This window comes from Camellia sinensis, chromosome 6 (genome assembly GCF_055761805.1).
Source record: "Camellia sinensis isolate YWXY chromosome 6, ASM5576180v1, whole genome shotgun sequence".
Taxonomy (NCBI): domain Eukaryota; kingdom Viridiplantae; phylum Streptophyta; class Magnoliopsida; order Ericales; family Theaceae; genus Camellia; species Camellia sinensis.
The window spans coordinates 83,530,580-83,602,668 of record NC_138966.1 but is presented as its reverse complement, the minus strand read 5'-3'; the positions used below and the strand labels follow the sequence as shown (position 1 = coordinate 83,602,668).

At 39.1% G+C, this 72,089-nt stretch overlaps 1 protein-coding gene across 1 annotated transcript; it reads left to right on the top strand.

Moving 5' to 3' along the window:
- The first annotated feature begins 15,871 nt into the window (after nucleotides 1–15,871).
- On the top strand, nucleotides 15,872–19,552 carry LOC145793388 (uncharacterized). The gene is made up of 3 exons (XM_082876208.1): nucleotides 15,872–15,984; nucleotides 18,910–19,035; nucleotides 19,126–19,552. The coding sequence occupies exons 1-3, from the start codon at nucleotides 15,872–15,874 to the stop codon at nucleotides 19,550–19,552; spliced, it is 666 nt and encodes a 221-aa protein (XP_082732334.1).
- Nucleotides 19,553–72,089: the final 52,537 nt, after the last annotated feature.

Sequence of the window (72,089 nt, the reverse complement as noted above, 5' to 3'; positions counted from 1 at the left end):
TGTATTGAGGGCCATCAATTGATTGTTCGGTCTTTAAGACCTATTGAATTATTTTGCTATTAAATGTACCAGGTATGACTATTATGAATCTAAATGATTGAATGCTACGAGATACTAATTGAGAAAATGATCTATTAAAGAACCGATTGTTTCAATTATTGTAAGGATACCATTCATAACCCCTTTACACAGTTGTTATTCATTGGGTTCTAACTCATTGTTTATTATATATATGTAGAAGATTAGGCACCGGATCAGAGTTAGCGATGTTGACTCGAACCCTGTTTTTGTCAAGCAAACTATTGCGCCTTACCGTGAGTTTCCAAGCCAACACGTGTCAAGGCTTATTGGATGGTTTAGATTCACCCTTTTGAAATTATTCAAGTGACAAGATTAGCCTATGACTTTTTTTTGTACTATTTTTGATAATGGGATTTACTTCCCTAACTTGTGTTTTATTTTGTTTATAAGTGTTTTATGGACTTAAGTGTTTGTGAATATATATGAAAGTTATTTTGTACATTTAAGTCCTTACAGCTCATTGGACGTTATTTTCTCTTATTGATTGGCTTCTACCTGCCCCTATTATTGTGTTATTGTCATTATTGTTAAGCAGGCCTTTGGTAATCATGGATTACTGGCCGGTTACGGCACTAAACCTATAGGGACGGGTTTGGGTCGTAACAATGCACAACTCTTATGGACTAATTAGATTTAAATTTGTACTTCCTCACATGTACGCCTCATATGTATACTCTATTTGTGTGAATCTTTGTAAGTTGGCCTTCTGTAATCTTGGATTACTGGCCATCATGGCGTCATTCTGTTAGGTGCGGAATGGGGTCGTGACATATTAGTATCAGAGCACAAGTTCCTTAGAGTAGAGCATAGGATTTCCTTTAGAATGATGTTAGAATTACATCATATTATTTGCTGCTTGACAAGGTGTACATGATTTCAGTATGTTATTTGCTGCTCGTCTACTTGTTTATTTGTTCATCTTGTTTTTAAGTCACATTTCGCGTACTCTTAGCATTATGAGAAGGGAAAGACCTCCAATTAGACGAGATCATTCAGAGGACAGGTTGGACAGATTAGAGAGGATGGTAAAAGGTTTGACCCGTGAGTTGAGGCAAGCAAGGCAAAAGAACACTAGTACCACCTCTACTCAGGCCGAACAGACAAATAGCCAAAATGCAGTTCCACCTCCACCTCCTCCAGTACTGCAAGTGCCTCCACAGCCAGCTTTGTATGGGGACGACACGTTAACTTTGATCAAAGAGCTTAAGAAAATAAATTCGTCGAGATTCGATGGGAATATAGAGTCGTTGAAGGCAAAAGCATGAGTTCTTGAAATGAAGTTGTTTGAAATCTTTCCTAGTACCAATACCCAGAAGGTGTCATTGGTAGCATTCATGTTGGATGACAACGCTCATAGGTGGTGGAGAATGATTCGAGAAGGTAATCTGGGCTTGACTTGGGCTAGATTTTTGGAGTTATTTTATGACAAGCATTTTCCCTTTAGTGTCTAAGACTGCAAGACTACAAAATTCTAGACTTTGACATAAGGTAACAGAACAGTAGTTGAATATGATTGTATTTTCACCGAGTTGGCTAGGTATGCACCTCACATCGTCAATATCGAGTACAGAAAAGCTAGGAAGTTTGAGAGTTGGCTTCATGGATTGATACAAGATTGGGTTAATATGCTCAACATGCCGACTTACGTCGGAGTATTGGACAAAGCCATCTTGGCAAAAGCTAACTTAAACAAATATCAGAGTTCAGGAGAGAATCAAAAAAAGAGGCAGAATTATGACAACTGCCGAGCACCGTTTGATGCCAAGAAGAAAGTGAATGTAGGCAGTTCTAGTAACTCAAATCAGGAAAGTGATACTAGGCCGACATGTACAAGTTGTGGAAAACAACAATGAGGAGTTTGTCATCCAGAATCTGGAGCATGTTTTGAATACAGTGAGATGGGTCATCGTGTTAAGGACTGTCACAAGAAGGATGGTAAGAAAAATGAGAGTACCTTGGGTTCTGCACAAAAAGGCAACGTCGGGAAAGGACAGATGAGGTAGGGTGGAATCTTTGCATTAGTGCCAGGAGACACCCAAAGCACCAAGACAGTATTGTCAGGTATACTTCTTATTTGCGCTCAAGATGCATATATATTGATTGATTCGAGTTCTACATATTCATTCGTATCTACTAAATTTGTTGAGAAGTTAAATAAAGAACTAGAACCCTTTGGTTATTTATTATCTGTGTCTACTCTATCTGGAAGAACTATGACTGTTGCATCCATTTATAGAACATGTGTTGTTGTGATTGAGAATGTTGAATTATTAGTTGATTTGATGCCATTGAACATAACTCATTTCGATGTTATATTGGGAATGGATTGGTTAGTAGCAAATCATGCATTCATTAATTATGTTTCCAAAAGTGTCACTTTTAAACTCCTACACCAAGCCGATGTTACATTTCAGGGTAAAGGAGTAATATCCCACCTTACTTGATTTTGTCCATGAAAGCTTATAAGTTGATCCAAAAAGGATGTCAAGGTTATTTGTGTGGTGTACTAAGTAATATGAATGGAAGTGTCGAATTGCATGATATCCCAGTTGTCAATGAATTCCCCGACGTCTTTCCGAATGATTTGCCTGGCCATTTAGTGGATAGGGAGACAAAATTTACTGTTGATGTTATACTGGGAACACAACCTATTACCAAACACCCTATAGGATGACCCCAGCGGAGCTTAAGGAGTTAAAAGTCCAATTACAAGAGTTGCTAGATAAGGGTTTTATTAGGCTGAGCACTTCACCTTGGAGAGATCCAGTTTTATTTGTTAAGAAAAAAGATGGCACACTTCCTCTTTGTATTGATTACCGAGAACTAAATAAGGTAACCATTAAGAATAAATATCCCTTGTCGAGGATTAACGATTTGTTTGATCAGTTATAGGGAGCACGAGTCTTTTCTAAAATTGATCTCAGGTCGGGGTACCATCAGCTCAAGGTTAAAGCTGAGGATGTTGAGAAGGTTGCTTTTCGGACAAGGTATGGCCACTATGAATTTTTGGTAATGCCTTTTGGAGTAACCAATGCTCCTGCTGCGTTTATGGATATGATGAACAAGGTCTTTAAACCATACTTAGATGCATTTGTGATTGTTTTCATTGATGATATATTGATCTATTCCAAGAGTAGAAATGAGCATGAAAATCATTTAAGACTTGCCTTACAAATTTTGAGATATAGAAAATTGTATGCTAAGCTTAGCAAGTGTGAGTTTTGGCTTTCAAACGTTTTATTTTTGGGTCATGTGATTAATAAAGAGGGTATTTTTGTTGATCCTAGAAAAATTGAAGCCATTGAGAATTGGCCAAGGCCAACTAATGTGTCCAAGGTTCGTAATTTTCTGGGTTTGGCAGGTTATTACAGAAAGTTTATAAAGGACTTCTCAAAAATTGTAGTGCCATTGACACAGTTGACTCAGAAGGGAGTGACATATGAATGGATCGAGGATAGAAAATTAACTTTCCAAGAGCTAAAGACGAGGTTAGTCACAGTACCAATTCTTGTACAACCGTCGAGTAATAAGGAATTTCAGATTTATAAATGCTTCACATAAGGGTTTGGATTGTGTATTAATGCAAGGGTGTAAGGTCATAGCATATGCATCTTGTCAGTTGCAACCTCATGAGAAGAATTATCCTACTCATGATTTAGAATTAGCAACTGTGGTATTTTCTTTGAAAATTTGGCGTCATTACTTGTATGGAGCTTCTTGTCAAGTTTTCACCGATCACAAGAGTTTGAAGTATTTTTTCACTCAAAAGGAATTGAATATGAGACAGAAAAGATGGCTTGAATTATTGAAAGACTACGACATGCAGGTTCATTATCACCCAGGTAAACCTAACTCAGTGGCCGACGCATTACGTAGAAAATCTGTAGGGATTTAGCATGTTTACTAACCGAGTAGAAGAGCATACTTTGGGATTTGCAAGACCTAAATATTGATGTTTTACTTCACCGAGATGAAGGAACTTTAGCAATGATTTCAGCAAAGCCAAACATTATCAAGGAAGTAAAGACGAGGCAGATAGAGGATGAATTGTTCAAGAAGGTAATTAATGAGATTACCACAAAGCCGAGACCAAGATACACCATTGAAAATCAAATACTAAAGTTTGAGGAAAGATTGTGCGTGGCCGACATTCTAAAGTTGAAAAGAAGAATTTTGCAAGAAGCACATGGTTCCAGATTTACCGTTCATCCAGGAAATACCAAGATATACCAAGATGTGAAGCAAACTTTTTGGTGGCTGAATATGAAAAGAGAAATAGCTGAGTTTGTGTCTTAATGTTTGTATTATCAACAGGTGAAAGCAGAACATCAAAGGCTAACAGGACTTCTTCAACCTTTGTTAGTTCCCGAGTGAAAATGGGAACATGTCTCCATGGATTTTGTTGTGGGTTTACCAAGGACACAAAAAGATATGGATTCAATTTGGGTTATAGTTAATAGATTAACTAAGTCAGCACACTTTCTGCTTGTTAAGACTACATTTAATGCTGATCGACTTGCTTTGTTATATATGAATGAGGTTGTTAGACTTCATGGAGTGCAGATATTTATTGTGTTAAACCGAGATTTGAAATTTGTTTCTAGATTTCGACAGAGTTTACAAAAAGCTTTGAGAACCGAGTTGAGATATAGCACAGCTTTTCATCCTTAGACCGATGGACAAACAGAGAGAACGATTCAAACACTTGAAGATATGCTCAGGTTAAGTGTATTGCACTTCAAGGGAAGTTGGGAATTACATTTGTCGTTAGTAGAATTTGCTTACAACAATAGTTTCCAAGTTGCCATTGGCATGGTGCCGTTTGAAGTTTTGTATAGGAGAAAGTGTAGACCACTAATTTATTGGACCAAAGTAGGAGATAAAGCCTTGATTGGTCTCGAGATAGTTCAAGTGACAACTGAGAAGATTAAGCTCATTTAGCAAAGGATCAAAACCGCTCAAAGTCGAAAAAAGAGTTATGTCGACCAAATAAGAAAAGAGTTAGAGTTTGAAATTGGGGAACATGTATTCCTGAAAGTTTCACCAATGAAAGGAGTTTTAAGATTTGGGAAGAAAGATAAGTTAGCGTCTCGTTACATCAGGCCGTTTGAAATTCTTGAGACAGTTAACCCCGTAACCTACCAACTTGCTTTGCCACCGGAATTAAGTCAAGTCCATAATGTGTTTCATGCTTTGATGTTAAGGAACTATATTTGGGATCCAGTGCAAGTGATTGATCATTTCGGGATTATGGTTAATGAAGATTTAAGCTACGAGGAAATGCCAATACGAATTATTGATAGATAACTGAAACAAGTGAGCAATAAGTCGATACCAATGATGAAAACTGAACAGAAAGAGCATTACGGCAAAGATGCTACATGGGAAATGGAAGAGGAGATGAAAATTCGACATCCGGAGTTATTTTTGGGGCAAGGTAACTTAAGTGGGGGGACCAAACTTCTTTAAGGTGGGTATACTATAACTCTCATTTTTCCTTAGTCACATTCATGAGAATTCACATGATTTTGTCTTATTAAGCTTGCATCTGCAGACTTCTATTTGTTTGGCCTAATTAAAGGTTCCTGTCTTGTTTTGTATTGTTATGTTTTGTCTAAGTATAAGATTCATGCTCTGTTCCTAGCTTTATGTGTTGAACCTAGGTTATTTACCTTTGTTACCTTATACCTAGGTCACATCTTTGAACCTTTTATATGTAGGCCGTTGAGCATCAACACCTAGGATCATCTTGGAACCATCTTGGTTGACCTCCACTTTCACCCTGGCATCTTGGCCGAGATATGTATCATGTAGGCCGAGATGTGTATTATCTAGGCATTCGAGATCTTTGATCCTTGAACCTTATAGCCTTGTTGTGCACCTTAGCCAATACCTAGCTATCTTGTTCCTTGACCTGTACAACCCAAGTCGAGGTGTGTCTCACCTAAGCCAAGTGTTACTCCTTCTAGTCAAGATCAGGGAAACCTTACTTTTCCAATGCCTATGTATTGATCCAGGATCTTTGCCTTGTCAGAGTGCCCATGCCACTTTATTTGTTTACACTTCGACCTATTCTTGTCTTCTCACTCTGGCACCTTTTTGAGGAGATTGATCAGATGATGCCACGTGTCCAGTAGTGGGTTTAAGTCAGTTAGCAGTTGAGAAACCCATATCATTTGTCATATCTTTGTCTTGAAGAGAGAGAAGCTGTAGGAGAAAGAAGGAGTTCTTAGAGTGAGAACTAGATTTCCAAGCTTGATTTTCGTACCTTAAACCATTTGATTTGTGATTTGAGGTTAGATTCTTAATCTACTCTTGTTGCTCTTTAGTTTAATCTGATCACATTGCATGATCTAACATGATTCATGAGCCATGCATTGATTTAAAGTTTTGTTTTAGAGAGAGACAGTGATGTTCTTGTGTTCTTGAAAGAAAGTCATGCTTTGATCTAAAAGTTTGTCTCAGGTTCCATATTTTTGTGTTTGTTTTCTTGAAATCTTCAAGTATGGGTACCTTGGTCCATGTTTTGAACTCATATTATGAAATCTCAGATTTTGAAGAAGAAGTTATGATTTTTAGCATTCATGTTCTTCAAGAGGAAACTCAGATTTCCAAACTTCACTATTTCCCTAAGTGTGGTCACTGAGACCACTCTTGTCCAAACCTCACACCTAGGCCAAGCATTGCACCTCACCTTGGCTTATCTTGCATGATAATTTGCACCTTAGTCTATTTTACATGCACACCTAGGCCGACCACTGTACACCTTTGCCGGCACCTTATAACATCTTGGCTGAGGAGACCACACCTCAGCCAAGGGTGTGGAACCTTGGCCAAGACCTCATGAATTCACTTAGCTAGGCCATTTCGGCCCAGCTCATCTCTGTATATCCATTCTGAGACCTGGTTTGTACCCAGCATGCTTTTCCAAGAAGAAAAACATTGATTTAACTCTCAGCACATGTTTTGCTTTGTCTTGAATTGGTTTTGGAAAGAAGTGCTGAGATTTATTTCACTCATTTAAAACTTGTTCTGAGAGTGCATTACGTAACCATGTTTGAGCATCCCTTCTTGTCTTCTTGAAGCGCATTCAATGGAGTTACTATGTAATTGTAGGTCTTGGATCTTTGCCTTAATCCCCTCAACCAAAGAGCTATTGTGAGTGGTATTTTTAATAAAGTTATGTTATAATGTTTTGATAAAAGCTTTGCTTTGTTTTGAAAAAGTATTTAATCAAGCATGAGATATCTCCCTTGCCACCGATGGGTGGGCTTGTCTAATCGATTTCGAGTTGGTTATTCTCTTATTTTGCTAATGAATGTCATCCCTTGTATTATGTAGATGTTAGTAAACATCCCTTGAAGCTTTGAAAGACTTTGATTGATGGACTTGGTTCATCCCTTGTTTTGTTACAAGTTATGATATGTATTATTTTGGCAAAATCTCGAATATCATTCATTCAAACCTTTATTACTTATATCATTCACTGAGTTTTCAACTCACCGCTCTCCCTTATATATATGTAGGTGATGAGCAAGAATGCAATATCGCCTAAACTTTGTTGGAAGATGTGTTTTGCTTTATGCTTTTGTATGCATCTTGAAGATTATGCTTCTTAGCTTCGTAGTTCATTGCTTTTGTATGATTTGGCTTGAGAAGCCTTTTGATCAAGATGTAATATAAACTTTACTTTATTTTGTATTCAAGTTATAAAACCATGTTAAGATGTATGTCATTTCATTTAATCAACGTATAACTCTTATGGACTAATTAGATTTAAATTTATGCTTCCCACACATGCACGCCTAATATGTATACTCTGTTTGTGTGAATCTTTGTAAGTTGGCTATCAGTAATCTCGGATTATTGGCTATCACGGCATCATTCTATTAGGGGTGGAATGGGGTCGTGGCAGAAACAGAGGTAAGGGTGGAGGCAGGAGTGACTAGAAGAGTCGATGCCTACAAAGCCATACCAAATACAACAAATTGTTCTGTCATGGACCAGACCCAGATCACACCTCCTAGTTGGGTTTCATCGTAATGTGTGTTATGTGTGAGGGTGTGAGTAGAAATTACAACGCGGTAAGTATAAGTCAGGAGATCCTTAATCCACTCTCAACTAGTTTACTAAGACTTCTACCTATTAAAACTCATGAACTTGGGGTAGGTGTTATACCTTTTGGCACAACATGCATGTTGTGAGGCCTATCGGAGTATGTCTCAATTCTATTTTGTGATTTGAATAGTTTATATTATAAGATTTGTCGAATAATTATATATAGAAGGATTAAATTAATTAGATCTATAACCTTATAATAAGATCACTTTTGTTTAAAATAAAAATAATGGTTGGTATAACTTTGATAATTTTTTAAGAAATAATTAGGGCTAATCATAGGATTACGTATATTCGATTAACTTGAATTTTTTTATGCATAATATACTCAACAAATATTACAATATGAACAGTTCAGATTATCGAAAAAAACTCAAGACACACTTTCATGGACCTCACAACATAAATGTTGTGCCTTGTGGCACAACACCAACCCAACTCCTTTAAACACTCCCTTGCCCTTCACTTTACTCTTACTCAATGTTTTTATGATCTCTAACCCTATCTATATTGGATTAATTTTATAATTTATATTTTGAGTATTTAATTTTAATAGTCTTGGCTTTTAACTTAGGGTGACAATTGAATTATAATAATTAGTGTTATTTGACATTAATTTTAACTCGCCTTATTTGTTATTTGTTTTCAATTTAAACATTTATGTGAAAATATAGTTTCAACTATAGTACAAATTACATTTTACCTCCTTAAATTATCACTCAATAGTACTTCACCTCTCAATTGAAATTTTTTACATTTGTCTGTAAGATTTCTGAATAAGAACTGTATATTCAATTGTCTCAAAATACAAAGGATACATATGATTATATAGTACTCCTAACCCTAAGGCTAAAAAAGAAACGAAAATATTCACCCAATTCAAAATATATACACACTACACTACCATATATACATATATACACAATATTCTCACACCTCCGCTCAAACTCAAGGTGTTTTAACAAAAAATATTGAGAGTTTGCCAAGAAGAAATTGAAACCGGGCAGTGGTGTGAGTTTTGGTAAAGAAGTCAGCAAGTTGTAGAGCCGAAAAGATGAAAGGAAGCGAGATAAAGCCAGACTGCAGATGCTGACGAACAAAGTGACAATCAATCTCAATATGCTTGGTCCGCTCATGGAAGACAATGTTATGTACAATCTAAATAGCACTGCGGTTGTCACAATAGAGGGAGGTCGGCAAAGACTGGGGGATGCCTAAGTCAGAGAGAAGACAACTAAGCCAGACAACTTTAGCAGTAGCATGAGCCATAGCACGATACTCAGTTTCGGCAGTAGAGCGAGCAATAACAATTTGTTTCTTACTTTTCCAATAGATCAAGGAAGTGCCAAGAAACATACAGAAACCAGATGTGGACTTGTGATCAGTAACATTACCAATCCAATAAGAATCAGCATAGGCCACCAAATTCAGAGAGAAAGTAGAGGACAATAGTAAACCCTGAAATATAGTACCTAGGAGATAGCGAAGAATCCAAACCAATACAGCCCAATGTGTGGAGCGAAGAGCAGAGACAAACTAGCTAACCACATGAACATCATAGGCAAGATTAGGATGACTAACCGTCAAATAAACTAAGTAACCCACGAGCTCTCGATATAAAGTAAGATCATCTAGAAGAACGCTATCAGTAGTGTTGAGCTTTACATTAAGCTTAATAGGGGTATCAGAAATCTTAGTGTTGGTAAGACCGGCACAATGAATAACCTCATTAGCATGCTTGGCCTGAGATAGAAAGTAGCCCTTGGGAGAAGAAGCTACCTCAATACCAAGAAAATGCCACAATGGGCCCAGATCCTTCATTTCAAAGGTGCAGAAAAGATGCTGCTTAACCTCAGAAATAATAGAGAAGTTTGAACCAGTGATGATCATATCATCCACATATAGTAATAACGCAACAAATCCAGTAAAGGTGTGGAAAAGAAATAAAACAGAGTCCTGGGCACAAGGATGAAACCTAGGCTCAGTAACAGCAGTCTGAAAACGATCATACCAAGCATATGTAGATTAATTCAGACTATACAGAGCACACCAAAGGCAACAAACCTGTCCAGAGGAATGTTAAAGGCTAGGGGGAGGACGCATGTAAACCTTCTCAGTAAGATGGCCATTGAGGAAAGAATTCTTAACATCTATTTGATAAAGAGGCCAAGAACGAATAGCAGCGACAGAAATCTAAGAATAGACAGTAGTCATCTTGGCAATAGAAACAAAAGTCTCCTCATAATCAATACCATACTCTTGTGAGAAACCTTTGGCAACCAGACGAGCTTTGTAGAGCTCAAGAGAACCATCAGAATGAGTCTTGACTTTGTAGACCCATTTGCAACAAACCAGATTCTTACCAGCAGGCAAATGAACTAACTCCTAAGTACTAGTTTTCTGTAATGCAGACAACTCATCCTCCATAGTTTGAACCCAATGAGGATCCTGACAGGCCTCCTTGTAAGACTGAAGTTTTGAAAAAGAGTGAATAGTAGACTAAAAAGTATAATAGGAAGCAGAAAAACATGTATTAGACCAACCTAACCTGTTTGGAGGATGACGCGCTCGAGTAGGATATCGGTGTGCAGCAGGATCAGAGTTGTCAGAAGTAAGAGGATCAGCAACAGGGGCAGAGATAACCAGTGGAGGAGGAGCCTTGCGACGAGAAGAAACTAACAACGGAGGAGGAGAAGGAATCGAAGGAGGAGAAGCAGCTAGAGGTGAAGCAGAAGGAGAGGATGAAACAAGCTTAGGAGGAACTGTGGAGATGTACTCATCAGACGGGACCACAGAAGGAAATGGATCAATATGAACCAAATCCTCTTTGGAAACTAGGGCGGTGAGAGGAGGAAGCTGAAAGTAAGGTAGACATTCAAGAAAAGCAACATGATGGGAGACATAAAGGCGACGAGAAACAGGGTCATAACAACGATAACCTTTTTGAGTGAGACTATAACCCAAAAAGACACATAGGACAAACCAAACACTAAGTTTGGTCCTATCTTTACGAGGTAAAATGACAAAACAAGAAGACCTAAACACACGAAGGAGGAAGTAATTAGGAAGTTGAGAAAACAGAGCCTCATAAGGAAACCGACCAGAAAGAACAGGGGTAGGCATACGATTGAGAAGTAAAGCAGCAGTAAGAACTGCCTCACCCCAAAACGAAGCCAGAACGGTGGCAGAGAAAATGAGAGACCTAGCTGCCTCAAGAAAATGACAGTGTTTTCGCTTAACTTAACCATTTTGGACAGGTGTATCAGTACAAGAAGTTTGGTGAATGGTACCCAATTTGGCCAAATATTCATAGAATTCAGTTTTAAAGTATTCCCCGCCCAAGTCTGACTGCAACAATTTAATAGTAGACCCAAACTGAGTAGTGACCATAGACTGGAAAGTACAGTATATATGGTAGAAGTCAGACTTATGAGTCATAAGATAAACCCAAGTGTAACAGGTGCAGTCATCTACAAATGACATAGTATGCAGAACCCCCTTTGGTGAGAACAGGAGAAGGGCCCCAAACATCAACATGAACTTAAGAAAATGGTGTATCAGATATAGAAGTACTTTATGAAAGAGTAAGGCTGTCATTTTGGCAAGCTTACACCCTCGACATTTAATAAGTTCACTAGGAAAAACTTTACCCAATATACTAGACTGAGCTAAAGATAGTAAGCGATCAGCAGACAAATGCCCTAATCTAGAATGCCATAAGTAGAAAGGACTAGACAGAGAATCTAACTGAAAAGAGGAAAAAGGCAGTCAGAGAGGTTGCCATAGGCAGATGCAAGCTCTCCACCACATAGCGGTCTCCAACTCTACGGCTGATCCCAATTTGCTGCTTAGACATCCGATCTTGCACAGAACAGATAAAAGAAAAAAGACAACATCAAAACCAGAGGCATCAAGCTGACTGACAGATAACTAAGAAACATAAAAGACAGATGGAATAGAGACAGTAGACATAGCAGGCTGTATGATAGACCCAACAGATATAACAGATATACCAAACTCATTAGCAGCATTGACAGTAATAAGAAATGGAGGAGGAGTACAATTTTGAAGTAAAAAGAGATGGGAAGTCATATGATGTGAGATACCAGAGTCAAAAAGCCAGACAGACAAAGACATACCTGAAGAAGACCCGAGCAAACCTGAATGAAGGAAGGAAACAATGGAAGCAGACATGAATGGTTGGGAGATAGACTATATATGCTGAAACTGACTAATCTAAGCAGTCAAGAAAGCCAAGTCCGGATCAGGAGCCAAAGCAGATGTAGTAGAACCGGCGAGAGGCTGAATGATACTCAGAGAAAGAGCGCAGAACTTGGTCGAAAACTGTTAAGAAGACAAGGTAAATACAGACAAACCAGACAAACATCCTTTCTTAGGACAATGATACTTCCAATGACCCTTTTGATAGAAAAAGGCACACTCATTAAAAGCTAGAGACACCATAATAACCAGAAAATTGAGGGGTTCAAGTGGAATAAACCTAGAACTAGAGCCAGAACTAGATGGGTCAAACTATAATAAGCCAAAAATCACAAGAAACACAGTACCAGATGAGTCAAGTATCAATGGATAACTCACGAATCAGAAGAAAACAACCTTAGAGAAGACAAAGACCATTCAAAATTGAAGCTCTGAAGGAGATACCAACTGTTAGTCTCAAGAAGAGAAGAGACCACGATTTTTTCTCTTTTTTCAAACCAATAAACGAAGCAACCAAGTGGGTCACAAGTAACAGATGCAATGATCAAATGAGAGATCACAAGTTGAGAACCAGAGAAAATGAAGACCAACGAACCAGAAAACTAGAGTGAGAAGACCAGCGAACCAAAAAAACCAGAAATTGAACCCAGATGATTTGAAAAGGTATCGTGACTCGCTGAGGCTGAAAGGAGTCGCGAGTTGAACCCAGACAGCTGATGAACAAATCAACCTAGACAGACCAGCCTATTAAGAGAGAGAAAGAAAGTGACCTCCAAGTAGAACAACTAGACAAGAAGTCAATCGCGATCAAGGGAGAAGACCACGACCTATGATGCAAAGAGACGAGCAACTTCTAGGGTTTCAGTGATAGCTTTGATACCATGTAAGATTTCTGAATAAAAACTGTATATTCAATTGTCTCAAAATACGAAGGATACATCTAATTATATAGTATTCCTAACCCTAAGACTAAAAATGAAACAATAATATTCACCTAATTCAAAACTACACTACCATATATATATATATATACACAATATTCTCACATATGAAAATTCGACACGTGACGTATATACGGCATTTCAAATATTATAGAAGGTTTAAAATAATATTATTGTTGTTTTTTTCTTCTTTTTCCTACCCAAGGCAGTGGCAATGATAGCCATGGTGTAGGCCAACTATAGTTGTAGATTTGTGTACAACAATTAAGGGAGAGAGAGAGAAAAATGGAAAGAGAATAATATCATTTTAAGTACTTCACAAAATTTTAGATATGACGGGGAAGTTGCATACCAATTTTTCTTCCGTTTACATAATGAATTATTAGCAAAATGTTTATATTGATACAAATTAATAGTTTTAGATAACAAGATATAACTTTTTTTTAGTCGAGGGAATGGAGTATTGCTCTAAAAGCATTTCTATTGTGTCATTCAGCACAATAAGGTTTGTTGTATTTTTTGTTTTTTGTTTTTTTTTTGTTTTTTGTTTTTTATGATAAATTACACTAACATCCTTTAAAGTTTAGAAAAAACACAATAAGTTTTTTATTTTTACATAATTACACTCATTTCTGCCTTTAGTATGACTAAAGGGATTGGAACGAATGCAAATGGGGTGAAGACACACTAGGGTTGTTTGGGAATATGCACTATATAAGTGTACTTATATTTGGAATCATATTACTTCTTTATTTTTCTGCATATCCTTTTATAAAAAGTCAAAAAATATACTAAATAAGCAAATTTCAAACATCCCTAAATAAGAAAAAATTATATATTTTAGTGTCAATGATATGACAATATCATTAATTTATCCATATAACTAATCAATTATTAATAAAAATGAAGTTAAAGGTATTATATGAGTAAAACTTTAAAGCAACCCAATATAATTATGACAAAACAATCATATCAGGTAATTTGCCTTTTTTTTTTTTTTGGTTTGGTTCACTTTGGATTTTCACTTTCATTAAATTGATTGAATATTTTTAAACATAAGTTCATACTATATTTTAAAATAAATAAATAAATGATAAATATAATTTTGAAAATAAATGTACATTTTGTTAGAATAAAGGTGATTTAATTTTGTAATTACAAGTATTTCATTAATTTAATATGTTATATAAATAATCTAACCAATGAATTTTATAAAAAAAAATAAAATAAAATTATATGTAAATCCGAAAAGTAGACAAACTAAACCAAACCAAATCAAGCTTTAAATCCCATCAAATGGGGTCGGCTGTATGAATCTTTATTCTACACTCAACTTTATCCAAGACTATTTTGTTAGTCAAATTAAGAAGATTCATATTTCTATTTATTACACTAGTTATGTCAATCTAAGTGTACCCCTTCTCTTAACACTACCATCTACCATCACTGTATCGCATCTCTTCACGAGTGAAAATATTATTAGTGGTGTTGGGAAACCACATGGTACGAGTCGGATTTGCTTAAGTTAAATATTTCAACTTCACAAGTGAAGTTGGCGCATTGTGAAACTAATTTGTATCTATAGCAATGATCTGAATCATTTATCTCATATAACAAAATGAGAAGAATACGCATACAAAAAATTAAGTTTATCAGACATAAGTAATCACATGATTATATATATTATAACAAATATACGCTCTATTATTAAAAACATGTAGGTTATATAGATAAAAACGATCAACTGGTATGATAATTGATATTAGATCAACTTATTTTTTTGCATAAATAATTTTATTATCGAATTGTATAAGATGAACGGTGTAAATTATCAAAGTGAGGCCAAGTTAGTACAAAAATGAGTTAATTTCACTATGAAATTAAGTTGTTTAACTTCAGTAAATCCAGACTTTCACCAATCATTAAATGCCATATTCTCATCACATAACATTAAATCGTGGACCCACTCCCTCAACAATTATAATGTTCCTGATACACCACATGATCGTACTTAATGAATACTAAAAAATTTCTTGTTCGGGTGGGTTTCACGGATAGAGGGTGATTGTTGTGCTCATTTGCATATCAGTTACTATTGTTGTGAGCACAATGGGGGCTCACTCTAGGTCCCAACTCGATGATTTGAACCATTTATTGTGTCGAATAGAATATTCTTATAAAAAATCACGTTTATATTTGTATTTGTAAAAATAAATACGAAGTGTGATTTTGATTATAAAAATGAGGCCTCATTCAGGGTGAATTTTTTTAGCCAAAATAGTTAAAAAGATAACATACACATTCATTACACTCTTTATTTTTTTATACGTCTTTTTATAAAAAATTAAAAAATTAATTAAAATAATCAATTTTCAAATGATGCTTGAATATAAATTTCATTTAATCATATAATTATTGATATTTTATCAACATAAATTTTTATAAAAATATTTTACACAATATATTTTAAAAGTGAGCGGTTCAAAATGAATCCCATTCTATTCATAACAATGACTGCTGTGCAATGGCAGAACGATACCCACTATTCGGTTTCACCAAAGAGGCCCCGCTTGTCAAGTGGTGAGGGCTTGAAAGTCGGAGGCATCACGTTCATGGGGGCCAGGTTTTGGTACATCCTCTTCAGTCACGTCAGTGCACTTTTTATACAAAAGTGAAACGTGGAAGTCTCTTTTAACGTGGAAGTCTCTTTTAACGTTAGCCTCAGGCGTTTTAGAGGCAGAATAAATGAGATTAATAATGAGAGAATTAATAAAATTATGTTTATTTTGATGATGGTTGGTAGTGTGAGATTATTAAATTATTATTATATAAAATAATAAAATAAATAAAATTATGATTTTTACTTAATAAAAAATATAAAATCATTAAACATTAATGTCTAAAAAAAATACCCAACATGTAAAAAAAAAAAAAAAAGAATTGCAATTAACCGGTTGACCTTCTAGTTGACTGGTCGAACGTCCTGGCAACTCACTAAGCCGACAGACTATTTTCCTAATACCACTTATTCGCCCAAACTAACAATTCGCTCGCTCAAGACTTAGCCTAATCAGAACAGACTATCAATCTAGAGAACGTCCCGACAACTCACTAAGCTGATGGATTATTTTCCTAATACCACTTCTTTGCCCAAACTAACAATCTGCTCGCTCAAGACCTATCCTAATCCGAACGGACTGTCAATTCGGAGAGCCATAAACAAAACAAACGTGAGCTAAGCTCACTGTTCATTCATCATAGTCCGGAGTGGATTACTACTCTGGAAAACAAACGGAGCCTTAGAGATGACAACCTTGTCATGTGTTGTGAAGTTGTATTCATAAATGCGATGGTGTGCATCTGTTTAGGAGTGGATACTTATCTTATTATAAAATGTGTAATTTTATAGTAAAATTTTATAATATTAAGAGAAAATTGATGACAAATCCACTCTAATAATTGTCTAAGGTATTAGGTCTAGGTTTTATTTTTATTTTTTTTTATTTTTTTAGTGATTGGTCCACATTTTGTGAAATAGTTTAGTAAGTAGCCGTAATGATATTTTGTTTCTAATTTACCCCTTAACCTTTTTTTTTAATCTATTTGACTTTTTATTGACTATCTGTTCAAATTTTTTTGTTTATCTATTCAAGTTTTTTGTCTGTCTGTTCATTTTTTTTGTGTAAATTTTCTATTTATTCAAATTTTTCTGTGTAAATTTTCTATCTGTCTAAATTTTATCTGTGCAATTTTCTATTTGTTCAATATTTTTATCCGTATAATTTTTTAATCCAAATTTATCTGTCCAATTTTTTATCTGTACAATTTTTTTTATTTGTTCAATATAGACAGGATTTGTTGAAACAATTTCACTCTTTTGTTTTATTCTTGAAGATCAATTGAAAAATAGATTCAAGGGACAAGAATTTGCAATGAACAATCTGAATGATTTTCACAAATTCTAACTCTCTCTCTCTCTCTCTCTCTCTCTCTCTCTCTCTCTCTCTCTCTCTCTCTCTATATATATATATATATATAGACACATACCCCTCTATACACACACATGCACATGTAAAGTTGTAGACATTTCTAGACATAGAAAATGCTTTGAGGTCATTTCAATTATAGATTGCATAGTCAAAATACAAATATTTTACAATAGCATGAGACTATCTAGTGATCCAAAAATGAGAAAGAAAAAATATATAGGGAAAATTGTAATAACGGTTTTTATAGTTTGAGTGTTTTATCACTTTGATTCTTGAGTTTTCAATTATGATACATTTGATCTTAAATTTTGAATCTTGTTCTAAATAAGGACAATTGAAAATATCATTACTTAATTTCAAGGACAAAATCATCAATTTGATAAAAATATAAACTAATTTGAAAAATCAATGTCAAAAAAAATATTTTTGAATTTTTAAAAATTATTTATACGCACTAAAGATAAGATTATATAAAATTAATAAATCTTTTAGACATTTATTTATGGGTTTTTTATTGATAAATCCATTCTAGAGTTGTTATAACCCATTAGGTCCATAAAGGAATATTATAACCTGATTAGTCCCATAAACTTTTCTTTTTATTTCATAAGGTCCATTTTTCTAATTTAATATATTTACCTGGACTATTTTGCCCCCATATATATATATATATATATGTACAGTGTTAATACGTATTTACGTATTACGTGTCTGTTTCCTCGCTGATTCAGTTTGGCAGTTTCTATTTTACGCTTTTCATCATCAATCCAATTCCAAGAGATACGTTTATGTTTTGCATGCTCGTTCCAAGGATTGGTTGTGATAGGGTTTCATTCTTGCTGTTGTAGTCTGGTTTTGTGGTTTGCGAGTGAAGACGACGACGAGGAAGGTGTTCGGCTGTCACATTTTCCAGACTACAAGTAGTTCAAATTAGTTGTTTTCGACTTTCTGGACGATTGTAGGATTGCATGATTAAGGTTAGTATCAATTTGGTTATGAATACATGTTCAGTTTATGGTTTCATTCGTATGATGGATCAGATGCTCTGTTTTTGGATTGATATGAATTGGATGCTCTGATTTTTCAATTATATGCTTTTTACGTGGTCCTGTGGAGGGTAGTTCATTCATATTATGTTAAGAACCGTGTTAATTCTCATTTTACTTGGATGTATGCGTAATGAGGATCTCTGTGGATGATTTGATTATCAGTATATATGCCAATGTGAATGTTCACATTTTGTTAATGTGAAATATGTGAAGAATGTGGATGTTCTCATTTTAAATTGATGTTTGTTGTTCAATGTCAATGATGTGAATGTTCACATCTGATAATGATGACTGATTTGAATGATGTGAATGCTCACATCTGTTGTCATATTTTGCTGTTGTTAACATTCACATCATTCTGTCATTTAAGTTGATGTTAATGTTCACATTTGTCTATTGTGTAAGTTGATGTTAATGTTCACTGCGAATGATGTTAATGTTCACATCAGTCAACATGAATGTTCAGACCTGTTAAATTTCGTATTATAAAATGTTTGTGATATTGTGCAGGGGCATGCATTATGGGGAGATGACTTCCAATGCGGCGGAGTCATTTAGTAACTGGATTAAAGAAGCACGTAATCTTCCTATCACTCAAATGGTAGACACAATCCGTACTCAGTTGATGCGGCAAATGTCTGCACGGCGTGACTAAGCAAACAAATGGAAAGAGCTTATTTGTCCTACATTCGAAACAAGGCTTATGGATTCGTTCAATGACAACAGGCCTTGGCAAGTTAGCAAAGCCAATGAGAATGTGTTTAAAGTTCATTCGATACCATCTGTTACTGTTGATGTTGCGAGGCGTACATGTTCGTGCTTCAAATGGCATATCAACGGATTCCCATGTGACCATGCTGTTGTTGCCATTCAAAAGAGCCGCTACAATCTCAATGATTGTGTGGAACATTACTTTTATGTACAGACATATCGTGCAGCGTATTCGGGTGCCATATTCCCTATACCATCGGTGGAGAATCCGCCTTTTGATCCCATGGACTTCACTATATACCCGCTAACTGTGAAAAGACTACCCGGAAGGCCGAAAAAGAATAGGATCCCATCAAGAGATAAGAAACTGAAGCAAATAAGGTGCGGGATATGTGATAAGCTGGGAAGCCATAATCGGAAGTCATGCAAGGAGCCGATATAGGATGTACATTTTTCATTTCAACGTTTTGTTTTACATTGGATTCTTATATTCATTTTTGAAATAAGATTGTGTTGTGTTGGCAAGCAAAATAATGGTTTGGCAAACTTAGTATTTCATTTGTGCTTTTTCATTTTCTTTTTGTGTATGAAACTGATATTTTGTTAAAGTTGTAATGATAAATACATGATATAGACATTCACACTTACGTAAAAGAATCATATTATGTGAAAACTTGCACATGGATTGAACTTTTTTACCTTATTGTTGTCAATGTTGACATGAATACAAGCTGTGATGTGAACTTTCACATGCATAAAGACTGACATGGTGTGAACATGCACAACTGTTATGAATGAAAAGAAATGTGAATATTCACATCTGTGTATGTTACCCGTAATGATGTCATGCAAACAATGTGTACATTCATGCACAAAGTATGTGTATTACATAAAAATCGGGTTCCAAAAATCGCATAAGTTATACTCATCACAACACGACATTATGAATATCATAAGTGAGTATGAACATTCACATCAGTGTTGCAACTGTGAGCATTCACATCGGTCAAACATTAGTGCATATGAATATCATAAGTGAATGTTCACATTTGGCAGAGAATCAAAAAACATTCACAACTGTTATGAACAAGAACAAATGTGAATATTCACACTTGTATATGTGATCCGTAATGATGTGACATAGATATTTCTGTAGAAAATATGTGTACTATAGAACAATCGGGTTCAAACTATCGCAGAAATTATGCTCATCACAACACAGCAGTATGAATATCATAAGTGAGTATGAACATTCACATCAGTGTTGCAACTGTGAACATTCACATCTGTAAACATTAGTGCATATGAATATCATAAGTGAATGTTCAAATTTGGCAGAGAAGAATGACATTTACAACTGTTATGAGCAAGAACAAATGTGAATATTCACACATGTGTATGTGATAAGTAATTATGTCATGTAGACCAAGTGTACACTCCTATACAAAGTATGTATATTATAGAACAGTCAGGTTCAAACATTCGCAGAAATTACACTCATAACAACACAGCAGTATGGATATCGTAAGTGAATGTGAACATTCACATTAGTGGTGCAACTGTGAACATTCACATCTGTAAAACATAACAACACCAAAAGTAGTTCAAAATTCGCAGCTGGCTTTTTCCCATTAACAGATGTTGTATCACTGTTTTACAATTAGTTGTTGTGTCAAAATATCAACGCATTCTATATTAACATTTAAATCGACTGTTGGTTAGTTTGTAGGTGGACACCCCCCACCTATAGGTTTTAATGAAGCTCTGATTTCTTATGATTCAAAAAACTATGCACTAACAAATCTCGTAGTCCACACTATTCTGAACTACTGAGGTTGCCCACAATTTCTTCATGGTATATGTGCGCCCTCATGATGTAACATACTGCAGGTCCGCAGTCCACTCTGTAAATGCGAAATGGTTTTGATTAGCAGTTGACATGAATATTTGCATAATGGTTATGGAGGATTTGAAAAAAAATGTAGTGAGGCTTACAAGTTGTCGCCTGCTAACTTGGTGGTTTTCATTAATTTGACCAGTCCGGTCATATTAGATCTGTAGTTCACATGGCGCATGTCGACATTGGTGCAAGCATTTGTTTGTGGGGTTTCTTCCTTCACATGGTACTCATCTCTTTTTCTCTTTGCGATTTTATTTTGTGCGACATCTGCAAAATGGAGCATTTAAAAAAAATTAAATGAAGGCTCATGTGATTAGCATAGTGGAACAGATGTGAACATTCACAGCATTTCCACTGATGTGCATGTTCACAGTTGTGTGCGTGGGTGTGAATCACCAGAGTTTGTGTGTGGTTGTGAACATTCACATCTGTACATGAATGTGTATGTTGACTGTGTCAGCACAAACACAATGTACATATTGTGTCAGTGTGTGGAAAACAATGTATTTTTATACAATCATGAACACCATTGAAGAACATACATATAAAATGATGGATCAACTTATTGGATCACCATTAACAATCAACAATACCAACAAGGCAAACATTCACAATAGGGGGAAAAGAATCTAAATATCCCTATTCATTGGCCTAATATTTTTCAATCCATGTGAATGTTCACAGCATAGAATAATAGCACCAATAATATTTGATTGTCCTAAAATTTTCAAACAGTGTGAATGTTCACAGCATAGAAGAACAACACCAATAATATTTGATTGTCCTAAAATTTTCAGGCAATGTGAATGTTCACAGCATAGAACAATAGCACCAACAGTATCTGACTCTCCTAAAATTTTCAGGCAATGTGAATGTTCACAGCCTAGAACTACAGCACCAACAATATCTGACTATCCCAAAATTTCCAGGCAATGTGAATGTTGACAGCATAGAACAACAGTACCAATAATATCTGACTCACCTAAAATTTTCAGGCAATGTGAATGTTCACAGCCTAGAGCAAAAGCACCAATAATATCTGATTGAACTAAAACTTTTAGACAATGTGAGTGTTCACAGCCTAGAACAATAGCACCAATAATATCTGACTCTCCTAAAATTTTCCAGGCAATGTGAATGTTGACAGTATAGAACAACAGCACCAATAATATCTGAATCTCCTAAAATTTTCAGGCAATGCGAATGTTCACAGCCTAGAACAAAATAAACCAATAATATCTGATTGTCTTAAAATTTTCAGGCAATGTGAATGTTCACATCTTTCAACAACAAGAACAACAACAGAATTGGCCAAAGAGTGTCAATGCATGTGAATTTTCACAGCATACAACAACAACACCATTAATACCTGATTACCCAAACATTTTAACTCAATGTGAATGGTCACATCTTTTATCAACAGCAACAAAACAGAATTGGCTAAAACATTTTTGAAACTATGTGAATGTTCACAGCATTGAACAACAACCGAATAACATCTGGAATAATTTGATTATCAAACTATTTTCAATGAATGTGAATGTTCACAGCTTTCAATAACAACAACTACAACCAAAACATTTTCGAATGTTCACAGTTGTGAACACAATATAATGGCAACTGTAATGTTTTTGACTGCAAAAATCAATAAAATTAGGGATTACGATTGAAGGGTTCAGAATAAATGTTAGGGTATGAACAATATAGACTCCTATATATTGTATGCATAGGAAAAGGGGATACTTGTAAAAGTTCACAATGTTGGTTGTTGATAAAGAGGTTTAGGGTTTAAATACACGAATGAGTAGAATGCTTACGTTTTTTGCCTATTTCGACGACAAAGATGTTGAGACGAAGGGACGATGCGACGAAGGAACGTATACAGTTTTTTGGGCATACGAACGATGAAGAAGATGATGAGACGATGTGACGATGGAACGAAGACAGTCTTCTCGGCATAGGGACGAAGGAGAAGATGATGAGACGATGCGACGATGCAACGAAGACAGTCTTCTCAGCATAGGGACAAAGAAGAAGACGATGAGACGATGCGACGATGCAACGATAGAAGGAATACAGTCTTCTGGGCGTTGAGGTGATGTGAAATATGGTTTTGGATTTCTAGACTGTAGAGGTACTGTGCGTGATTTCCTACGCAAGAATAGAGAGAGGAAGAGAGATGGTTATTAGATTCAAAGAGAGAGAGAGAGAGAGAGAGAGACTCGTATTTTTTTGAGGGTTTTTTTGGTCTTTTTGTATGAAATGGGTCTAATGGAATATTATAAAACACTATGGGTTTTATGGAACAACACTCTTAGATAATGGATTTACTAAAAAAACACCATTTATTTGTTTTATCAAATTAATTTTTATTATGTGCTTGGATGATAATCATATAATGTATAGTTATTTTTATTTTCATTAAATTAGCTTATATTTTTTCAAAAGTCAAATATGGCGAGAACTTTGATATCATTATTCAATCAATCCATTAAATCAAAAAATTCAAAACTAAAAACATTTCATATATTAAACATACCGATTACATACTAAAATCCTAACAACCATCCATTACATGATTATCATACAAACACATAATAAAAATTAATTTGGTAAAATAAATAAATAAATATCTAAAAGATTTATCAATTTTATATAATTTTATTTTTAGTGGGTAGAAATAATTTTTAAAACCTCAAAAATATTTTTTTGACATTTATTTTTGTCAAATTAATTTATATTTTATTAAATTGACAATTTTGCCTTTGAAATTAAACAATGGTATCTTCAATTGTCCTTACTTGAAATAAGATTCAAAATTCAAGTTTAAATGTGTCACAATTAAAAAGTTAAGAATCAAATTTATACAAGTCTCAAACTATAAAGACTATTGGTATAATCCGCTCAAATATATATGTAAACAGTACTTCCAAAACACAAAAAACAAAGGGGTTAATTAGCATAACTTGTCACCAGTGATCTCCGCACGAGCATTATTTACCGTTCAAGAAATAATAAAAACCTGAACCATCCCTAACACATAGCTCTCTCTTGCTTACAATCGAAACATACTTCAAACTGAAACAATTCATACATTCTTGATTTTTTGTTCAACAATGCAAAACTCAAATCTGAGGTTTTACCACAACTAGGCGAGCATCGACTGTTCTTGATCTGAAACATACTTCAAAACTCAGATGTGAGATCGTCGGCGTTGAGACGGTCATCTACTGCAGAGAGCGATTCCACTCGAGAACTAAGTCGATGGTGCGGTGAAGCTAAAGTAGATGGTGCAGATCGCGGTGGGTGCAACGACGCCGTGGGAAGCCGTCGTTGTTGGGTGGTGGTGCCGGAGGGGTTTCCTCACTGGTGATGGGAAAGAGAGACGAAGGGGTTTCTGTAGTGGTGATGGAGGAGAATAGAGAGACGATGAGAGACGAAGAGAAGAGTTTTGGTTTTTATTGACATTGCATGTGTATCATATATATATATATATATATATATGGTATTTTGGTCATCTTGTTTGAATTTGTCCTTTTGGACATGGTGTTTCGGCGCATAGATCTTTGGTTAAATAAAATTGTAATTTAGATTTTTAAACCGAATGCGTTAATATTAATCACAAAATACGTAATCTTATCATAAATTTAAGTAATAAAAAATATTGTAATTGAGTCACAAACTTTTACAATATTAATTACAAACTTATAGATATTTTGTTACACCAATTTATAACAAGATCTTATAATAATGTTAAACATTTTTGTGAAAGAAGGCTTATGATATGCATTTACAAACGAGTCCACACCATGAAACTTCCCATTAACTTCAATATTAGTATAATTCATTTAATTAAACCTTTCAATTATCTTGAATTAATTTACTTATAATCATGTCAATTCAGATACTAATACAAGTAGCATAATTATACATACAACAATAATAGAGATCACTAATTAGTGTTTTCACTCTTTTTTTTTTTTGGGGTACATCAGAATAATTTTACATCTTATTTTAAGTAAATATGTTTCATGCTATATGAGTAATATATTTAAATCTTATCAAACACAAAAAGAGTTATTGATTTATTAATCAGGATTGACCGGTGCAATAGGTTGAGGAAGATTAGAAAATTTCTTAACAACTATTGGCTTAAAGGGAAGAGAGTTAGACAATCCAACTCGGATTGTAGCTATGTTATTTCATTTAGGTGTAATTTCTAACAATTCCCGAAATACTAGAAAATTAGACAATGCAGCTCGGATTGTGGTTATGGTCTTTCACTTAGGCACAATCTCTAAAAATTTCCTAAGTACAAGAAAGTGGACAATTCAACTGGGATTGTAATTATGTTATATCACTTAAATTGATTAAGAATAAGAAAGTCTGCTAATCAACAACTGAATTTTTTCGCTTTAGTATCGATAGTCCTACCTTGGATGAATTCCAACTTTTCCCTATGGCTAGGTTTGAAAAATTCGAAGTCGGGGCGTAATTGTAGGAGACAAAAATAAAAAGTTTCATTATGAGCAAAAAAATATGCAGAATCCGAGTAGGATTTGCACATAGTAGCATTAAACCAAGCAAGATACAACCGTCGCACAATATGTAAAATTATGTGGATCAAAGTCGCGCTCAATTTGACTGAATCGGGCAGCCGTATAGCTTCTTGTGTGCACTGCGGATGACATCGGCAGGCTGTATATCATGTGGATCACGCCGAGTGGAGGGGAATCCTGTCTTAAGGCTATTGCTTTGGTCGAGTTGTCTTTTTGGACGTACTGTTGTAGCTGGCCATCTTGTACCAATTCCTCCAAGTGATCCTTTAATGTATAACAACTTTCAGTATCATGGCCATGGTCCTTGTGATACTCACACCGTCTATCCCGTCTTCTCGTGTCGGGAGGTCTCACCATTTTGGACGGCCATTTGAAGAACGGAAGGTGTTGGACTTTGGACATAACCGCACTGATCGGCTTTGTCAATTCTATATATTTCTTGTCGGCGCGCCTCGTGCGCCTGCTATCAACTTGCAGTTGTTCATTTGCTCAGTGGAAGCATTGGTCGCTTGATCGGCGGGAATCCCATCTCTTGTCTCGTTAAGCTCGATGCCGTGGTTCAGGGCTCTGAGGTGGTACAGAATTTATTGGCTGAGCAATTTCAGAAGGGGCCGTCTTGTTGACCACGTTTCCAGCTTTAACCCGCAAGGCGTCATCCTTCACTTTGCAATATTTCTCAACTTTCTTCATCAACGACCAGACTGTTTTGGGGGGTCTTCTAGTCAAGGAACTGCGGAGAGCACTGTCAGGATGTAAACCCATTTTGAAGGCGGTAATGGCCATAGAGTCGTTGCAGGCGTCATCAACAAGATTAAAGCATTCCCAATAGCGCGCTGAATACGCTCTTAGTGTTTCTCCTGGTTGGATCTGCATTGCCCAGAGAGAGTTGGCTTGTTTCGGCTGGACCTCGTTGGTGATGAATCTGGCCCTGAAGGATTTCTGTAATTGATGAAGCTTTTGATCGAAGCCGGCTCTAGTTTATAATACCATCTGACAGCCAATGGTCCCAAACTGCTGTGAAATATTCGTCACATGAGGGCCTCGTTGTTTGCATGCAATGTCATGGCGTGCTTGTAGCGATGGATGTGATCGGTGGGGTCTGATTTTCCATTATAGAGAGTGAATGACGGAGCTTTGAACCTTTTGGGCAAAACTGCCCTTGCAATCCGTCGCACAAAGGGATCATGCTGGTCGTCCTCATCGAAACTGTTTCTTCTATGCTTATGCCTTATACGTGGACTCTCTTCAGAGGAACTGGAAGTCTCGGGTCGTCCCTTCTTCTTGGGCTCCGGGGATAATGAGTCGGAGTCGGAGTCGCTATCAGTGTCTCGTTGTCGGGCTCGAGGTCGTCGACCACCTGCCCTCAGAGGTCGTTCCGGATCTTGGCGTATAGCTTGTTTGGACTTTGCCACTTCCAAGGCCAAGTCCTAACGGAGACGTTCATTCTCAGCGATCATGTTCTTCAACCTCTGTTCGATTTGCTTTGCTTGTTCCATGATTGCTTGCATTGCCTCATGCTCTGAAGTCGAGGGTGAGGCGAAGTTCAAAGTGCGTCTCGTGGGGATAGTCTTCGGTCCAAGCATGTTTGTTGGAGTGAGGTTGTCTCTCTGCGTGGTTTCATCAGTGACTATCGGAGGGTCTTCCGTTATGCCCGCCATGGATGTATTTGAGTATTCCCACATATGGCGCCAATTGTGGAGAAGTGGTTTGGAAATACTCTTCAGATCTTGGGGGACGCTCGTGATCCTCAGCTAGCCACCTAAAAAAGAATTAACACTCCGGTCGGGGGTGCCAGGATTAGCACTCCAACGGGCAAGTCAGTCTCTACTCTCTGAATTACTTATATTTTAAGTTAAGTGTAATGGTTCTCACATACCTCTTTCTGGCTGATGTTCTTCTATTTATATCTTTTCTTTCTTGGGCCTCGGGATTGGGCCCACTTTCAATTCGCTATTCGACTTCTTTTGTAGCAAACCGCTTTTCACTCGGCCCCCTTATTCAACCGGCTATTTGGCCAAATAGGATAGGATTCAAGCGTGTGAGACTGCGCCGAGTGCTGTATATTTCGATTCTCCAAGTTCAACTATTCGGCCTCTCTACAACTCCCAATATTTGGCCCCCACAATTGACGAGTAGAATAACAGGTCTATAAGATCAGAGGACTAGAACCAGAGGTCCAGGTCCAAGCATGCAAATTCAGGACTAGAGGACTAGATCTAAAGGTCCAAGACTAAAGAAGACCAAGGGACCAGGATGTCACGACCCAAACTCGCCCCTATGGGTTTAGCACCGTAACCGGCCAGTAATCCGAGATTACCGAAGGCCTGCTTAACAGTAATACAGTAAAACAGAGTACAGGGGCATGGCGGAAGCCAAAACAGTAAATAAACAATGTCCAATGAGCTGTGACAGTCTATATGCAAAAGACTTTTTCATACATATATACAAAACAGTATGTACATATATACAATCATTCAGTTCAGGGACCTAATCCCTATTAAACAGAACGGTAACAGTCTACAGTTTACAAAACAGAACAGAAGGGGGGAAACTAAAACACCCCATAGCCTTAGCTCAACAGGCTCGGAACCTCGCAGTGAGGCACAGTGGTTGGCTTGACAAAATTGGAGCTTAACCCCGACACTTCTAGCCGCGGTCTGGTGCCTGTACACCTACATATATATATGAGCAGTGAGCTAAAGCCCAATGAATAACGTAATGCGTAAAGAGGTTAAGAATGAATGTCTTTATAGTAATGAAAACAGTTCGTTAATTCAGTATATCAGTCATTCAGTCATATGTGGTACATCCATTAGCATAACAGTACAGTAAACAGTAGGTCTTAAAAGACCGAACAGTAAATGATGGCCATCAATCGGTAAACAGTAGTGGTTCCAACAAGGGAACCGACAGAGATCTCTGTAACAGTAACAGTAAACAGTAAACAATAATTGCTAAGGATGCCACAATACAGTTCAAAATATAGGAGATATATTCATTCAATTAACAGTATCAGTTCAGAAAGTAGTACAATTCAATTGTTTAGAAGATAATCATTTTGAACATATCTTTACACAGTTGTTAGTCATAGAGTTCTAGGCTACAGTAAAGTTATAGTGCGTCCCCAGTCGCCAACTCTACACAGTTTACAGATTGAACACACATTAAGCTACACAGTTGGGAAAAATAATAACTTAATCCCTAATTTGCCTCGGTGTGGTTCTACATCTATATCCTTATTAAGATGTCTTAAACTAGGCCTAAGAATGCCTAGGATGGGATGAGGATGCAAAGATGCGATCAGAAAACAGTTTCAGAATTTTTAGAAAAACAGGGCTCCGCTCAAGCGCAGGTTTCCCCGCTCGAGCGGACATGCAACAAAGGTATCCGCTCGAGCGGAAACTTCCCCGCTCAAGCGGACTGTAAAAGTACTGGATAGGTGAAATCCCCGCTCGACGTACGCTCGACATCCGCTCGAGCAGAATGTAAAACAGTGCAGAGTACTGGATGCTCGAATTCCCCGCTCGAGCGCCACTTACCCCCGCTCGAGCGGGAGTGCAAAATCTGGAAAATCCAGATTGCACCTTCAAGCTTAAAACCATGTTTTGATGCATAAATTTTGATCATCTTGGGCCAATTTTCTGGAAAACTCTTGTAAACACATAATATTACATGGCTCAAAGCTCAATTTGTGAAATCAAAGCCCAAGGGTAGTTCAAACAAACCCAATTTCAAATCAATTTTCATGACAACAATTCAAATGAACATGCATGAGTTTTAAATCAATTCAAAGCTTCAATACATGCTCTAATGAGCCAAATCTTTCAAAAACATGATGGTTTCATGAACCTTAGCTAGAACTTGTACATGCATGCAACAATTATCCATGAAATCAACTTAAAACTCAACAATACCAACATACATGCATGGAATGAGCTCCAATTCAACATTATTAGACTAAGACATGACTTAGCTCTATAGAGGCTCAAGAACCATGCAAGAACAATCTCAATACATCAATGAAAAGGTGAAATCCTTACCTAAGTCTGAATTATAAGGTGTAGGAGCTCAAATTCACAATTATCTTCTAAAATCTCCAAGTCTACAAGTAATTATCAAGGAGGAACTCACTTTCTCTCACTCTAACTCTCTTGGTCGGCAAGAACAAGGGAAATGAGCTGAGCAAATGTTTGATCTAGGTGTAATGAGGCTCAAATGTGGTCTTAGATAGTGGCCACTCACAATGGCAAAATAGTAATTAAGTCAACAATGCAATTTAACCCATTTTAATCTAATTTAATCATACCAATTCAGTTTTCAGATAAATATGCCATAATTTCACATTAATTCTAACGATCATAGAACATCAATCGATTTCGGATTCGGCCGCCAATAAGGCCTTCAATTAACAGTTTAAACATAAAAACTAAATAGATAATTAAACAGCCAAACAGATAAATATGCAATTAAACAAATACAGTCAATCGATTCAGTTTCAGATTTCAGTTAGTTAGTTCAGTATTTCAATCAGGTCAATTACCAGTCATAATCAGTCTCAGTTTAGCAGTAATCGGTAATTAATCAGTAATTTATTGGTAATCAGTGTGAGGGTTGTTACACAGGACCAGAGTCCAGGTCCAGCTATGTGGGTCCTGGACAAAAGGTCTAGGACCAAAGGACCAGGTCCAGAGGTCTGGGGGACTAGGCCAGAAAGCCAAGTCCAGAAGGCGTAACTCTAAGGGGTAGACTTGGTCAAAGCCTAGTTCGTACTTTATGGGCCAACCATTCCTAGAAATTCGCGCTAGTGGAACATGATCCCACAAAAGGTGGGTTGAACGTGAGGAGTGGCAGGGGATGTAGAACCAACTCCAACAATCACTTTGAAAGCTATATAAAGCCATACCAAGTAAGGAAAAAAGTAGACAACTAATAACCACCACTTTGGGCTGCTCTTATTGTTATATTTTGTTGCTCCATAGCTTTCAAGTTTACAAACTTAAGCATCGAAAAGTCCCCTGGCTGTAACGCCCTAAAATAAGTAACAATAATCCAACGCATAACATTTCTTACAATTGATCAACAATATCATATATTTTATTCAATTCATAACTTTGATCAATACAAAAGATGACATATGCGATATATATTCATAAATCCTAGATTCTGAATCTATAACATATGGCATGAATACATGAAATAAAGTACAAGTAAAACTAAATAATTATATGCCCTAATGGCCACAACTTTCCAAGTCGATACTTGAGTATAACAAAATGAGCTTAACTCAATACAGATAAAGCCCGAGGCTTAAACAAAAATAATTACATCAATAAACAAAAATGAAGCCTTTAGCTCCAAATTCTCCCAAGTTACGTTCTTGGTGGAGACATATCATCAGCACTTGAAATTTGTTTTCCACATAGGGTGAGTCACAGCCCAGTAGAGATACTCTAATACAATATATGAATCTTAGCAAAATTATAAGGTGAATGAACATGCATGCCATTTTTCAAACATTCCTTGTTTTCCATCTCAAAACCATGCAATGCCAGATTATAAATCAATTCATGAAAATAATCTTTTTATAACAGAAAATAGGACAGTGGATACATCACATTGGGAATCTCTAGGTATGTGTCTGCAAGTAAGCTATACAAGCACTATCAAAACCATTTTACCGGTACTAACCAGAAGGATTGGCACCTAACTGCGCGAGTTTTTAGACTTTCACCAAGGACACAGGCCAACATAAAAACTATAACCACACCCCCCAACCAGATTTACCAAGGTATTAACAATTTTTTCTCAAAATCAATACATTTGCAATGTTCAATATAAAATGATGCTAAATGCACAATGTATTCAATTAAACCTAATCCTCATACAATGTTTACAACAATCAAGACTATCCTCCATCGATAACCCAAAACAGTTATTTCTATACACAAATAGTTTCCAATCAAAGCATATAATTTCATCCTTTTACAATAGAAGTGATATTACATATCCAACTCCATCATCATCATCAATCATTATTCCCTTCTTACCAAACCCAACATCATTTTCCATTTCCTTTTAAAATTTCAAATATCCAAAATTTAGGTCAAAACCCCATTTTCTTACAAAATCAATTTCAAGAAAAGATAGCCATCATTTCAACGTATCTCACCCATAAACACATTCCCATAACCATTTTCAAGAATTCATTTGGAAACTTCTATTTTGATTTCAAACCTAAACCCTAGGTTTTTCCCATAAATTCCCAAATCATTAACCATTTTCAAAGAGCAAATAACTAAGTTAAAAATCATATAAAAGAGTCAAAGAATCTCTACCTCAAAGCAGAAGACAAGAGAAAATAAAGGTAGAACTTGATGGAGCCAAAAACACTAACTTCACCGATTAAAACGGAGCCCTTGACTTGCTTAACATTTTTTTCCAAAGGACTAGGGTGAAGAGATCAAAGGATAGGGAGCATTTTGAGCTAGAAGTAAGAGCTAGAGAGAGAGTGTGTAAAGGTTTATAGGATTTTGAAATGTTTAGAGAGAAAAGGAGATGAAAAAGTTACTCAAAATGGCCCTCTCTCGGACTGATATACGCACAAATCGCTCGAGCGAACAGGCACAAAGAGTTGACAGTGCTCAAGCGTACAATGACTCTTTTCCAGTAGTTTTGCTAACTGCAAAAGATCGCTTGAGCGCAAGAAAAACCGCTCGAGCAAACAGGCAAAAATCTGGGCAATAACTCATTGAAAAACAAACTTTCCAACCTGTTCCAAACACAATCAAAACTCCTAATAGCTAAACTCAACAAGTAATAAGATGTAAATGAGATGAATAACAACTAAGTACATAGATTCTCGGATTCAAAAGTAAGAAAATGGGTCAGGTCTAAACTAGAATCGGTATACTGGCTGCCACCAGCCGGGTTCTTTATATGTTCTTGAATGTTTCAGGTGAGATTCAACCGTGTTCATGCCAGAACGCCGCCGTAATTAAAGTGGTTCAATTTTTCGCCACCACACACATATGTCAATATATTTAAAAATAATTCAAAAGAAATATAGCTAAACTTCAAATTTAAACTACTGGCACATTAATATCCAAACACTTAACAAAATTTTAAAACAATTTTTTTTTTCTATTATCAAAATATAATACAATAGTTGAGAATAAAACATTTAAGATTTCATGTAGCATTTGGGTTACTTGCACGTAAATAATGGGCTTGTGTCCACATGTTGATGCAGATTTATGCATGGTGGTAGGTTCGTGTCCACGTGTTGATACAAATTTTTACACGGGTTAGACGAGTCGTGTTCAAGTCACGCGCATTCAATCCTAACATAAATCTTATTTTGTGAACTTATACTCCATTAAATGCTAATAAGATGTTTTACTCCTTCAAGTCCTATTAATTTTTAATAGACGAAATTACTTTTCAAACAATGATTATTCATAATTTGTACTAATTGTTTATGAAATAAATTATAGTGATGTGACATTTATTTTGATTTTTAAAATTTTAAATCAACATAATTTTTACAATGTATATATTTATTTTTGATAAAAATTTTATTTCTAGAATCAATACAACAAAATCTATCAAACAAGATTAATATTAAAACAAAATTATATAAAAATAAAAATATATATTTTTAATAAATTTACAATGCGAACCATTTTTAATAGTAAGTTTTCTTAACATAATTAACAATATCTTTTTGGTCTAATTTTGTTCAGGTTTAGAACTGAGAATATTCTCAGTTTTAAAACTGAAAAAAAAAAAATTGAGAAATTTCTCAAAAACTAAGAATATTCTCAATTAATACATGAAAAAATTGAGAAATTTCTCAGTTTTACTAGATAGTTTTGCAAACTGAGAAATTGTTAGTTTTATATAGCTAAAAAAATAATATTGTATTTTTATAAAATTTTATATTCAATATTAGTCTTATTTGATAGATCTCATTGTGTAGACTCAAAAAATATAAATTTTACTAAAAATAAATATATATATATATATATAATAAAAATTATGAAGTTTTTAAATTTTGAAATAAAAAAACAAAAGTAATATACCACATCAGCGATACCACTTGAATATGAGAAATTATCTAGTATTTTGGAGGCATGATCATGTGATTACCAGAAGATTTGTGATTGGTGAAGATGGTGAGGCCCACAATTTTGTATTGGGGCATGAGACATAATATTTGGTGATTGGTAGATAATATTGTCATATGATGCACTTGTAACACCTAATAATTTTTTATTAGCACTTAATGAATTGATGTTTTTCATTTTGCTTCCTTTTTTTAATAAGGATAAAACAGTCATATATACATGAATATTTTGAAAATAGGACTTTATGGGTTAAAAAAAAGAGTAATGCTACTTATGTCACTAGTTTACATCTTTACACTCTCTATCTCATTACACCACTAAAAAAAAAAAAGGGTAATGGTAGAGCGCCACAATTTTTGTGGCTCAAATGGCTCAAAACTGTCAAAACGACGTCGTTTTGAGCACAAAACATGCCAAAACGACGTCGTTTTGGCAGTTTTGAGCCATTTGAGCCACACAAATTGTGGCTCTCAAACATTATTCAAAAAAAAAAATTGATTTTCATTACACTCATTATACTACCAAAACTAACCCTAAACTAAAAACTCTTCAAAATCTTTTTAGTGTTGTCTCTTTACATCGATAGCTTTTGGTAATACAATACTAAAGAAATTGAATTACTTTAGTGTTGTGTTACCAAACAAACTATTTTTTTTAGCCATTTGTTGTCATTCGATTGGATGATTTTACTTTACTTTAACAAGAAATTAGTTTGAGCCCATTTGTGAAATGTCTATTTGGTGATACATTGCTATACAAATTAGATTACTCCAGTGTCATGTTGCCGAACTAAAATAAATTTGTTCAGCCACTTGTCACTTTATGTACATTGTAGATTGCTTAATAAGGCATCTTTTCATTTCAATGTAATCAATATCTCTTTTGGTCGCACCTGCTCTTTGACATGTCAACTAATAAGGATGTTTTCTCCTCAGATAATCTATTTGCAAATGAGTGTCCTTTAAGATGTTCAACAACCTAATGATTATACTTGTATTGCTGCAATGAATAGAAGCATAATCATTCCAAATAAAACTAAATAAAAAAAAAATTAAAAAAAATGAAACTGGAAACAAACAGTAATGAGTAACCGAACAAATTAAAAATGTTCGGCCTTAGGTTACTGAAAATGTATTTTTTATTTGGCAACGGGCTACTGGATATGTATTTTTTGTTTAGTAATGTGATTCTAGATTATTTTATTTTATTCGATTTTGACATACCGAACAAAAGAATTCTCCCAAAAACGAAACGAAAACCTACTAAACAAATAAAAAACTTACTATTTCACTTTTTTGATAGTTCTTCACCACCGTTTCCTCATCTAATGTTTTTTTTTTTTTCTATGATCAAAATATTATTATTCTCACTTTTTGAAAAGTGATATGTAACAGAGAAGAAAAACTGAGAAAGGAAAAAGAGCAATGGATGTAAGGAGATAATAAAATATATTTAATTTTAATCTTTTATTCTTAAAAATAATTTCACATATGGGTAAAATTGGAAGAAAAATAAAATAAAAACATCTCATATGAAGGGTGTAAAGAGATAAATTAGTAGTGTAAGGAAGACTTAATGGAACATGAACCTTACTAGTAGGACATTTAGGTAATTAATCCCTTATATGTTGTTAGGTCGTGTCATATTCATATTCGTGTCAAAATTTTTTTGACTCTAACCTTTTAAGTACATATATGATTTGAGTAGTATTAATGGAGATTTGGGCACCGTTTGATTTCCTTTTTAAATTCAATTTTCACATTTCAAAATTAAAAATTTGTTTGATTTTGAGTTTTCAAAAATACCTTTCAAAATCTATTTGAACCCAAAGCTAAAAACCCAGAAACCTGTTTGGCTTTGGGTTTTCTGATTTTTTTTGGATGAAACTTTGTAATGTAAGTTTTTGGCAATTCATATAAAAATTGAAACAACATGAATTGTTAGTGGGTCAAATCAATTAAAAAAATATTTTTTGAATTAGTGGGTCAAATCAACTTACATTTAAATTCGATAAATCACTGTGGAATTTTAATTTAGTTTTTAAGCATCGGCCAAATAATTTCTTATATTTTATATTTATATAGGGGGTGTTTGGAAAGAAAAAAAATAGTCAAATTTAGGCTAAAAATCACAAAAAGACAAAATAAGCTAAAATAACTAATAAGACAAAATATCACATCAAACCCATAATCATTTCACTTTTTCTCTTACAAACATCACATCCAACCACAAAAAAATCCAATCATCTTCCCAAATACAAAAATTTTAGCCTACTTAAAATAGCCAAAAACTAAAATAGCCTACTAAAATAGCCACTTCCCAAACGAGGCCATAATCTACATATACTTGAATAATAAACAAAATGTGAAGAAATGAAAAACAAATTTATACAACATTAAAATTATATTAATTTTTAAATTAGGTCAAATATATATTTTTTATTTTTATATTTCTCGTTATTCAATAATTTTATAATTTTTTTCATTAATGTGAAATGTTAAAATATATGTAGATTGAGTGAATATAAATCAAAAAATAAATGTTAAAATTTTAAAAATGTTCATAAGAACTAATATATGCAGAGTGAAACTCTGCACTATAGATTAGATACATCTAAAAAGTACATTTAGATTAAGTACGTAAAACAAGTAAACAAAATTGACTATAATATTGTAAAAAACATTTGACTACAAGACCCAAAAAAACTTTTTGAAAACTATTTTTGAAAACTCATAACCAAACAAGTTTTGAATAGTAAAATTTCTAAAATCTATTTTCTTAACAAGTTTTTAATTTAAAAAAAAAATATGTTTATGTAATATTTCCATAATCATTAAACATAAAATAAAATCTCAATTTTACTTGGGAGCATATATAAAAAAGTTCTTGTAGACCAGACTTATTTATTAAAATATCTTATTCTAACTATAAATTTATTTATTTTTTTATAAAAATAAAAATCTAACCATTTACACTTCTCACATCATATTTTAATACAAACCAACACAAATAAACTAAAAATGAGTTAAAATTCATATAAAAAAAATCAAAATATTTCAATCATTTATCACTTGATAAATATCAATATGATTACTATAATCAAATGATCATTCGACAAATATAAAATATATTTAAAAAGTTTCAAAAAAAAAAAAAATCCTTATCAAAACAAGAAGAAAATAAAATAAAAAATACTCAAAATTTATGAATATATAAATCCACTCAATAGAATTTACGAGTAATGATTCCTTTTATTATTGATTCAAATCATAATTTTGTAAGGAGCCTAGATGACAATACAAGCTAATTGTGTGTTATTTTTAGGACTTTTTTTTTCAGAAATCATTTTTTTATTTACTTGTTTAAAAAAAAAGGCGCTTGGCTCAAAAATCCAATTTTAAATTTTGTTTGGTAAGAGATCCAAGGGTTGAATTAACTTGTCCATAAGGACAAGTTTATGTTAAATGACCAAAATACCCTCTCTCTCTCTCTCTCTGTATATATATATGATATACATTGTGCCAGACTATCAAAATTGGTCTTCTCTCTCCTTCTTATCCTCCTCTCTCTCTCTCTCTAGATTGCCTTCCCTGTCGACTCCAATTCCATCGACCTCTCCCTCGCCTCCATCACTAGCCAACGCTGTCGTCACTAGCCTCGTCTCATTCTCCACTGTCTAGCTCCACGCTGGTGAGTCCAAGCCCACCTTCGCCTATCAAGATCTCAACGACCCCATCGTCGTTGCCTCCGTTGTCCTCGAGTTCTCCATCTTCGCCGTCATTCTTGACCACCCCATCGTCGTCGTCTCCATATATATATATATATATATATCCTGACCACATCATGGAGCGTCCGTATATCTGTCCTCCATTGGGGTTTATGGTTATGGGGGTGAATCTATAACGATTCCGGTTTTAGCCAGTCACTTGTTGTATTTCAGACTCGGGTTTATAGTTTCCGAATATTGTTCATTGTCTTGTCCTCTTTATTCCTCCTTAAATTTGGTTATTTGGGCGTTTTGAGTGTGTATGGAATAGGTTGGTTGTTTGGTTTTCAAACTTTGTGCTGCCTAGAATTTTGGTCCATCGCTCGAGTGGCCCTTCTTGCGCTCGAGCGGGATTTGCAAACTCTTAGTACTTTGCACGTCTGCAAAAGTATTGGAGGGGTGTTTTCCATGCTCAAGCAGCGTTTCCTACGCTCGAGCGGGCCAGCGCTCGAGTGGCCTTTCCTGCGCTCAAGCGTTGGTTTGTTGTCTGCAAAACTTCTAGATGTGTGTTTTCCACGCTCGAGCGGTGAATTCTTGGGCTCGAGCGGTGAGTGTTTGTTGTGTCTTGATGCTCGAGCGGCCTTTATTGAGCTCGAGTAGAACAACTTTTTGTGTCTGACACTTGAGCCTCAACTCTTCCGCTCGAGTGGACTGTGTGTATATCAGATCGCTAAAATGACATTTTATATCACTTTTTCATTCTTCTCTCTTTCTAAAACTTTCCAAAAACCTAGATCTTGACTCTCTCTCTCTCTCTCTAAAACACACTCTCTCTCTACATTTTGGCCTAGATCCTTTGGGTTCTCTACCCTAGTGTCTTTGAGAAAGAGTTAGAGCATTCCAAGAGCCTCATTTTGATCTAATTGGAACTTGGTCTCGATGTTGTTAAGGGTTCTACCTTGCTTTGCTTGGTCTTCTCTTCTTGAGGTAGGGATTTTCTACACTTTAATATGGTTTTTAACTTAGTTATTTGTCGTTGTGTAACAATGGTGGGTTTTGGGCTTAATGTGAACAAACCTAGGGTTTGGATGTAAAATAGAAAGAGGGGTTTTTGGTGAATGAGAGATAAATGATTGTGGGGTTTGAAAATGATGTTGTATGGTGTCAAAATTGTTGATTTTGGTACTTGGTTGAGACTTTGGAAGAGAGGGAGTTTGCCCTAAAGTGATTATGGTATTTATTTTGTATGAATAAATGAAATTGATATTGCAAACATGAAATTAGACGAGTATTGAGATACATGGTGGAATTGAGTAGATCATATGTGTCATCTTTGGAAATTATTAATAAATTATATGTCTTGAGATTGTATATCTGTTTAGAAATAACTGTATTAGGCTATCGGTGGAGGATAGCTATGATTGTTGTAGAAATTAGATGAGGATTAGGTGAATTAAAACTAATCCATGGTTGGTTATCATTAAATATGATCATGTTGTAAATACATTGTATATGCATGATTGTTTGGGAGAAGAAATGAGATGTACTCCATGTATGATTATATGTTTAAATACATTGTATATGTATGGTTGTTTGGGAGGAGAAAGGGGATGTACTCCACTATTTGGGAAGAGAAAGGGGGTGAACTCCATTATAATTAAGTTCGCCGGAGTGTCTTGGGTAAAAATCTCAAAATTTACACATGGGTGCCGATCCTGCGAACGAAATATCCGTAAAATGGAAAATTGAAGTGTTTGTGTGGTAATTGTGTGATTGTGGAACCACTGAGCTGTAGTCTTAATTGAGTTATTAAAAGATAATGAAGTTGGCTCATGTATTGAAATGAATTGAATGAGAATGGATTAAGGATTTGGACTTGGTACCTTTTGACTATATAAAATATGAATGTTTTGTCAGAGGCATTGTTTATGCATATTGTACTTATATCTTTGTTAAATCTTTTATATTGTGTTAGATTATTCCTACTGGGCTGTGGCTCACCCTATTTGGAAAAAACCATTTTCAGGTGCTGGTGACATGCCTCCATCAAGGTAGTAGCCTGGAGGGAGTTTGGAGCAAGAGCTTCATTTCTGTAGTGTTTATTCTGTATAGCAAATGGTTTAAGTTGTATTGAGTTAGACTCTTACTTTTGTTGTAACTAAGCAATGTCTTGGAAAGATGTATGCCAGTAGGGCATTTATTTTGTTGATTATCAACTGGTATTACATGCTATAGATTCAGAATGAACATTTATGAATGTATAATGCATGTGTTATCTTTTGTAATGCAAACTCTGATGAATGAAAGCATTTTGTTTATATTATTCTTCCAGTTATGAGTTGGGTTCGTTATATTATTTTGGGAGCATTACAACTTGGTATCAGAGCGTATCGGGTTTGAATACTTTGGGTACGTGGGGAGTGGTTAGTACCACAATGGGTTTGTCTCGCTTGGTTGAGACATTAGTATGCATTGTATACTTATGTGATAACATGCCTACATGATTATATGGGTATGAGATTTAGTTCCTGAGTTGTTGATTGGATCTATGGGTTTCTAGAAGTCCTATTAGAAGAGCACTTGATCATTGCTGTTTCTAATTGGAACTCTAGTAACACCGCAGGACGATCATTATCTAGGAAGGAAATTCATGTGTATATGTGATTATCTGCTTATGTGGAGTGGTTTACTGTTGTCCATTACATTAGAACATGAGTGAGTTAGCTTTGACACATTTGTAAATGTGCTAATCTCTTTCATTACCTTTATTAGGATGTCAGGGCATGGACGTGGTGATGGTAGGCGTGGTAGGCCTAAAAGACACGAGATGCCTCTACTGGATGATATTCCGGCACAGGAAGAGGGGGTTGTTCAGGCCAATGTGGCTGAACTGGTTGGTCAACAGGCCATGGGCGCCTTAGCTCGCGAAATGGCCGGAGCTTTGTGGTAATCTATGGACATTCTCAGGGCTAAGAATCAAGTCCATGTCCAAGTAGCTGAAGTAGGGTCGTCTTTCTTGAAGAGGGAGTTTTTCCGGTCGAATCCGGATGAGTTTTTGGGCGATCCTAAGGAACCACTGAAAGCAGATGAGTGGTTAGAGCAGATGGTGAAGACTTTTGAGATGCTCAGCATCGAAGGCGAGGGTTTGAGAGTGACCTTGGCATCATTCCAGTTAAAGGGAGACGCGGGCCAATGGTGGAAGTATGCACAGGGACGCATTGGAGGGACTTGGGAGGCTTTTGTCGACGCCTTCCAGGACAAGTTTTTGCCTCCCACTATTAGGAAGAAGTTGAGGGACCAGTTTTCCAAGTTGGTGCAGTTGAATACACTAGTAGCTGAGTTTGAAGCCACATTCACTAGTCTCTCAAGGTTTGCACCTTAGTTGGTGGTGACTAAGGAGCGCCGTTGTTTGGAGTTTGAGAAGAGGCTGAGGACCAGGCTCATGTTTAGAGTGGTCGGATCCATCATTAGAGACTATGGGTGCCTTGTGAAGGTGGCGGCGCATCTTGAGACCATTATGTAGGCAGAGGAGGAGAGGATGAGGGGCTCTAGGAGGAGTCTGGATAATCAGGGGGACATGTAGCTATCCCGAACTTCCTTCGCGAGCCCCCCTTTCGGAGAAGGCGCGAATTAAGTCCCAGCTACTACAGTTCGGACTCCTGTCACGGTTCTGAATCTAATCTCACAAAGTGCAATGTAAGACTGATAAATCACCAAAGAGTCTAAATCCGGAAATTGGTTTTGAAAAATCAATTTTGAATCAAAAGCGCCAAACATGGACTGCTTTGCTAGATTTTCAGAGTCGCCACCTAAATATTTTATTTTGAAAAATTTAGGAAACCCTGACTCGTACCTAAGGCCATGTGTCCATCATCAGCAAAGTTGCCTCGGCTCGTGAACTTGGGTACGAGAGGGGAAGGTCCTGAAATGAGCACCCTTGCTCGCCCGATCGAAGGATCGGCCTCTACTAAACATGATATGTTAATTTGAAAACACATGTGTTCTTATTCTGGTTTATTAGCTAACCTCACTATGTGATGCGCAAAGCATACATGTATAGACTCAATCACGAGTTTGGAACAAAACAACTCTTTTTTTTTTTTGAAAATGGTTTGAAAGTGCTACTCGCAAGTAGGCTAAAACACGGATTTGCCACCCTCAAGTGGGCTTTAAAACATGATTTTTTCACTTCGCAAAGCGGGCTTAAAACTCACAGTCATCGAGTTGTTCCAATTCAGGCAATCAAGCCTTCACCCACAGGCATTCATACAGTTAATCAATTAAGCGAATAGCCTCATGGCAAGCATGCTAACATGACAACACTCACACTCATGTAAGGATGCTAAAGCATAAACACTTACAGTGTACTCCAAGCCAAAACAGAAAACTAGTTAGAAATCATGCATGATCCTAACTATACAAGATGCCTAATGCAACACATGCAAAATGCAACTAAATAGGCTCGGCTGTCTAAGATGGCATATGAATGCACCACTTGGTAACATGCTATTAAACAAGTATTCAAGTAAGTGCATTGAAATACAATGCAGTTTGAATGATGCGCTGAGCCCAGTGCATGCAAGACAAATGAATGATGCACGCATGCAAGCATAAGGTATGCTAATCAAAATATGCCCTAAACTAACCATCGAAAACGGTTAAATAAAAGGGAGAAAGAAGTGGGGTTGGAAGACATACACACACACGCACCCTTATTACAATATTTTTCCCTCTCGACGGAGGGTCCAAATGAACAAGCTAAGCTAATCTAAGCTAAGCTAAACTAACTAATCTAATAAAACTAATTAGACTAATTATTATAAACCAATAAAGAAATAGCAAAGCTAAGCTACTTAATTATTACAACACTTTAACTAATTAAACAAATTAATTAAATTACAAATTCATGCTAACTAACAAGTAAGCATTAAACTACACTACACAGCTCTGCTTGAAGAAGTAAGAGATGCATGCTCGGTTTCCATCCTGAAGAACTCTCCAGTTTGCTCTTTAGAGGCTCTGTTTGCAGGGTGTCTTTAAGATCTTTCTACTGAAACTTACCAAAACAATGTTGGGGAGTGCACTAGTGGCCTGCCGGCCATGAATGGTGGCTGCCGGCCACTTGCCAGCCAAGAGTGTGCCTCTACCGGCCAACAATGAAAGAGTGCCGGCCATCAACGTGCCACTGCCGGCCATTGGTGTGCTGCAACACCAAACTGCAATAGAGCACAAAACAGAGAAAATGAGAGGTTTTTCAGGGACATGTGTGTGCTATGCCACTCCTTATCATCTCAAAACATCAAAGGAGTGGCACCATTAGATCTAAAGCCACCAATCAAGCATTTTCAATGCATGATGGCCAAGGATCCAACTTGCACAAATTCAATGAATGCACAAAACAAAGACACAAGTCCAATGCCTTATCATGAAAGATCAAAGGCAATGGAGACCAAGGAGATTGGCTCATTTCATCACTTCAAGTATGAAACGAACCAATCTTCCATGTGTTCAATATAACGTCCGATTGAACATAATGTAATGCACACACAACATGTTTATCTTGGCATATTTTACTTGATTCAATTCTTATTTACAACATTTTAAGTTGTCGAGTCATTCATTAACCGGTTTAGTTCAATGTGAAAGTCCTCTAATGGGAAAGATGGCCTCAGCCACAAGCACCTTGAGCATGAAAGAAGTCTCATGCTTTTGGTTAGTAGAAACCCTTAAGAGAAGGCTAAAACCATTAGGCATAAGAGCCTCAATTCCTTGCTCAAGCCAACAAGGGGCTCAAGACCACTTTCAAAGCAAAGCAACAAGTGAAGAATGGAGTGATATGGCAAACATTTCAGTGCTGAAATAAGATGCTAAAGACACTAAACCATGAAAGCAACGCATGCACAATATGTTAAGGGCCAAAGGCATTGAAACTAGTGACAAGCATTACACTAGAGACATGCAATATCAAACTCAAATGGCCAAACCAGCTATGAACAGACCTAAATCATCTCAAATTAGTGGCTTAAACATGCTGGAATTGAAGCTCAAAAGACTAGACAAACATGCACACAAATTGGCTCACAAGCAAGGCATAAGGCATAACTCTCAAAAACATTTAAAAAGTGATAGATGTGAGTGCGTGAAAGTGAAATATGCTCTAAAATTACATGCTAAATGATGCTATGGCATGCAAACAACACAAGCAAAGCATGTTAGAATCCTTAAATCACAAAGCTAGTAAATGCCAACTCTACTATAGCTATATAAAGCAAGCCTCAAAAGGGCAAGACCACCCAAAACTATCCTAAAGCATGCTAAATCAGAGCCAAAAACATGCTGGAGTGGAGCATACACATGCTAGATTAATAGGCTAAACCATCAGGTACACTAGGCTAGTGAGCAATTTTACACTACAAGTGTAAGATGCAAGCAACAAGTGGCCAAGCTAGCCAAAAACAGAGTTTAAACATGTTAAAATAAAGCCTAAAACATGCTCAAACTAAGATAAAACAAGTCACAAAAACATGTTACTTTGCAAGGCTAACTAGGCATAGCATGAAGAAACAAGGAGGGGAGACCACCCCTCCTATTTGAGACCTCAAAACAAGTTTTCTACCACTAAAATTCCTCTAAAATTTCGTGGTTTTAAGGCCAAAAAGGGATTGTTTAAAAAGCTTGAAAAATAGCTCAAAAGACTTTACAAGCCAAAGAGCTAAAGGGAGGAAACACCCCCTAACCAAACAAGGCTTAAACCACCATTTTTAGGACTGAAAAATAGATGTTTTTGTAGTTTACAGCCAGCTCAAAAATAGTTTGAAAAGATGGCAAAATAAGTGTGTAAAAACAAGCTTGAAAGGAGGAAGTGCTTACCCTTGAAGCACAGCAGCAAAACCAACCAAAATCTGAGCCAAAACTAGCCTTGAGAGCTCAAAATAGGCTCCAAGGGATCTCATCCCAATGGTGATCAAGTTTGATCAAGGATGCCTAGGCCAAGGAGAGGTGTATCTTCAAGTGTATCTCTTGTATGCACACAAGGGCAAGAGAGAGAGCAAACTAGAGAGAGAGGCTAAAATTTTGCTCACAAAATTATAGAGAGAGAGGGGGGCTTTAGAGAGAGAGGCTCCCAAACTTGTTCCTTGTTCTCCCCTCAAAACATGAGATATGGCCTCCATATATAGCAAAAATGGAGCCTTAGTCGAAAATATCTAAATTGGGACAGTTGGAGGTTGTGCACAATAGCTGGAAGGAAAAGATCTACAAAACATCTGATTTTTGACATAAGTGGCCGGTAGGCTACTTTAATTGGCCGGCCGGCTACCTCAACTGGCCGACGGGCTACTTTTCTGGCCGGCAGCAAAAATCTTCTTTGCAGGTCAACCTTCAAATGGACATATCTCCTTCATATGGACTCTTTTCAGGTCATTCTTGTGTCCAAATTAAAGCCCCAGAAGTAAGCTTTCCAATGGTGGAAGCCTCACATCAAAATTCAAACTGTTTTGAGAGATATACCTCTTTTAGTGAAGCCGCTTAGTTTCGATCCTACTCGAATTCATGCCGAACTTCTCCCAAACTAGTTTTCTTCTCTCCTTTCCTCTTTTCTTCAAATCCAAACCCCTAAACAAGGTGTTTTGAAAGATTTTTCAAAGAGTTCATCTCTCTTTCATTCATTTCCACTTTGTCCTTGCTTAGTTTACCGAAAAGCGCGACATTTAACAAAATGCGAACGTCGGAACATCGTAGGAACTTTTTCAAAAGCATTTTGAAAGAGAGAGTTTTAAGGTCTAAAATCTTTGGTCAAAATAGTTTTGGTCCAAAAACGGGGTATAAGGTTGGGATTTGACTTTCTCTCATTGCCGAAGAAATCGAACCTTTGCTCTGTACAACTTCACCACCAAGTAAACGATCAGTGGCGCCTAAGTCTTAAGGGCGGTCAAAAATGGGGTGTTTACAGGACATCAAGAGGTAGGGGGTTCTAACTCTCAGCCATCCCAAGGGACTCAGCCGAGGTCTACTTTTCTAGTACCGAGTTCGGGTTTTGGGAGAGGTGGTGAGGGGGATTTCACTTGTTTCAAGTGTGGTCAATTGGGCCATAAGTCTCTAGCTTGTTCATTGAGAGGAAGAGGGTAGCGAACAAGATCGTCTTCGAATCATTCTCAGGGCCAGAGTTAAGGAAGAGGCTAGCCGCTCACTTGTTATTAGTTTGGGTAGGTGGGGCACATGAAGAGATTTTGCCCACAGTTGGGTGGCACATCTGGTGCGTTTGGTTCGAGACAGACACAGAGCCACCAGCCAACACAGTCGGCACAAGCCTTGAGGGCCAATTAGGGAGCCTCTTCGGCTCAGTTAGTGCATCAGTCCTACGCTTCGAAGGGTGAGCAGGTAGATCAGAGGCCTACCGGGAGTGTGTATGTTGTTACCGCGCTAGATCTAGTACCTGCGCCTTCTGTTGTGAGAGGTACTTTCTTGTTTTGCAATTCAGTTGCTAATGTATTGATTGATACAAGTGCATCCCATTCATTTATCTTGTCTACATTTGCATCGGTTTTGGGGTTAAAGTTGGCTCAATTAGCACCTCCTATCTGTGTAGAGTCACCTATTGGTGGTGAGGTTATTTTGAAACAGGGATGTCGAGGTTGTGACATAGAGGTTGCCGGTCGCCAACTTCCATTTGCATTTGTATTATATTGATTGACATGTCTAGTTTTAATGTTATTTTGGGTATGGACTGGTTATCATCATACCAGGCTGTTATAGATTACTACTGTCAGAGGATCACTGTATGTACTCTAAGCAGTGATTGTTTTTATTTCTTGGCGGACCGGATGGATAGAGTTTTATCGCCGGTATATGATCTGCGTGGACGGATTGAGCTTTTGCCTCCTTGCTAGCTTCTTGAATAGTGAATGTGATAAAGTTCGAGTCAAGTTGCTAAGGGTGGTTTGTGAATTCCCCAATGTCTTTCCCGAGGACCTCACTAGTTTACCATCTCACCGAGAGATCGAGTTCTCTATTGATTTAGTGCCTGGCACAACACCGATTTCTATGGCACCGTATCGGTTTGCACCTGCTGAGTTAAGTGAGCTAAAGGTTCAACTCCAAGAATTGTTAGATAAGGGTTTTATCTGCCCTAGTACTTCACCTTGGGGAGCACCGACTCTCTTTGTTAAAAAGAAAGATGGAGCGTTGCGATTTTATATAGATTACCGGAAGTTGAACCAGGTAACTGTGAAGAACAAGTACCCAATGCCTCGTATAGATGATCTGTTTGATCAATTGAAGGGGTCTTGTTCTTTCTCTAAGATAGACCTGAGATCGGTGTAAACACCCTAATTTTGACTACTTGTGAGACTTAGGTGCTTTATTCTAAGTACTCGATGATGATGATTACATTGTGTAAGTGGTTTTAATTCTCAATAAACGAATCCGAGTTCGAGCTTTAAACAATTCCAACCTACCATACCCAATGTATTTTTACCCCCAGAAAGTCGGTTTTGCACCTTGTACCAACCTGTGTTGAACCTTCGGCCATACATAAGTCACCTCTGGCTGGAGACACCAAGGTCCGGCTGGACCTCTTGACTTTTTAGGCAGATTGTATAGCAATCTGCTAGCAGCCCAATTCTGCAGATATTTTGAGCAGCATCTCAAGTCCTATAAATACGGGGCTCATCCTGCTGTAATAAGGGTTGGTTGGTTGGTTGCTTGGTTGGTTGCTTGGTTGAAAAGAGAGATATATCATACAAAGGTTAGAAATATCAAGTATAAAAATATCCAAGAGAAATATCAAAAAGAGGTGAGAACTATACAAAAGTTGAGTTCATCTTTGTTCTTCCATAGCCTTGAAGCTTTCATATCATCCATACATACCATACAAGAGCTTGAACTTGGAACTTGATTTGAGACTTGAAGATCATAATTCAAACTTCAGGGTGCTTTGGAATTAAGTTTGGTTTACAACAAGAACCCCTTCTCTACAAGAGGTAAAGCTTCCTTTGTTTTATTTCAATCTTAATCAATCTTATTTTTGTGTTTTCATACTATTTTGGGACTGTTTTAAGGGCTGAAACTTGTGATTAAAAGCTACCCAAAGGTAGAGGGGTTAATCACCCTTGCTTGAACCTTATTCCAAGCTTTTATCCTTGTGTTTCCCACTTGTTTTCTCTAATTTTAGCCACTATTTTGGACTATTTTGGGACTGTTCTTGGGCTGTTTTTCAACATCTAAAACATGTGATTTGAAGTTGTAAAAGTGGAGGGGCTAGCCTCCCCTCATACTTGTTTACTAACATTATCCTATTTTGAATTTATTCACATTTTCTAGCTTAAATTATGCTATTAGGGGGCTGTTTAATTTATGTCAATAATTATTATGTTAATATTATGTTTGTGTTGTATTTACCAATTAATCAACTTCACATAATTATCTCTGCAACCTCCCCCCATTCTTTGCTTATTTCGAATAAAAAAGTTGTGAAAAATTAAGATTGTTATTCAAGTATAAGAAAGAAATTTTTTCATGCTTAATGGTTTAACCTTTTTTGGAGGTTCATTACCAAAGGCATAAAACTTTTTCATGCTTAATGGTTTAATCTCTTCGGAGGTTCATTACTAAAGGCATACATCTTTCTTATGCTAAAGCCAATCTTTTATTTTTTATTTCTTTTTATCACCAGTGTGTTTACTTTTAAGGGACTAACTTTCTAGTTAAACCCTTGGAAACCACCAAGGAAAGTGTCATTATAGCTTATTATCAAGTTTGGATTTCAAGTCATTATCACTCACTTTGGGTTTTTCCTAAGTCATTATCACTCTTTTGAGTTTGACTAGTCCTTGTTGCACATCTTAGGTTTGAATTGAAATCCCTTATCGCTTGTAAATGAGTTTGACTCTTCATTTGTAATTTCCCACGAAGAAAATAAGGTTTATTTTCTCGGGTTAAGTTGATGCTTGTTTCTCTTTATTATGTTTTGGACTTAGTGGATGTAAATATCACTTTTGAACAAAAAAGAGAAAAGATAAAGAAATGGAAAGGTAATAAAAAAGACTAATAAAATTGGTTAATTGGATTACAACCGAAAAAAAGAACTAATATTGGATTCGGTTAGACTTTATACCGAGTCTATTGTGTCAAGGCTTGTCTTACATCAATTCATGATGTTTTGATGAATCTTGAAGCGTCTTTACGGCCAGACGTTATGCCAGAGTCTATTGTGTCAAGGTTTATCTTACATCAATTCATGATACTTTGATGACCCTTGAAGTGTCTCTACTTCCCTTCTTGAATTCACTTCATGATAGGAGGGAGGAGTGGTTGTTATGCATTGCATTTATTGATCTTTGTCTTATCGTGTCCGAAATCATCTTGCAAATCAACTTGCAACCATAGATGGTTTGGGAACTAAGTTCGCTCCTCTCTTGAGTATTTTCTATGATAGAGAAGGGTAGAAGAGACAAACATGGCTAGGAATACCTTGTCTGTATTATTTCACCTCAGGCACAAAAAATAGATTTTCACAAGAAAACAAGGTATGATTGGATTTATTTGGGGCTCGACTAAGTCATATTTTGGGTCAGCAAGGCTCCAATAAATTGCAAACAATACACTTTTGGTTGAAAGCAATGTTAGGGTGAAACAAAACAGTTCCCAACAAGGCAGACAGAGTAATTCCTGAGGAGAATCGCGTAATCGTTGCATATTTGTTGTAATAAATTAGACAACCCCTTTTAGTTATTATTCATTCGGATTTGTAATAATTATTTATTCGGACACTTGGACATTTGGACCCTCCTTCGCGAGGACAAATATGTAATAAGTTGTATATCTTCCAACCCCCATTCTTTCTCCTTTTTATTTATCTTCTTATGATGGTTAGCATAGGGACATCATATTTTCAAATTAGCATTTCCATGACTTGCATCCATTCGTTTTGCATTCATAAAAGTTCAGTTCATCATATTATTCGAATGTTAATTTCAACCCCTTTACTTGAATATGTGCGCTATCGCATGCCTTGAATTGACTCGCATGCCATGCTAGTAGCCGAGCTTATTACTTACACGTTGTATGTGTTGCATTAGTCATATTGCATTAATTAGGATCATGCATTATTTCTAACTATTTGTTTTCTTTTGACTCGCCTTTGGACATAAGGTAAGCATTTTTGCTTTAGCATATTGCATGAGTGTGATTGCTGCCATATCAAACATACTACCATGAGGCTAAATGCTTACTTGATATTCCTGTTTGAATGCTTGTGAATGAAGGCTATTCACTGAAATTGGGATACTTTGATTAATGTATATATATGAGATCACTTTTTCAAGTGGTACATATTCAAAACACTTTTTCAAAACAAACATGAAATCAAACGTTCCAACTTGTAGTGAAATTAGTCTATACTTGTATGTTAAAAATAAAATAAGAACATATACTACACATAAGAATCACATCATGATTAGTAGAGGCCGATCTTTGATCGGGTGAGTGGGGTGCTCAATTAATGACCTTCCCCTCTCATACCTAAGTTCCTGAACCAAGACACTTTGGTAATGACGGACTAATGGCCTTTGGCATGAGTCACGGGTTTCCTAAATTTCTCAAAATAAATATTTAGGTGGTGACTCTGATATCTGGAAAAGCAGTCCATTTTTGGCATTTGATTCAAAACATCAATTTTTCAAAAGAAATTTCCAGATTTGGACTCTTTTTGTGTTTCCACTGTTTCACATTGCACTTGTGAAATCAGATTCAGGACCCACAAGTGGAGTTTGAACTGTAAGGGCTATTCATTCTTCCGAAAGGGGGCATGAAAAGTCGAGCTGTAATCGAGTTATCATCAGTTGAGGGTAAGAGAGGAGGATATCCCGAATACGGCATTCCGTACGCGTTATGGCCATTATGAGTTTCTAGTGATGCCTTTTGGGCTAACCAATGCACCGGCTGTATTTATGGATTTGATGAATCAGATCTTCCGTGAGTTTCTAGACCGCTTTGTGGTCGTCTTTATGGATGACATCTTGATTTACTTACCCTCTGAGGAGAAGCACAAGGAACACTTGCAAGTAATACTTAAGTAACTTAAAGCCCACAAGCTTTATGCTAAATTTGGAAAATGTGAATTTTGGCTGAAAAAGGTTAAGTTCTTAGGCCATGTGGTATTTGGGGAAGGGGTGACTGTAGACTCATTCAAGATAGAGGCAGTTCAAGATTGGGAACAACCTAAGAATGCTTTCAAAATCCGTAGTTTCTTGGGATTGGCCGGCTATTACTGCCGATTTGTGAAGGATTTTTCTAGATTGGCCTCACATTTGACTTAATTAACAAGGAAAGAAGTTAAGTCTGTGTGGAATGAGACCTGCGAGAAATCATTTCAAGAACTTAAAGTTAGACTGACCACTACTCCAGTCTTGATTATTCCGGAGAAGGGTTTGGGCTATTCGGTATATTGTGATGCCTCACGAGAAGGTTTGGGTTGTGTTTTGATGCAAAAGGGAAAGGTAGTGGCCTGTGACTCGTGGTAGTTGAAAACACATGAGAGGAATTACCCTATTCACAACCTAGAGTTAGCGCCTTAACGATTTGAAGGCATTACCTTTATGGTGAGAAGTTCGAGGTATTTTCCGATCACAAGAGTCTGAAGTATCTGTTTACACAGAAAGACTTGAATTTGAGACAGAGGAAGTGGATGGAGTTCATAGAGGACTATGATTTTGAGTTGCACTATCACCCAGAAAAGGTCAATGTTGTGGCTAACACCTTGAGTAGAAAGTCAATTAGCAGTGTGGCTTATATCGCAGTTCGAGAATGGGAAATGTTGGGTACTCTTGGTGAGTTTGACTTGCATCTGGGCGAGTCTGTTGAGTTTGTAGCCTTGTTTTCAGTGGTTGGACAACCTACACTTGTGAACCAAGTGTTAGAAACACAGAAGGGTGACCTTAAGATGGAATCTCTCCGGGAGAAGATCTCCAATGGGAAGGTAGAAAAGGGCTTGAATATGTATCCCAACCAAAGTGTGAGATACTGTGACCTTTTGTTTGGGTTAGAGTCTTGCCGAGAGGAAGTACTCTGAGAGTTTCACCACTCATGCCTTGTGGTGCAGCCAGAAAGCACAAAGATGTATCACGACCTTAGTCGCCAATTTTGGTGAATGGGTATGAAGAGGGATGTTACGGTATTTGTATCGAGGTGTCTTACTTGTCAGCAAGTAAAGGTCGAACATCAAAGGCTAGCAGGTTTGTTGCAACCCTTGCCTATAGCTGTAACAGCGCCCGCGGGTGGGGCCTCGCTACTACAGTTCGGACTCGATTTGTGTCACGGTTCTTAATCTGAACCAAAGAGTCCAAATCTGGCAAATCGTTTTGAGAAACTGACTTTTGAAAAAGTAGTGCCAAACATGGACTGCTTTGCCAGATACAGAGTCGCCACCTAAATATTTTAAAATGGGGGAATTTAGGAAACCCTGACTCGGTGCCGAAGGCCACATGTCCGTCATCACCGGAGTTGTCTCGGCTCGGGAGCTTGGGTACGATCGGGGAAGGTCAGCTATGAGCACCCCCTTTCGCCCGGTCCGAAGACCGGCCTCTACTAACCGTGATATCCGTTTTTGAAAACTTTATGTGTTCTTATTCCAATTATTAGCCTAGAATTACTATGTTATGCGCACAGCAAACAAGTATAGATCAAATCGCCCAAATTGGAAATAAAACATTTTATGTTCGTTTTGAAAATGGTTTGCTACTCGTAAGTAGGCTAAAATGCAGATTTTGCCACCCTCAAGTGGGCTTTTGGAAAAGATGGTTTTGCCACTATCTAGTGGGCTTAAAATTCACAGTTTTAACGCATTATCCCAATTTAAGCAATTTGACCTCCACCCACAGGCATTCAAGCAGTTATATCACATAAGCAGCTAGCCTCATGGTAATCATACTGTCATGTTAACATTCACACACATGCGAGATGCTAAAGCATAAATACTTACATCGTACTCCGTGCCAAAACAGTAAACTAGTTAGCAAAACATGCATGTCCTAGTTCATATTATTTTGCCTAATGCAATACATACAAGATGCAATTTTAGGCTCGGTTATCCTAAATATGACATACGGTATGCAACCAACTGATTCATGTATTCAATTTTGGAATTTGAAAATACGAATGCGGTTAGTATGATGTACCGAGCCCGGTGCATGTTTAACAGATGCATGAATGCACGCATGCATATCATAAGGTATGCTAATTTCAAAAATGCCCTAATCTACCATCATAAGCTGGTAAATAAAAGGGAAGAAAGAAATGGGGATTGGAAGACATACACGCACTCACCCACACTTATTACATGTTTACCCTCACTCAGAGGGTTCGAATTAATATTACAGTCCCAAAATAATGAACAAATAAAATTATTACAAAAATTTCCTAATTAATTAACAAAAGGGAAGCAAAAGAATGAAGAGGGTGGCCACAGCCTCTGCCTCGGGGCGCGCAGATGATGCATGCTAGAATCCGTCCTGCCCGGAAAACCCGTACTATACTCTTGTCGCCTCTGTTTGTACTGCCTTGTCTTTCTGAAAATTACCAAAGTGCTGGAGCAAGCTCTCTGCATCCTGCAGAGCACCACCGGCCAGACAGAATTGCCACCGGCACTCCAAAATTCCCGTCGGCACTTTACCAGGTTCATCGGCACTCCAGGTAGTGCCGGTCGGCACTAAATTCTGCCGGTCGGCAGAAACTTCCTGCAGCAGACAATTTGACAGCAAAACAGAGAACAGACAGTGCATGGCATGGGGTTCTTGGACACATGTAAGCATGGTCCTACTTCTTATCATATTTCGAACTCAAAGAAGCATGACCTTCGATCTTTGAGTCATCCAAGGTGCATGATGACTCAATGGATCAAATTTGCTAATTGATATGAAAATGCATGCAACAAATAGCGTGAAGACCGGGGCCTTATCAAATTGGAGTCAAAGGTCCCGATGACCGGGGATCAAGGCACATTACATCACTTGAAGTATGAATGGTCCTTGATCCCGCACTCGGTTTGACACCCCAAACCAAGTGAATGCAATGCATGTAATGCTTCAACAAGGCTCAAATACATCATGCCACCAAGATATGAAGCACAACTAACAATATGCAACTATGATGACAAAATGTACGATACCAAGCACACAAGATACAAACATGATGTAAGCATGAAGCAAATTGACCATGGAATTGATGTGCTACAAAGCTTAATGGAACAACTATGCAACAAACATGGAGCAAGCATGCAAGAGGGCTTAAAAATGGCAAAAGGGCAGGCCCTCACCCTTCTCAAAACAGTGGCCGAAAGTGCTCAAAATGATAGACAATCAACTCATGTTAGCAAGCAAATTCAAGGTCCCAAAGTTAAGACGCAAAAGGAGACCACTCACCCCCATTATCATAACCACTCATGGCATGATCAAAACAAGTAAAAACAGAATTTATGCATGCAAGATAGAACTCCAAAAACTCCTAATATGGCAACTAAAATAAACCCCATGAAGCAAATACACTAAGGCTCATTCTTAGGCATAAGAGGACACATCTTCAAGGCATGAAAGAGACCATGCATGCACACATACAAGCATGATTCTTGGACTAAAATATAACCCTAGATGATGCCAAATCAAGAGGGTAATCACAACCATGCATGCTAGAGGTCAAAATGCTCAAAGCTTCCAAGCCAAAATACAAAGCAACTCTAACAAACATGCCAAACATGACCAAGTTGATAACCAACAGATGTTAAGCATGGGAAAACAATGTTAAATGCTTCATAGAACCAAGCCAACACACACAAGAATCATGGCCCAATCATGAAATACAATTCCAAGCAAAATAGAGCAATACAAAGCAAGTATTACAAGCATGCAAGGAGGCACAAGTTTGACCAAAAACAGAGATTATTTATGACCTAAGATGCCTAAAAAAAAGTGCTGGAATGAAGCCAAGAAACATCAAGCACACATGCTACGCTCTTGAGCCCAAAAAGCAAAGAAACAAAACCAAAAGGGAGAGGGGTGTCCCTCCCCTATGCAAGACTTCAAACCAACTTTTTTGACACTAAAATACACTGATTTTTAGTGATGAAAAGATCAAAATGCTGAAGCAAACAAAAGCTTATCAAAATGGCACCAAAATAGGCTAAACAAGGCCTAAGAGGGTGAGTTTGCAATCTAACCACAAAGTGACCTTAATGAAAGTGTTAGAGCAGGAAAATATGAGCCTTTTTTATGTTATACACAAGAGCTAAAACAGTAAACAAAATAGGTAGAAAACCGATGCAAGCTTGGGGAATAAAGAGGAAAATGCTCACCCTTGAAGAACCCTTGAAAAGCAAGTGGTCTAGCCTCCTTCTTTGGATCAAAACCAGTCCAAAACTCAAGAAACAACTCCCCCAAGTCCCTCAATCTCGGACTAAGGTGTGATAGTGTGTGTAATGGTGCAAAAGTAAGGTAAAACACACCTTTTGGGCCAAGAAACACACACAAAGGAGGGGGAAGAGGGAGATATAGAGATAGAGTGTATCTATATTGTTAAGGGCTGGTTTTTGCTTCTAAGAGTCTAACCTAGAACCAAGAGGGAGGACCCTCTCTTATAAGGATCCCTCTTGCAAAGCTTATACAACAAGCATGGCTAGAGGGAAATCCCTCCATACACGTGTATGGAGGGGAAAGGAGTTGGTGCCAGCTATCACAGCTGGCACAAAATATCTCCATAAAGTGGAGGAACAGTGGTCGGCTGCCCAAAAAAGCTAATCCGGCAAAAAACAGTGCCGACCGGCAACATATTATGCCGACCGGCAATAAAGTGTGCCGACCGGCAAACAAAAGTGCCGATGGAAGAAAAAGACCGGCCGGTGGCCTCCAGCCACTGCCGGTGGTGCATGGGGGTGTCTCACAAGACATTCCCTGCCCTTCTAAGGCAAAACAAAAGTGTTCGGTGCAAAACCGGACACTACACGGTCAAGTTCGGAGATCCTGAGGTAGGGCACGCGAGCCGAGACCTCCGGGAACTCCAAACGAACACAATCATGGATGATCACCGAGTGTTCAAACGGTGACGTCCAAGTCTTGAGGACGGTCAAAAATGGGGTGTCTACAGTTGCCCCTCTTTGACAGAACTCGAAAGTCATAACAATGACGGGAGTGAATGTCAAAGCCCAGAGACGACCCATTTTTGACAAGGCCGAAGACTCAGACAAACATACAAGACAAATGAGATATGCGCCCGAAGGCGGGGGCGAAATGCAAGACAATGCAGAGAGGATGTAAGAGAATTATGGAATTCTCAATACGTCTCACTCGGAGATAAAATACCTGTGCGGCTCGTCTGGTTGCACCAGCTTTAAATGAACCGTACATACAATATCGTGCCTGAAAAGAAAACAAACTTAACAGGTACAATATGGTTAGCAACATGCGAAGTAGTGTACTCGAAATACGTGACAGCGCAAAGCAAGTGGGGAGCATAACAATGCTGTGGAAATATAAACATGTAAATGGAGCATGCGGTCTACGCAGGTAATGAAATTGAACATGCGATCTACGCAATCAAGACATGCGGTCTACGCAGGTAATGAAATTAAACATGCGATCTACGCAATCCAAACATGCGGTCTACACAGGTAATGGAATTAAACATGCGATCTACGCAATCAAAACATGCGGTCTACGCAGGTAATGAAATTAAACATGCGATCTACGCAATCAAAACATGCGGTCTACGCAGGTAATGGAACTAAACATGCGATCTACGCAATCAAAACATGCGGTCTACGCAGGTAATGGAACTAAACATGCGATCTACGCAATCAAAACATGCGGTCTACGCAGGTAATGGAATTAAACATGCGATCTACGCAATCAAAACATGCGGTCTACGCAGGTAATGGAATTAAACATGCGATCTACGCGATCAAAACATGCGGTCTACGCAGGTAATGGAATTAAACATGCGATCTACGCAATCAAAACATGCGGTCTACGCAGGTAATGGAATTAAACATGCGATCTACGCAATCAAAACATGCGGTCTACGCAGGTAATGGAATTAAACATGCGATCTACGCAATCAAAACATGCGGTCTACGCAGGTAATGGAATTAAACATCACATAGCATAATCGAAACAATTTGCGGGGCTCACAAAGCATAAAAAGGATACGGGGCGGGACATTCTTTGCGCGCATCGAGCGTTGCTTGCAGAAGTTGTGGCCTGAGGTCAACTCAAAGGTTCACGTTTCAAAGGTGTGATTTCCCGTATTGTGAGGGCGTCCGACAACGCGGCTGACCCGAACAAAGATATGGAAGGTGCGTTAACCACAAGGGGAGTTTCATCGGTATCAGTTCTGATACTTGGCTACCCTGCCATTCTACGTTTTATTTACCTTTTTACTAGTAGTTTGAGCACATTGCACTGCCTCAGGCAGGTTTATTTTCTTTCTCAAAATTCACGCACTTTACAAAACATGTGATGGAAATGAAACGAATCATTTTGTTCAAAAGATGTTGCAATTGTGGATCTTCTGTGCATCGCATCGCAGGGTTTCACACCACAATGTGAACGAAATTGAACCCATTTTGGAAATTTGCCATCGTAATAATCAGGTAGTGAACCGACTTACAACTCGATAAGCAAAACAAGGACATGACACAGCCGAACAAGTGTGAATACAACTCGATAAACAAATCAAGAGCTCAAAGAGAGCGAAATACAACTCGATAAGCAAATGTTCAAGACTCGTCAAGCAGACAGGCGTGGCTCCGCAAGAGTCGACCGCCGGGGAGGGGTTGGAGGTGGTTAAGTTCCCCAATTCTTAGCATAAACAGCTCCGGAGACCAGGGAGGAAGCCCACCGGCACGGTGTAGGAACCACCGGCTGCAAGGAGTGGCTACCGGCCGTATGTCTGTTTTGTCGGCAAACTGGAATGGCCGGTCGGCATATTTTGATGCCGGTCGGCACTAAATGAGGGGAACCACCAGAATGTTGACACCTGTTTCCCCACTCAACCTTATCTCCTACAAAAGATCTCAGCTTCGTAGTTTTCCTCATTTTCACACTGATTTGCTCCAATGGAAGAGTTTCTTGCTCAAAATCTCACAGCTTGGATTGCTAGCTTGGATGGCTCGGAAAAGGTGAATTTCCGGGGTTTCGGCATAAATGCACTATTCACTCTGGGTCGTACCCCGTTGCATCTCCCGTTTCTTCACGCCGCGGCAAGATTTTGGAATCCGGTGACACATGTCTTTAGCTTTGCCGGGCAAGAGATGTGTCCTACCTTTGAAGATTTCCGAGCTCTAATGGAGTCCGAGCGCGACGAGGAGCTCCTGCCCCAACTAAATTTTGGTCATGCCCAATCCTTAGGGTGCATGTGCGGGCTCAGCATGCGCGATGCTCGGTCTCTGATGGGCGACGGGATGTTAGATATTCCGAGTTTGGCCAATCGATTTTCTGATGCTGGTGATCGCAGCAACCATTACTGGCAAGGCTTCCGGCGACATGCGCTCTGCTTGTGCATGCTGTCTCATTTCCTGTTCATTTCGGGCTCTGGAGGGGCTAGTGTCCGGCTGATTGAGGTTGCCCAAGGCCTGAGAGAGGGTAAGAGCTGTATCGCCATGGTTCTGGCCGAGACACTAATGGGCTTAGACGCCTTTTACCGTCATGAGACGACTAGGTTGGCAGGGAGTCCACTACTGCTACAGGTAATATTTCCCACCCAATCTCGCATTTCTGTATTGCTCACATCACTTGGCCCTCGAGCTCAGTCTTTTCTCACAAAACCCCGTTCTCACTTTTTTCTCCTCGTGCATCTCTCTATTCTTTAATCTCTCATTTTTTTCAATCCCTCTCCAGGTGTGGTTGATGGATAAATTGCAGGTTGTGGACTCCTGCCCAGCATATTCAGCTCGTGGCTACTTCTTTCGGCATCGTCTGGTCAATGCCTTGGATGAGGAATGGTGGTTCGCTTGGATGTGCCACTTGTCCGCAGACCGTATTGCTTGGCGGTGTCCTTGGTTGAGCCTTCCGGCAATGAGTTACAACATGCCTCGACAGACTGGGATTCAACTGGTCGGTCTCACTCATTGTGTATTCTATTTCCCATTTCGGATTCGACGCCAATTTGGCCATGATCAGACCTGCCCGCCAGAGGGGATAGAGTATCCTGCTGCATTTCCAACCCGAGGCGCGCAGCTTGCTTGGCAGGCCACTGCGTGGAGGATGAGAGAACTCCTGGCCCCCGCTCCTACTTTCAGTTGCACTTTATCTGACGAGTGCATAGATTGGCTAAATGAAGAAGCACAGATCGGGCCCAGCTTGGCATCAGAGGCTTCGACCAGCTCTGGGAGGGGGCACAGGAACACCTGATTTGACCATGCCCTAGATTTATTGCTTTATTAGTACTTTCAAGTTTTCTTTCCTGAATGTAATAAAAAGCAACTTCAATTGTTTGTAAGAGCAGGAAGACTCTGTTTTGAAATCAACGAAATTGAAAGTTCTGGTACTAAGAATTTTCCACTTTGGTCCGAAAATAGTCGAAGTTGTAAAAAGATTATTTGAACGAAGTCAGCTTATATTAAAATTTTTCAAAGATATTTTCGACATGGATCAGAACTGGACACGCCTGAGATCTGTCGCTTGAGATGCACAACCCCAAATTCCTGCAACTGGAAAGTTGCCCCTAGTCTGAAGAGCCTCGTAGCACCGCATAGCAACGGAAAGTTGCCCCTAGTCTGAGTGACACTGCACCGGAGATTCCAACGAATGCTGATGGACTAAGATGGCTGAGATGATCAAATGGACAAAGTTGATCGGGGAAGTGTTATGGCTGAACTTCAGGATGAAGCTGCCTACGTATCCCAAACATGGGAATCAAGCCTTACGTAGTTCCGGCTTAGGTTCGCTCGAGTATTTTCACTCTCCTTTTGCGCTCTAGCTTTTGCCAAGGCCGCCCTTTGCGGGTTTTCAACCTTGCGAGCTCAGTTTTTATATTTTCTAATTTTTTGTGCTCTAACTTTTGCCTAGGTCGCCCTTTCGGGTTTTCGGCCTAGCGAGCCTCTCAAGGGTAGTATTTCTTCAACTTGTCCATATTGATCGGTTGAGAGAATTCTAAGCCATCTAAGTCCATTAGAACCACAGCTCCGCCTGACCAGATGGTTTTGATGATGTAGGGACCAGTCCAATTGGGTCTGAACTTGCCCCTCGGGTCGTGGATGGGAGCTCGGTTGTCTTTGAGTACCAAATCCCCTTCCTTTAGATTCCTGGACTTAACCTTCTTGTTAAAAGCCCGAGCAATCCTGCGCTGATAACTCTGAACGTGGTACAGTGCTTTCAGTCTCCTTTCATCAAAGAGCATTAGTTCCTCGAACCTGCTTTGCTGCCAATCTGCCTCAGCTATCTGACACTCGGCCAATACCCGTAAAGACGGAACTTCAATTTCAATAGGTAGAACAGCCTCCATTCCATAAACTAACGAATACGGAGTTGCTCCGGTAGAAGTTCTAATCGAAGTTCTGTAGCCCCACAGAGCAAACGGCAACTTATCTGGCCAATCTCGATAGGTCTCTACCATTTTCCGCAGTATATGCTTGATGTTCTTGTTGGCGGCCTCAACTGCTCCATTGGTTTGCGGCCGATACGTAGATGACTTATGAAAAGCCACGTTATACTTTTCCAACAAGTCGACCACTTCTTTCTTAAAGTGGGATCCATTGTCCGAGATGATCTCATTTGGTACCCCGTAGCGACAAATGATGTTGTTTCTGATGAACTTTGCGACGTGCGACGCCTTCAACACCGCGTAAGATTGGGCCTCGACCCACTTTGTGAAATAATCTATCGCTACGAGGATATACTCATGTCCGTTCGATCCCTTCGGGGTAACAGCTCCGATTACATCGATCCCCCATACGGAAAACGGCCACGGGGAAGTCATATTGTACAATTTGGATGGTGGGATGTTCATACGGTTTGCATGGATCTGGCATTTGTGGCATCGTCGAACAAAGCCGATACAATCCTCTTCCATGGTCGACCAATAATAGCCCTGTCTAAGGATTTTTCTGGCCAACATTACTCCATTCATGTGTGCACCGCATTCTCCTCCATGGATGGCCTCCATTAGGCGCTTCGACTCTTCAGCTTCTACACAGAGCTTATGCATTCCCAGATGACCTCTTTTGTACAGTTTACCTCCGCAGATGATGAACTGAATAGCCATTCTTCTAATGGCCCTTTTATCCTTGGTGCTTGCCCCTATCGGATACGTCTCCTTTTCCAAGAAGTTCCAAATATCGTAATACCAGGGGTTGTCGTCTTGGGTCTCATCTATGGTGGAAACTGACTCGTATGCTGGCGCAAACTTCTGATCAATGATGACTGGACGCATCCGGATTCCCGACGGGATGTCTATCATGGAAGATAGGGTTGCTAACGAATCTGCAAACCTGTTGTTCTCTCTTACGAGATGGGTGAAGTTTAGTTTCTCGAACCGAGGAATTAACAAATCCAAGGTTTGGTGGTAAATTATCATCCTTTCCTCCTTGACCTTCCAGTCCCCTTTTGCTTGGGATACAACAAGATTCGAATCCCCAATGACGTCCAGCCGTCTTACCCCTAGCTCTAGGGCTGCTTCCAGACCAGCAATACATGCCTCATACTCTGCCTCATTGTTCGAGACCCTGAACTGGAGCTTGAAAGCCAAAGGGATACGAGAATCGTCAGGCGCTATCAACAACACTCCTATCCCGTACCCATACTGGTTTGACGCTCCGTCAAAGTACATCGTCCAAGTTTCATCCTCGATATGCAGAATCGCTTCATCCGGGAATAGGTACTCAAACGCTTCGTCCCCCTCAACCGGATGGTCGGCAAGGAACTCCGCTACCGCTCTCCCTTTTACCGACTTGCGTGTTACATACTTCAAGTCAAATTCGGAAAGCAATAGCAACCAACGAGCTAGCCTACCTGTAAGTGCTGGTTTCTCGAAAAGATATTTGATGGGATCCAAACGTGAAACCAACATTACAGAGTGAGCTAACAGGTAGTGCCGCAGCTTCCGGGTAGCCCATACCAAGGCCAAACAAGCCTTCTCCAGTGGTGTATAGCGGGTCTCGTAATCCAGCATCTTCTTGCTCAGATAATAGATAGCCCTTTCCACTTTGTCTTCCGACTCCTGTGCGAGCATGCAGCCCATGGTGGTCTCAGTTACCGAGAGATACAATATCAGCGGTCTCCCCGGTTCTGGCGGTGACAATACAGGCGGGTTCTGTAAATATTCTTTGATCTGCTCAAAGGCTGCTTGACATCGGCCGTCCCATTGGAATTTCTTTCCTTTCTTCAGGAGACCAAAAAGTGGTTCACAAGTCAAGGTTAATTTAGAGATAAACCGCCTTATGAATTGCACTTTACCTAGAAAGCCTCGCACCTCCTTTTCAGTCCTTGGTGGTGGCATTTCTAAGATGGCCTTGATTTTGGAAGGGTCGACCTCGATGCCCCTTTGCGTTATCAGAAACCCTAGCATCTTTCCTGCTGTAACACCAAAAGTACACTTCTGGGGATTTAGCCGCAGCCGAAATTCTCTGATCCTTTGAAAAAACTTTTGTAAGGCGGTGTAGTGGCCCTCTCTTTCTTTGGACTTGACAATCATGTCGTCCACATACACCTCGACCTCTTTATGGATCATATCATGCAATATCGTAGTTGCTGCCCGCTGATAGGTAGCTCCTGCGTTTTTCAGCCCAAATGGCATCACTCGATAACAATATGTACCCCACGGGGTGGTGAATGCAGTCTTCTCCCGGTCTTCGGGTGCCATTACTATCTGATTATAGCCTGAGAAACCATCCATAAACGAAAGCAAGGCATGTCCTGCCGTGAAATCTACCAGTTCATCAATGTGTGGCAAGGGAAAGTCGTCCTTCGGACTGGCCCTGTTCAAATCCCTGAAGTCTACACAGACCCGAATTCTGCCGTCTTTCTTCGGCACCGGAACAATGTTGGCCAACCAAGTCGGATACTCAGACACCAACAGGAAGCCTGCATCAATCTGCTTGGTGACCTCTTCCTTGATCTTAATGGCCCAATCGGGGCGGATCCTCCTGAGCTTCTGTTTGACAGGTCGGGCCTCGGGATCAAGAGGGATCTGGTGCTGTACAATCTCAGGATCGATTCCAGGCATGTCTTCGTAGGACCACGCGAAAACATCTTTGAAATCTTTTAACAAAGCGACTAAGCGCTCGCGTTCCTCAGAAGACAACGTGGACCCGATCTGGACCAGCCGCGGGTCCTTCTCAGTACCAACATTCACAGTAGTGATTTCATCCATTAAAGGTTTAACAAATCTTTCCTGCTCTTGATCAATTAACCGTTGCAAAACCGGAGGAATTTCTTCCTCGTCGTTTTCATCAAAATTTTGAAAATCCTGATTTAAGCAATAAATCAAAGGCACAGAAAAATACTCCGAAACCACACCCACGTCGTTCTCATTAAATATTTCCGAGCCGTCGGATTCTTCCGTTACAACAGACTCAAAAGAAAATGAAAAAGACGATCTGGACAGGACTGTGGTATCCGGGTTATCACCCCCGGGAATACCGGACTCAGACTCAGTTGAGCTGGAATCTGATTCCGACGTACAAGATTCGGTAGAATCAGATTCCGGCTCACTACCTGACCCGGTGCTGCTTGATAGAAAGCCTTCTTCATATTGCCAAATGAGAGAAGGTGCGATGGATGCATCCAAAATAGCTGATGGTAGGCCCGCAGCCGCTTCATTCCCAATCACACATACCGAGGAGCTATCCCCCAAGCACCTCTGTTCGATCGGAGGATCTGACAGCAGACATGCCAGCGCTGCCCCCATTTCATTTTCAGCGTCCTCGGACTGTACCTCCTTACTTTGTTCGGCCTCAGCCGATAGATCTGCCTGCCCTTCGGCGATGTCATCCTCAGGTAACTGTAAATCAAAGAAGATCTCAAATCCCGGCACGCGCTTCTTCTCCGCGTTGAGCCACGGCTCTGGGAAGCCACAGAACGGAAAGTCCTCCCCCTCCCGGACGAAACGTCCGTTCAGGGTCCCCCGAATGGGCTGGTGCATCAAGTCAAAGGGCTTCCCCATCTGTTTCGCCCTGGCCCTTCTGGCCATTTCCTTTCCTTTCCTTATCCAATCCTCTTTGGTGGGCAAGTAGCCCAAACCAAAGGTATGGGGGTTATGTGGCACCTCTGTCGATGCTGCGGCACCTTTCCTACCGCTCTTGCCTAATCCCATCCCGGGGATGTGCTGGAGTTTGTTCATGAGGTAAACTGCTTGGGCGCTGACATACACCCCTTCGTTAGCTGCCATGATGTTCTGTACAACCCGAGCCTCGACCAAGGTAAAACCTGATATGAACACATCTTCTATACCATGCTCAATTTCTAGAACAGGCGTAGACACCTCTGGTGGTGGATGAATTGATGAATTTCCAAAAACAATGGCTACTCCCTTCCCATAGGGGTATTTCACCACTTGATGTAAGGTAGAGGAGACCGCCTTTACCTGATGCAGCCACGGCCGTCCCAAAAGCAAGTTGAACGTTGCAGGAACCTCCAAAACATGGAAATCTATCTCATGCTGTCCGGGCCCAACCTTTGTTTGAATCTTAACTGTCCCCATTACCTCCCGGCTTGTGTTATCATATGCCCGAATTACCTGGGCCGTGGGTATAAAATCCGCGACTTTTAAACCAATCGCATAAGCTGTCCTTGCCGGGCAGACATTGATAGCGGATCCCGTGTCGACAAGTACTACAGGTATCCATTTATCCCTGCATTCGACAGAGATGTAGAGCGGCTTGTTATGGTTTGCACCCTCGGGTGGCAGCTCTTTGTCAGAAAAATTCAATGTCGGGGAATTCCCTCCTGAAAAGACTAATCCCACCAGCTGCTCGGGCGTGGTGTCTATGGACAGCTTGGCCTTGTCCATGGCTGACAGGACAGCCTGCCTATGTACTCGAGAAGCCATAAGCAGTCCCCAAATGGAGATGTCTGCTTGCATCTTTTTCAGTTGTCTCAACACAGCCTCGTCTTCGAGTTGCCTCTCCTTTTGTTTCTCTGCTTCATTATCTTTCCCAGACGCCTCTGGTTGATCTAGGTGTGGAGGCTTGAAATACCGTCCACTCCTAGTCATGTGATCGACTTCGCCGATATACCAGGTATCATCTGGTTGGTTACCTTTCCAATCCTCGTCCGTGTGGGCAAGACATAGATCGTCGTCTTCCCACCACATACCATCTGCGACTGACAAGCATCTGTCTGGTTCTGGCACAACTGTCTCGATACTCACAGTACCTCTTACCCCTATGTTCACAGCATCCTCCATTTCCGTACTTGCGGCGGTTTCGACCGCTACGTGGCCTTTTGCTTTTCTGATCCTCTCAGAATCCTCGAATCTTTCTTGTTCTGACTGTGTCAATGCAGTAGATTGCTCACTGACCCCTGTACTTAAAATGCTCCATTCCCGAGCGAAACTCTCGACACCGGCGCTCTCCGGCGATATATTCTGCTTTTCGGCACTCCCGGGCGTTGTTGACATTCCTGCCCCTGCCGGGCCTTGTTCTGACTGGAACTCCCCTATTACATCCGGCTGATCGTCTAACCACCCCGTGGCCTCTGCTGATTCTTCATTATCATACCAGTCGATGGCTGAGTCTTGGTCATCATGAAATTGGGACTTGACAACATCCTTTTCCACGGCTGTCAAATCATCCATTCCCTGTCCTGAATTGTCCCCTCGGACTACACACAGCTCTCCCCCGACTGAAAATTCGACGTTTGGTCTATTCTGGCCCACAGGTGAAATGTAGTCATTCGGATTGTAAGCATTCCCAACATCATTCTCAGGCTCCACGGACCCTGGTTTGACAACCCCTTCCTTGTTCTCGATGGTCACCACCACTGGCTTGGGTTGGGTTATGGAGATATCCGTCATGCACAAATCGGTGCAATCAGGGAGGAAAACTTTAGGTTTAGGTAGGTAGGAGGGTGTGATGTAGATACTGGGATCGTAGGATGCGACCCCAGTGTGGATGAAGTTGACTCTTTTGGGCGGTGGAACTTGGTTATGTGCGGGGAGAGGATTTGTGGTAACATTAGGTTTCTCAGGGGGAAGAATCACCCCGTTATCAATGAGATCTTGAATCTCATGACGTAAACGAAAGCATAGGTCAGTGTCATGACCATGCTGCTGGTGGAACGCACAATATTTGGCTGGGTTGTGGGTAGCGGGTAGTCTTTCTGGCAAGGGCCGCGGCTCTAGGGGCTTCAGATGCCCTTTTCTGATCAAAACCCCCAGAGCTTTGGATAGGGGCATATAAAGTGGAGCGAAGGTTCTGGTGTTTCTGGGAGGGTATTTGGCTGTTTGCGAACTGCTTCCGGACGCGCCGGAGAATGGTGTAGCTACTGTATTTCTCGGGGAAGGGTTAGTGGTGACCATACTCACTTCGGAGGTCCTGGCAGTCGTAGCGCCACTCGGGCCTGTATTAGTACTACGATTGAAATTTCTGCGGGGTTGGTCCCGATCATTATCAATCCAACCTTGTCTCAAGGCGTCCTCGATCTGCACCCCCATTTCATGCAAATCAGCAAAGGTGGGGAAGGGGACTACAATCATCTTTTGCATTAGCTTCAGCTGAAGATTGCGCACAATCATCCGAATCTGGTCTTTGTCTGTGGGTCTCAAGGTCATCATTGAAGCCTTAGCCCGCCATCTGGTTACAAACTCTGAGAAGCTTTCCTTGGGTTCCTGCCTCGTTGTCTCGAGATCCCGGGTCGTGATCTCGATTTGTGTGTTATACGAGTACTGCAGGATGAAGGCCTCAGCCATCTCGTCCCAGTTTCTCTTGACGTCGTCCCCCAACTTGGCATACCATGCGGACGCCACACCTGACAAGGTCCGGCCGAATAAAGATAGTTTCTGCAATCTGGTGAGGCCCATTGGCCTTAGGACGTCTGAAAACAGTCGCAGGTGTACCATGGGATCCTCAGACCCGTCAAAACGATCAATTTGGGGCATCTTAAATCGATCTGGCAGCGTCACGGCTGTGTCGATGTACCCATCTCCAATGTCCGGAATGGACTTCGCACCTTGAGATTTCTTGAACAGCTTTTCAAGCTTGTGCATTTTTAATGTCATGGGGTCTATCTCAGACTCAAAGGGAGAATCCGATACATTAATGGGAGTGGTTGCCTTGGATTGTTGAGGCGGAATCGGGGGTGGAGCCGGCCCCGTTGGGATGTCTGTATCTTCTTGGACATTCCGGGCGTTTGGTGTTTCTTCGGGTATTGGAACCCTTAATGGAGGAGGGGTTTGCTGCGAAGGTGATGCCCCAGTTTGTTGTTGCAATCTCCCAATTAAATCCGCTTGCTCACTCATAACGGTAGCCTGTTGCCTGGCAAACTCTGCCTGGCGGGCAGCATCTTGCTGCATCATTTTCATGCTTTCCTGAAGTTGGCGCACCATCTCCTCTAAGCTAGCCATACTTTTCTGCTCCGGTTGAATTGCTGGTATGCGTTCCCTCTCAGTGGGTGAAACGGGATCCTGATCCCTACTGTACACAGGTGGGGTAGACGAAGCCCTTTGTACCGACTGCTGAACCGTTATCCTCTGCCTAGTTGCTTTCCGTTTAGTAACCGGGGGTAGAGAATGGTACACTGGTTGTCCTTCTATCAGATCCTCAGATCGATGGAGCCGGCGACCTCTGATCCAGAGTGCTTGGGGAATGTCTACTGGGTTAGACGCAATGATGCTAAACTACCCTAGCAAAAAGATAAATAAAGCAATAAATAAACCAACAACCGGACAGCACAACAGCATAAAATAAACAAATAATATATAGTTGGATTTTCAAAACGCATAGTCGATAGGCCGAGCACACGGTTCCCTGATACCGACCACTGTTCTCAAAATCTCTATTCCCAATACCGAACCCTGATATCCTCAAATAACTGATTCTCTTAAAGCTGATACTGATGCCCTCAGGCCTGATGCCCAGACTTACAAACTGGTGTGTTCTTTTCCCTGCAGAAATACATTCTAACAGCACATAGCAAGTAAAGAGAGCCAAGACACCCCTATGTTGGGGTAGGGTTTCCCTGTCCTATTTTGTCAGGGGCTAGGGTTTCACTATGCACACAGCGGTTTCAAACAACCTAACATCGGGTGAGCAACCTGTCCTAGTTTGGAATGGTCACTATGGATTCCGAATATGCACTAGGTCGAATGGTCAAAAAGGGTGCCCCGGTAAAACCGGGGTTTGTGTTCCCATACTGTCAGAGCCCATAGCCGGTCAGCCTTATGGACATGCCTTGACAAGACAAGCCTCCGGCAAACCGTTCAGGAATGGCAGATGGCAAACACTGTGTTCCTAGGCGCACCAATGCACATGCAATGCAAAGAAACACATAAATGAAGTCAAAATGGGATATCACGAGTTCGAGTCAGGCTCTCTAAAGTCCCCAGCAGAGTCGCCAGAAACTGTAACAGCGCCCGCGGGTGGGGCCTCGCTACTACAGTTCGGACTCGATTTGTGTCACGGTTCTTAATCTGAACCAAAGAGTCCAAATCTGGCAAATCGTTTTGAGAAACTGACTTTTGAAAAAGTAGTGCCAAACATGGACTGCTTTGCCAGATACAGAGTCGCCACCTAAATATTTTAAAATGGGGGAATTTAGGAAACCCTGACTCGGTGCCGAAGGCCACATGTCCGTCATCACCGGAGTTGTCTCGGCTCGGGAGCTTGGGTACGATCGGGGAAGGTCAGCTATGAGCACCCCCTTTCGCCCGGTCCGAAGACCGGCCTCTACTAACCGTGATATCCGTTTTTGAAAACTTTATGTGTTCTTATTCCAATTATTAGCCTAGAATTACTATGTTATGCGCACAGCAAACAAGTATAGACCAAATCGCCCAAATTGGAAATAAAACATTTTATGTTCGTTTTGAAAATGGTTTGCTACTCGTAAGTAGGCTAAAATGCAGATTTTGCCACCCTCAAGTGGGCTTTTGGAAAAGATGGTTTTGCCACTATCTAGTGGGCTTAAAATTCACAGTTTTAACGCATTATCCCAATTTAAGCAATTTGACCTCCACCCACAGGCATTCAAGCAGTTATATCACATAAGCAGCTAGCCTCATGGTAATCATACTGTCATGTTAACATTCACACACATGCGAGATGCTAAAGCATAAATACTTACATCGTACTCCGTGCCAAAACAGTAAACTAGTTAGCAAAACATGCATGTCCTAGTTCATATTATTTTGCCTAATGCAATACATACAAGATGCAATTTTAGGCTCGGTTATCCTAAATATGACATACGGTATGCAACCAACTGATTCATGTATTCAATTTTGGAATTTGAAAATACGAATGCGGTTAGTATGATGTACCGAGCCCGGTGCATGTTTAACAGATGCATGAATGCACGCATGCATATCATAAGGTATGCTAATTTCAAAAATGCCCTAATCTACCATCATAAGCTGGTAAATAAAAGGGAAGAAAGAAATGGGGATTGGAAGACATACACGCACTCACCCACACTTATTACATGTTTACCCTCACTCAGAGGGTTCGAATTAATATTACAGTCCCAAAATAATGAACAAATAAAATTATTACAAAAATTTCCTAATTAATTAACAAAAGGGAAGCAAAAGAATGAAGAGGGTGGCCACAGCCTCTGCCTCGGGGCGCGCAGATGATGCATGCTAGAATCCGTCCTGCCCGGAAAACCCGTACTATACTCTTGTCGCCTCTGTTTGTACTGCCTTGTCTTTCTGAAAATTACCAAAGTGCTGGAGCAAGCTCTCTGCATCCTGCAGAGCACCACCGGCCAGACAGAATTGCCACCGGCACTCCAAAATTCCCGTCGGCACTTTACCAGGTTCATCGGCACTCCAGGTAGTGCCGGTCGGCACTAAATTCTGCCGGTCGGCAGAAACTTCCTGCAGCAGACAATTTGACAGCAAAACAGAGAACAGACAGTGCATGGCATGGGGTTCTTGGACACATGTAAGCATGGTCCTACTTCTTATCATATTTCGAACTCAAAGAAGCATGACCTTCGATCTTTGAGTCATCCAAGGTGCATGATGACTCAATGGATCAAATTTGCTAATTGATATGAAAATGCATGCAACAAATAGCGTGAAGACCGGGGCCTTATCAAATTGGAGTCAAAGGTCCCGATGACCGGGGATCAAGGCACATTACATCACTTGAAGTATGAATGGTCCTTGATCCCGCACTCGGTTTGACACCCCAAACCAAGTGAATGCAATGCATGTAATGCTTCAACAAGGCTCAAATACATCATGCCACCAAGATATGAAGCACAACTAACAATATGCAACTATGATGACAAAATGTACGATACCAAGCACACAAGATACAAACATGATGTAAGCATGAAGCAAATTGACCATGGAATTGATGTGCTACAAAGCTTAATGGAACAACTATGCAACAAACATGGAGCAAGCATGCAAGAGGGCTTAAAAATGGCAAAAGGGCAGGCCCTCACCCTTCTCAAAACAGTGGCCGAAAGTGCTCAAAATGATAGACAATCAACTCATGTTAGCAAGCAAATTCAAGGTCCCAAAGTTAAGACGCAAAAGGAGACCACTCACCCCCATTATCATAACCACTCATGGCATGATCAAAACAAGTAAAAACAGAATTTATGCATGCAAGATAGAACTCCAAAAACTCCTAATATGGCAACTAAAATAAACCCCATGAAGCAAATACACTAAGGCTCATTCTTAGGCATAAGAGGACACATCTTCAAGGCATGAAAGAGACCATGCATGCACACATACAAGCATGATTCTTGGACTAAAATATAACCCTAGATGATGCCAAATCAAGAGGGTAATCACAACCATGCATGCTAGAGGTCAAAATGCTCAAAGCTTCCAAGCCAAAATACAAAGCAACTCTAACAAACATGCCAAACATGACCAAGTTGATAACCAACAGATGTTAAGCATGGGAAAACAATGTTAAATGCTTCATAGAACCAAGCCAACACACACAAGAATCATGGCCCAATCATGAAATACAATTCCAAGCAAAATAGAGCAATACAAAGCAAGTATTACAAGCATGCAAGGAGGCACAAGTTTGACCAAAAACAGAGATTATTTATGACCTAAGATGCCTAAAAAAAAGTGCTGGAATGAAGCCAAGAAACATCAAGCACACATGCTACGCTCTTGAGCCCAAAAAGCAAAGAAACAAAACCAAAAGGGAGAGGGGTGTCCCTCCCCTATGCAAGACTTCAAACCAACTTTTTTGACACTAAAATACACTGATTTTTAGTGATGAAAAGATCAAAATGCTGAAGCAAACAAAAGCTTATCAAAATGGCACCAAAATAGGCTAAACAAGGCCTAAGAGGGTGAGTTTGCAATCTAACCACAAAGTGACCTTAATGAAAGTGTTAGAGCAGGAAAATATGAGCCTTTTTTATGTTATACACAAGAGCTAAAACAGTAAACAAAATAGGTAGAAAACCGATGCAAGCTTGGGGAATAAAGAGGAAAATGCTCACCCTTGAAGAACCCTTGAAAAGCAAGTGGTCTAGCCTCCTTCTTTGGATCAAAACCAGTCCAAAACTCAAGAAACAACTCCCCCAAGTCCCTCAATCTCGGACTAAGGTGTGATAGTGTGTGTAATGGTGCAAAAGTAAGGTAAAACACACCTTTTGGGCCAAGAAACACACACAAAGGAGGGGGAAGAGGGAGATATAGAGATAGAGTGTATCTATATTGTTAAGGGCTGGTTTTTGCTTCTAAGAGTCTAACCTAGAACCAAGAGGGAGGACCCTCTCTTATAAGGATCCCTCTTGCAAAGCTTATACAACAAGCATGGCTAGAGGGAAATCCCTCCATACACGTGTATGGAGGGGAAAGGAGTTGGTGCCAGCTATCACAGCTGGCACAAAATATCTCCATAAAGTGGAGGAACAGTGGTCGGCTGCCCAAAAAAGCTAATCCGGCAAAAAACAGTGCCGACCGGCAACATATTATGCCGACCGGCAATAAAGTGTGCCGACCGGCAAACAAAAGTGCCGATGGAAGAAAAAGACCGGCCGGTGGCCTCCAGCCACTGCCGGTGGTGCATGGGGGTGTCTCACAAGACATTCCCTGCCCTTCTAAGGCAAAACAAAAGTGTTCGGTGCAAAACCGGACACTACACGGTCAAGTTCGGAGATCCTGAGGTAGGGCACGCGAGCCGAGACCTCCGGGAACTCCAAACGAACACAATCATGGATGATCACCGAGTGTTCAAACGGTGACGTCCAAGTCTTGAGGACGGTCAAAAATGGGGTGTCTACAGTTGCCCCTCTTTGACAGAACTCGAAAGTCATAACAATGACGGGAGTGAATGTCAAAGCCCAGAGACGACCCATTTTTGACAAGGCCGAAGACTCAGACAAACATACAAGACAAATGAGATATGCGCCCGAAGGCGGGGGCGAAATGCAAGACAATGCAGAGAGGATGTAAGAGAATTATGGAATTCTCAATACGTCTCACTCGGAGATAAAATACCTGTGCGGCTCGTCTGGTTGCACCAGCTTTAAATGAACCGTACATACAATATCGTGCCTGAA

What these genes read in the sequence shown, in the direction of transcription:
- LOC145793388 (XM_082876208.1), top strand. Translation starts at nt 15,872, where the DNA reads ATGACTGCTGTGCAATGGCAGAACGATACCCACTATTCGGTTTCACCA. An exon ending in ATCACGTTCATGGGGGCCAG is followed by an intron (nt 15,985 to 18,909) that starts GTTTTGGTACAT and finishes GATATTGTGCAG; the next exon opens with GGGCATGCATTATGGGGAGA. An exon ending in ACTCAGTTGATGCGGCAAAT is followed by an intron (nt 19,036 to 19,125) that starts GTCTGCACGGCG and finishes CAATGACAACAG; the next exon opens with GCCTTGGCAAGTTAGCAAAG.